This window comes from Anabrus simplex, chromosome 3, assembly GCF_040414725.1.
Source record: "Anabrus simplex isolate iqAnaSimp1 chromosome 3, ASM4041472v1, whole genome shotgun sequence".
NCBI classification, from domain to species: domain Eukaryota; kingdom Metazoa; phylum Arthropoda; class Insecta; order Orthoptera; family Tettigoniidae; genus Anabrus; species Anabrus simplex.
Window position 1 is genome coordinate 30,798,992 of NC_090267.1, and position 72,089 is coordinate 30,871,080.

Sequence of the window (72,089 nt, forward strand, 5' to 3'; positions counted from 1 at the left end):
CGGACCCAACTGACCGGGAGGTATACCTGAGCCTAGGCCGGGAAGTACGAAATCGATTGCTGGAAAGGAAGATTGAAAAATGTGAGGAAACGTGCCGTAAAATAATAGAAAACCAGTCAGATCGGGAATTTTGGTGGATTCTCGCAGAAAACGAGTCAGATCGCGAATTTCGGCGGATTATATACATAAAACAATAAGCATTGAATTATAAACTTCAGTATAATACCGTAGCGAAGCACGGGTATCTTGCTAGTTTATATATATAGATTAAACTTTGACCAAGGTTAAAATTAAATAAGGCTGTTTTCGCAATTCAGTACCTCGAGCAAATTATCAATGTTTAAACATAAGTGAAGAAACGGAGTACTTATGAGACTCCCAACTCCGACATCTTAGGTTAGTTACAAAATGATATTGGAGTAGAAAAGTGCTTCTTCCGACTACTTCAAAATTAAACTAAATGTAATCCAGATAAGCTAAGACACTGATCACAAGTTCCACCAGGAACAAACATCAGGAACACCAAATTCAAAATAAACTTTTACGTGATAAATATACACGAAGAATCACCCCAAAAAGGAAATACCATTACAGGATCAGATTTTTAAAACATTAATCACCGCGTAACACAAATTACGAAGTCACATATCCAGTCAAACGTCAAACATCAAGGACTAACATAACACAATTACCGCAAGTCAGATGTCAGAGTTAAACAGACGTCAGAGCATTTAAATGTCAAGTCAAACACAGCATACAGATGAGGTTATGAATGTAACCATAGCAACGAGGTAATGTGACCAAAAAATACAACCAAAATGGCGGTTCCCCGAACAGTTACCTACCCGAGACAGAACTAGTCATCAGAAACAATTTTCAACCCTTACATTCACCTTATTTCACACTTTAGTACAGACAATAGGATATTTAAGATATAACTGGTTGAATTACCTCAGGAGTAAGTGATAAGGATTCTCATTTCTAAATGTAGTAGTGCAGGACACATATTTGTTACTAAAATATCTTTTGATGTATGAATTACCTTTAAGAAAACGTGCTCAGAATGATTATCAAACCAAATAATCCTACAAATCATTACATCGAAGCCCCACAAGCACTGAAACTGTAATTATTTCTCAACAAGATAAGCCTAAATTACGGATTCCTTTTGTGCAAATAATTTCTCACTTTCGGAAGTAATAAAGTTCACATATCACGATTTAGATGAGTATATTCCAAAACCATTTAGTAAGAAAAAACGTCGTTAAGTCTTGTCACTTCATGGTAGTTCCGGGATCAACAAGAATTGAAATGCTACTTACAGATATCCAAGTTTGAACGCAAAATAAATCAAAGAAATTTGGCGTATCGCCAGATGGTGATACAATCACCCCGGATCAAAGGTTAGCATTTTTCCTCCTTCTTCTGCTCAAATGTATTCCAAAAGTCCAGTTGCAACAGAGAGAGTTGATCCTTCTTGTCCAAAACAATTCGTAATGATAATTGCCAATCACTCGATTGTCGTTAATGCATGGAGAAAAAAAAAGAAGCTGAGTTAAGTTGGGAGACTGCTGTTAGATGGCAGTACAATCTCGACAGCATGCTTACTGATTGCTAGAGCTACAGTGGCGCATCCGTACCGACACTTGCTTGCAGAATAAAATACTTCTAGTTCATATCCGATGAGTCGAATTAATTATAAAATTTAGTATTGATCAGAAGGCAACTTGACAAGTGTCCAGACACACCACAATACGCATCCGAAATCCGTGACGGTTGTTTCAAGCTGTATTTCATCTTCAGATACAACAACATTAAACGTGTCATTGTGAACCGTTTGTGTAAGTTCACTAACTCTTGGGGGATAATTGTCTCTCGCTGAATTATTTTCATGTCCTAATATTTCGTGGAAATAGCCATATACGCTTTAAGAATTAATCAGACATCGTTCATTGGTTTCATGAAGGACCGTTCTAACTGGTTCCCTACGTTGATTGTGGAACTGAAATTGAGTTAACTGATATAAATATTTAGTTCGTCTTTTATCTCAATCCCTATTAGCCGACCTTTGAGAATTTGAACTTGGTTTATATCCCTTTTCCGCATTAACATACGATTTCTTTCTACCCCCCACCCGTAATATTTCCTTGCTGGGAGTTTAGGCCCAGGCAAAAAATTAATAGCAGTAGTAGTATAATTGGACAGTTCTGGCGCCACCGCCACCTCCGGCTCCCAGTGGCCGCCTCCACCTCAGCCAGTGGCCTCTCACCTCCACCTCAGCCAGTGGCCTCCCAGTGGCCACCTCCACCTCCACCTCAGCCAGTGGCCTCCCAGTGGCCTCCTCCACCTCAGCCAGAGGCCTCTTCCAGTGCTGCCAACTTAACCTAACTAGCGCGAGATAAACAAAGCCACGTGCTTTTTGACAGACAACAACGCACCGCTAACCTCAGTACTGCCATCTTGACGGGCCTAAACCTCAGTAGTGCCAACTTAACCTCACAAGCGCGAGGTAAACAAAGCCACGTGCTTTTTGACAGCCACGTGCTTTTTGACAGATTTGTAAACAAAGCCACGTGCTTTTTGACAGATGTCATCGACAACAACGCATCGCAAACCTCAGTACTACCATCTTGACGGGCCTAAACCCCAGTAGTGCCAACTTAACCTAACTAGCATGAGGTAAACAAAGCCACGTGTTTTTTGACAGCCACGTGCTTTTTGACAGATTTGTAAACAAAGCCACGTGCTTTTTGACAGACAACAACGCATCGCAAACCTCAGTACTGCTATCTTGATGGACCTAAACCTTAGTGGTACCAACTTAACCTCACTAGCGCGAGGTAAACAAAGCCACGTGCTTTTTGACAGCTACGTGCTGTTTTGACAGCTGTCATCCGCCATCTTTAAACTACAAAGCACTGTGCTGCCCTCTATATCGCAGTAGCTGCAAAATTCGTCACCTGTCATCGACAGTGCTGCCATCTTGACGGGTCTAAACCTTAGTGGTACCAACTTAACCTAACTAGCGCGAGGTAAACAAAGCCACGTGCAGCTGTCATCCGCCATCTTTGAGCACAGTGCTGCCCTCTTTAGCTACTTACCTTTGAAATGTGGTGGCGGATAATTTGAAAAATGCTTTTTGACAGCAGCCATCTTGCATCGCAAACCTCAGTGCTGCCCTCTTTAGCTAGATACCTGTGGTAGCAGACAATTCCACGTGACAGCAGCCATCTTTAATCAAGAGAGCACCGTGCTGCCCTCTATGTGGTGACGGCAAATTCCACGTGCTCTTGTTTGGAAACAAACTCACGTGCTTTTTTTTGACAGCTACCATCCACCATCTTTAATCAACAGAGCACAGTGCTGTACTCTTTAGCTAGATACCTTTGAAATGTGGTGGCGGCAATTTGAAAAATTCTATGTGCTCTTGTTGGGAAACAAAGCCACGTGCTTTTTTGACAGCTGTCATCCGCCATCTTTAATCAATAGAGCACTGTGCTGCGGGCAATTTCGTTAGCTGTCATCCGCCATCTTTAATCCAGAGAGAACAGTGCTGCACTCTATGTGGTGGCGGTAAATTCTATGTGCTCTTGTTTGGAAACAAATTCACGTGCTATTTTCTGACAGCTGTCATCCGCCATCTTTAATCCAGAGAGAACAGTGTTGCCCTCTATGTGGTGGCGGTAAATTCCACGTGCTCTTGTTTGAAAACATACTCACGTGCTTTTTTGACAGCTGTCATCCGCCATCTTTAATCCAGAGAGAACAGTGCTGCACTCTATGTGGTGGCGGTAAATTCCATGTGCTTTACAAACCTATGTGCTTTTCTGACAGCTGTCATCCGCCATCTTTAATCTAGAGAGAACAGTGCTGCACTCTATGTGGTGGCGGCAAATTCCACGTGCTTTACAAACCTATGCGCTTTTCTGTCATCCACCATCTTTAATCTAGAGAGAACAGTGCTGCACTCTATGCGGTGGCGGCAAATTCTACGTGCTTTACAAACCTATGCGCTTTTCTGTCATCCACCATCTTTAATCTAGAGAGAACAGTGCTGCACTCTATGTGGTGGTGGCAAATTCTACGTGCTCTTATTTGGAAACAAATTCTACTCGCTCTTCAGCTGTCATCTACCACCTTTAATCAAGAGAGCACCGTGCTGCCCTCTTTGTGGTGGCGGATAATTTGAAAAAATTCTTTTCGACAAGCAGCCATCTTTAATCCAGAGAGAACAGTGCTGCCCTCTTTAGCTACTTACCTTTGAGGCGGTTAATTTGAAAAATTCTTTTCGACAAGCTGCCATCTTTAATCCAGAGAGAACAGTGCTGCCCTCTTTAGCTACTTACCTTTGAGGCGGTTAATTTGAAAAATTCTAGCTGCCATCTTTAATGAAAAGGGTATCGTGGTGCTATCTTGCGGGTAATATTTTACGTCACAGCTGTCATCCACCATCTTGCATTGCTAACCTTAGTGCTGCCCTCTTTAGCTACTTACCTTTGACAAGCTGTCACCCGCCATATTGCATCGCAAACCTCAGTGCTGCACTCTATGTGGTGGCGGATAACTTGAAAAAATCTTTTTGACAAGCAGCCATCTTTAATCAACAGAGCACCGTGCTGACATCTTTAGCTACCGCCATCTTACATCGCTTACCTCGCTGCTGCACTCTATGTGGTGGCGGTTAATTCGAACAAGTTTAATCACGCATCGGGTAAGCTAGAGTAAGCACGTGCTGTTGTGATGACATCATCATGCATGTTTAGACTTGTCCGTTTTCTTAAGAGTAAGTCGATGTAAAGGAATGTGGTAGCGGTAAATTCGAACGAGTTTAAACATGCATCGAGAAAGCTAGAGTAAGCAAGTGCTGTTGTGATGACGTCATTGTGCATGTTTAGACCTGATCGTTTTCTTAAGAGTAAGTCGGTGTAAAGCAATGCAATAAGTACAACATTTTTTGAATGCGATCAAATATTTATTTACAAATGTACTACAACAGTGTTCGTTTTTGCTGCTGACAAAGTTGGTGTGCTTCTTAACAACGTATGCTTCCGAAATGCCTCCTGCAACATTCAAATTAAACAAAGCATTTAGAAATATATTATACTAAGTATGTTATGCTTTACAGAGAAGATCATGTACTTCTTACCTTGCTGTTATTCCTTTTCGGAATCATCATCATCATCATGAAGTACTAGAGAAAGTTCATTCATACACTGTGTACAGTGTTCAATCCTCGGATTTGGTCCATCCCAATCATCATCACCATTTTCTCCTCGATGCTTGTAATGTCGCTCACAAGTTCTGCATAAAGCTACTTCGATTGACATCTTACTGTGTAGAGGAAGGATGTCCCAAAAATTATGTACGTAAGAGGCAGCGTACGTATATAAAAATCCTGGTGGTAAGTATTGAATAAGATGTTTCGGCATCGATGATCTACGTTTATAGAACATCTTAATAGCCTCACTCACTCGTGAAACATAAATAAGATGTTGCGTATGAGCATGCAAACAGCATGCACATTTACAGTTTTGTTCCATAGCGTACGATGTCGAAGCACACACTAATGAAAATGATAGAGATCTATTCTTATTTATAGTCTCGTAACAATATTCGTTAGCGGATGGTAAGTAACATCACTCATATGAATAATAAGACAATAGGCTGCTGTGTTAGCAGGAATGTTTTCAGATGTTTCAAATTCTAAACGAATATCAACTGGAGATTCTTTTATAGATTCTTCATGATAAGAGCAGTCTATAACTACAATCGGTGCTTTATTTTTAAATTCTTGAGGTGTAAATAGCGGACGATCTTCTTTCTGATAATACGATGATTGAAATTTACAAAACATGTCATAGAGCATCCCAAACTTATTTTTCTCAAAGTTAATGTCGATGTTTTCGTAGGGATACGTAATTCCATTGAGATAGAGTCTAACGTGTCTTAATTTGCAGTGATCAAACAGTGAGCTATCTTTTTCGTGATTGAATTTACGATTAGTTTGAAATCCAAAAATAATGTACAAGGGCTTCTCAGTAAAACGTGATGTTTTAACTGCCCAGCTATGCTTGTTTGTAGGTGGTAACACAGGATATTCATGCAGCTCCCAACTTCTAAAACGTATAGGTAATGGTGTATCATTTTCTACAATCTTGAGCAATCGAAGTTTTTCACGATCAGATAAGGTTACATGTGGGATCCGCCACAGTATACGATGCAGTGTTATTTTCGATTCTACAGGTGTTTCTACTGCTTTAAGAGAATTGTAATCACTTCGATCACGGATTAGAATAAGCTCTTGTTTTACGTTGATTATAATACGTGTAAAGTCTTCTGCGAATCCAAAAATATGTTTCAGTGATAACATACCCGTAAAAGTTCCATCCTCATTAATCATCCAGTTGTTAGTAGATTTTGGACACCATCCAGCCATCCGCAAAAGATTACTTTCTTCATCACAGAAAGAAGGGTAGAGTTTCATTGCGCTTGTAATACCAACATTCTTCGTTCGATCTATTTCAACATTATTTACTTCATATCGCGCTTCAGAAAAGAGAAAAGCTAGAGCATGGTTGTTTAGTTGTGAAGTGCTTGGTCCACTTCCATCAGACTTTTCTAATCGTCCTTCAATATAGAGGTAGCTTTCGTGTGGTAAGGTGTAAACATCTTGTTGATTAATAATAAAATGAATTTCATCATTGTTATTTAATCCAAACGTAAAAGGTTGATAAGAATGAAGCTCACTTCGTACTACACCTTCACGACTTTCTACTGTATTCGTAATGTCTAGCATTTCTTCCATTCTGTTGTAGTAGTGTATATCCTAAATCTTGGAGTATCTGCTTATGGGTATCTGTTAACTCGATGAGTCTCTGCACACATGTAGTATGCCTTCGGAATGTACACCGTGTTTTATAGATGGTTTTCATACTGGTTTAAGATGTAGTTTGTAAGCTACGTACGCGTGCTGATCTAAATGAATAAGCTGATTATGTTTATTTACAAGTCTAAGAGTAATGTTGCTAATGTGTTTTACAGACACAGGATGATAAAGAACTACTGCTGGTTTCTCACAAATAGTATATCCACGTTCCTCTGTAACAATAAAGTCGTGCAGGACGTGCGAAGGTTGTAGATTACTATTCAAGTCTGTAATAATATTACAAGTAATGTTCACATTATAATCATCGAAGAGTTTTATAGGTTGATCAGACTCGTAACGTACGTTCGGTAGGAGCTCCCTCGATGAAAATCCAAGCAGTGGACCAATCGAATCAGGTTGTGATTTGAAGTCAATCTTAAATGATGATTCAATAACACATTTGTGCGTAATGTTGCTTATAGTGATTGAGAACTTGTAATTATGATTACTAAAACTATCTTCCCCAAACTGATCAATTAACGTACTTTCAATATAGTCGTGAATATCATCTACTGTATAACTACCTGAGGGTAGTGTTAGCACATACTCATCGTAATAGAACTTGTTTAAACCATCACGCACATTATAGATTTTATTGTAGCTTTCAAACGATACTAGTCCAAGACTATGCGGCTGATAACCAAGTTCGATTGGCGGATTAAAATAGATGGTTGTTTCAGGTCCTTCTCCACGTACAGCAAACGTTCTTTCACTGTTCGTCATCACGTAGACACTAATACACTTTCTCTACTGTCTGGGTTTGATATAAGAACATAAGACATAATCGTCCGCACATGCGTGTATTAAAGTTTTGCACACGGTTTTTATTGTAAACAATGTCTGCACTGCTTCCGAAATAACGTATGAGCTCAAAAGGAGGAGGTAAATCTCCATAGCTATCAAAATACCATACTTTAGATTTACGTTTTACATAAGCAACGTAATGAGTTCCAGGTCCACGACTGTCGTCCAAGTTAATTACGGCACTTTCACGTTCACGTGGACGTGCTGGTAGTTGATCACGCATATACACTCCTCGAAAATAATGAATTCCTAGTTGTTTAGCAAACGTAAAAACTTCATCATGCGTTAGAGCTCGATATGGCAGTGCATTCAGTAGACGTTTTTTGGAGAAATGTAGATACCAAGCCCTTTCTTGTATGGCGCTAGCTTCATGTTCACACCTTTGCCTCGTAACGCAATTGCCTCCATCGTCTTGTTATGACGTTCACTCTCTTTCAACTGTTGTTTCGCTTCTTCTACAGCTTTGACAGTTCTCGCTACAGCACTAGCACCACCTAGCAATGACCCTAAAGCTGCTAAGCCAGCAAACAGCGCAGGAAGAAATCCTCCTCGTTTTGGTACAGGAATAATTCGCGCACGTTTACTAAATATTGCTCTGCACTTTGGAGAAATTCTCGCTCTTGCTGCGCGTAACGCCTTAGTAATAGCTACACGAGGATTGTATTCCCCTCGAATAGCTTTTTGCGCAGCCTTTATAACATCTTTCCATCCAACAGTTTTTACTTTCTTCTTCTTCTTCATGTCGTTTGGATATCGTTGTTTCACCATGCTGGACACGACTTTACTAGTCAAGAGCAAATCATAAACTAACCGTTGCCTCTTGTTTCGTTTAATATATATATATATATATTACTATTACGTACTTTATGATTCAGTTATCATGAAGATTATAAAGCAGCAAGACACGCTACCTGTTACCGACATTGTACCACATCTCTTACCTAGTTCTAGTACAACTACAAGAAAACGTCATGGAACGTTGTTTCCTTTTACTGTGCGATGTATTATATCAGGTCCGTCGGGATGCGGTAAAACAAATCTTTTACTCACACTTATTACTTCTGTAAATGGTATACGATTCGAGAATATTTACGTTTTCGCAAAGTCACTCTATCAGCCGCTATATACTATTCTACAAACTGTAATGCACGATCTAGTTAAAGATGGAATAAGATATTTTAAATTTAATTCACATGAGCAAGTACCATCACCAGACGATGTGCTTCCTAATTCTCTAATGATCTTTGATGATGTCGCAACAGAACAGCAAAACGTTATTCGTGCATTCTTTAGTATGGGTCGACATAAATATGTTGATTGCATCTATTTGTGCCAAACCTATTCTCGTGTGCCCAAGCAGTTGATACGCGACAACGCAAATGTTATTGTGCTTTTTCGGCAAGATGAGCGCAACATGCGACATGTGTATAACGATCATGTTAACACTGATATGACATTCGATGACTTTAAACGTATGTGTGCTAAATGTTGGTCATTACACCGTTACAGCTTTTTAGTTATTGATAAAGAAAGTGATGTACAGCATGGACGATATCGCATGGGTTTCGATCATTTTATATGCATTAACACAGAATTACAGTAACTACTTGATTAAAAACCACCATCATGTTAACATCTAGCAAGGAGATCACAAAACATATCATCCAAGCTCGAAACAATATTCGACGGAAATTTAAAGAGCTTAAACTTATTCAAGCAGACACGGATTTATTTTTAAAAACACAACTAAGTACACCACTCAAAGAAATTTTTAATTCTACTTCATTACCGCAGTCTACTTCAAGTTTTGCTTCTATGCAAACATCATATCATAAAGAGAAGCATGAAGAAGAAAAGCATGAAGAAGATACGGAAGAGAAGAAGCAGGATGTAGATCAAGAAGAGGAAGATAAGGAAGAAGAAGAAGAAGAACTTAATGATGCATCACCATCTAAGCGTGTTGAGTTTTTAACTACAGATGTTATTGCAGAAACACCTACTACATCGACGCAAAATCTACCATCTTTGTCTGAGGTTATGATTACACCAGAATATCGCAATCAGTTTAGAACTTTTATTCAAGATACCTATGGATCTCTCTTTGCACCTTATATAGAAAAACCTTTTACAGGACAAACTGACACTACCTATGGTATTCGCTACGAAGATGACTGTTTCCGGATAGGAAATTCAAATGTTAAGATTAATAGCAACAAACTCATTGTAAAAGGTGTTACCTATAAACCTACGAAAGGACTCTTAGAACTTCTTTTCTCACGAATACCTGACAAGGATATAATTTTACAAGATGATCTTAAAAAGTATAAAGCAATACTTTTTGCTACCGATGCAACACGACGTAATTACAAGAGAACAGAAGCTGTAAATGCGAATAAGAGTTACAAGTATCGTGAGTTTATTTCTAAATTTCTAAGCTGTTTCCGACTGCACGTAGTCTAGACGTTATCTACAAGCCTTTGTTGCCGTATGTGGATGTAAGATACTGGAATGACCCAAACTTACTCGTTGAACGATTACAACTTTTAAGAGCATCGCAAGAGGCTGGTCACACTGGTCACGGATCAGAAATTCTAGAAATAGAAAGAGAACTACGTTATGCCGGTATTATTTTATAATGGCTCGTCAAGAGAAGATCTCACCTGTAAAGGTAAACATCGCACATGAGTTACATAAACCAGCACGTCGCACCTACTGTCGCAGACGCGTTATTACACGAGGAAAAGATGATCTCTGGCAAGCAGACTTAGTAGAAATGATTCCATATGCTTCTAGTAATAAGGGCTATAAGTATCTACTTACTGTTATCGATGTGTACTCAAAGTTTGCTTTTGCACAACCCGTGCGTTCTAAAACAGCAGCTCAAGTTAAAGAAGCATTTAAACATATTGTTGAAGAATCGAAACGCTGCCCAAGGCTTCTTCAAACTGATCAAGGTAAAGAGTTTTACAACAAGGATTTTTCTTCTTACCTCAAGTTACTTGGCATTCAACACTACTCTACGTTCAGTAATCTCAAGGCAAGTGTTGTAGAACGCTTTAATCGTACACTCAAAACAATGATGTGGCGAGAATTTACAGCGCAAGGTTCATATCGTTGGATTGATCTGCTACCTAGACTTTTATCTACCTACAATGATACACCTCATCGCACTATCGGAACAAAGCCACGTCTTGTTACAAAGAATACACCTCGTCTAGATGCTATTCATCTTGTAATCAAAACAGCTGATCCACGTCGCTATCGCTTTAAAGAAGGTGATTTCGTTCGCATCAGCAAACACAAGTCTATCTTTGCAAAAGGATACACACCTAACTGGAGCACTGAAATTTTTCAAATCAGAAGTGTTAAGCTTACTAATCCAGTTACGTATTTACTTCGCGATCTCAGAGGACAGCCTATTGAAGGAGGATCCTACATCGAAGAACTGCAGAAAACAAAATATCCTGATCACTATTTAGTTGAACGTGTTATTCGACGTCGTGGTAATAAACTGTATGTTAAATGGCTTGGTTTTAATAACAGCTTTAATTCATGGATTAATAAAGAGGATGTACTTTAAATCTTATGTGTGTTTTCTTTTAATCCTCTACGTTTCCTTTCTTCTAAGTCACTAGGACATGCTGTAGGATTAAACAACACCTGTAATATGTTTTGACAATTCATATTTATTTTAGACTATATACATACATTTTTATCCTTTGTTCATGTTACGGTCTTTGTCACTCAGTTTTTCGTTTTATTGCACCAACAACGACAAGTGCTGCTATATTCTTCTGAGCAGCTAAAGCACTAGGTAATAACACACACACACACAGCATAACTTTACGAAGCAGATTTTAACAGCTACACTCTATGCAGGCAGCATGTAACTACGTATCAGGCGAACGTGTTCTAGGGCCGCAGGGGAGATGAAGCACGAAGAAAAGAAGATCAATCACTCTATTGATGAGTCCACGCCCAACATGCTTCCTCATCTTTCTCCCAGCACGTTTCTTCACCTTTTCCTTGTTTACTCTCTCCACAGCCATGATAAGTGTTTATAAGCGAAGACAACTCGTTAGTTTTAGGTCCGTGATACAGTTTAATTAGTTGACATGTACGGCACTGTCTCACAGAAGGTCTTCTAGCTAAACTCACGTGTTCATGATGTAAACTACACGTTTGAAGCTCTGACAAAACAGGATCTTGAGTCCACTCACGAGGCACCTTATCCCAAATCTTCTTTACAGCATTCGCAGCTACATTGACCAAAAATGCCTTTGGTAATGCATTTAACTCTTCTTCAGTAAAAGTGTTTAGTTTCTTTTTGCATGCATAAAACTTTACGATCGCCTTTTCAACTGCGTTACACTTAGTATCTGTTAGAAATGACATGATGTCTTTACTCTACAAATGTTTCTTTTACACTAAGGTTATTTCGACACTGCAGTTTACATATGTTGTTCACTTCCCGACATGCACTGCGACACAACCAATCAAAGAGCATGCATACATGTTGTAAAGACTGTTTAGTTGTTTCTCTACTATGCTCTTTCGGAAGAGTTTTAAATGATGGGCACCCCAATTCATGCATGTCGATAATTTCACATGATGATGGTAGAAAATCACGCAACCATTCTTTCTTTTCACAACCCTTTAAAAGAACAAGATCTGCTCTTGACAAATGTGCATTCATCATTAAAGGTAGAAAACGATAAGGTATTCCTTTTTCTTCCCACTTCAAACCTAAATTGTTTTCAATCCACTGAGTCTGCTTTTTATCTTCATCTGTTTGCAAACAGTAAGGGAACGGTGGACTAAATACTAAACTAACAAGTTTTGGTGCCCACAACACACAGCAATCTAACACAGCCACCTCTTTAAACACAAACTTGTTTCCGTTTACTTTAAAGCCTTGCACATCAACTATTAACGTTTTCGTCATGTTTGCACTCCACACTCTATCACTGTTTCCCGAAGACTAAAGCTTTTAGTCAACGAACGGGTTTAAACATGGATGATAACGTCATCACTGCAGCACGTGCTTACTCTAGCTTACCCGATGCGTGATTAAACTTGTTCGAATTAACCGCCACCACATAGAGTGCAGCAGCGAGGTAAGCGATGTAAGATGGCGGTAGCTAAAGATGTCAGCACGGTGCTCTGTTGATTAAAGATGGCTGCTTGTCAAAAAGATTTTTTCAAGTTATCCGCCACCACATAGAGTGCAGCACTGAGGTTTGCGATGCAATATGGCGGGTGACAGCTTGTCAAAGGTAAGTAGCTAAAGAGGGCAGCACTAAGGTTAGCAATGCAAGATGGTGGATGACAGCTGTGACGTAAAATATTACCCGCAAGATAGCACCACGATGCCCTTTTCATTAAAGATGGCAGCTAGAATTTTTCAAATTAACCGCCTCAAAGGTAAGTAGCTAAAGAGGGCAGCACTGTTCTCTCTGGATTAAAGATGGCAGCTTGTCGAAAAGAATTTTTCAAATTAACCGCCTCAAAGGTAAGTAGCTAAAGAGGGCAGCACTGTTCTCTCTGGATTAAAGATGGCTGCTTGTCGAAAAGAATTTTTTCAAATTATCCGCCACCACAAAGAGGGCAGCACGGTGCTCTCTTGATTAAAGATGGTAGATGACAGCTGAAGAGCGAGTAGAATTTGTTTCCAAATAAGAGCACGTAGAATTTGCCACCACCACATAGAGTGCAGCACTGTTCTCTCTAGATTAAAGATGGTGGATGACAGAAAAGCGCATAGGTTTGTAAAGCACGTAGAATTTGCCGCCACCGCATAGAGTGCAGCACTGTTCTCTCTAGATTAAAGATGGTGGATGACAGAAAAGCGCATAGGTTTGTAAAGCACGTGGAATTTGCCGCCACCACATAGAGTGCAGCACTGTTCTCTCTAGATTAAAGATGGCGGATGACAGCTGTCAGAAAAGCACATAGGTTTGTAAAGCACATGGAATTTACCGCCACCACATAGAGTGCAGCACTGTTCTCTCTGGATTAAAGATGGCGGATGACAGCTGTCAAAAAAGCATGTGAGTATGTTTTCAAACAAGAGCACGTGGAATTTACCGCCACCACATAGAGGGCAGCACTGTTCTCTCTGGATTAAAGATGGCGGATGACAGCTGTCAGAAAATAGCACGTGAATTTGTTTCCAAACAAGAGCACATAGAATTTACCGCCACCATATAGAGTGCAGCACTGTTCTCTCTGGATTAAAGATGGCGGATGACAGCTAACGAAATTGCCCGCAGCACAGTGCTCTATTGATTAAAGATGGCGGATGACAGCTGTCAAAAAAGCACGTGGCTTTGTTTCCCAACAAGAGCACATAGAATTTTTCAAATTGCCGCCACCACATTTCAAAGGTATCTAGCTAAAGAGTACAGCACTGTGCTCTGTTGATTAAAGATGGTGGATGGTAGCTGTCAAAAAAAAGCACGTGAGTTTGTTTCCAAACAAGAGCACGTGGAATTTGCCGTCACCACATAGAGGGCAGCACGGTGCTCTCTTGATTAAAGATGGCTGCTGTCACGTGGAATTGTCTGCTACCACAGGTATCTAGCTAAAGAGGGCAGCACTGAGGTTTGCGATGCAAGATGGCTGCTGTCAAAAAGCATTTTTCAAATTATCCGCCACCACATTTCAAAGGTAAGTAGCTAAAGAGGGCAGCACTGTGCTCAAAGATGGCGGATGACAGCTGCACGTGGCTTTGTTTACCTCGCGCTAGTTAGGTTAAGTTGGTACCACTAAGGTTTAGACCCGTCAAGATGGCAGCACTGTCGATGACAGGTGACGAATTTTGCAGCTACTGAGATATAGAGGGCAGCACAGTGCTTTGTAGTTTAAAGATGGCGGATGACAGCTGTCAAAACAGCACGTAGCTGTCAAAAAGCACGTGGCTTTGTTTACCTCGCGCTAGTGAGGTTAAGTTGGTACCACTAAGGTTTAGGTCCATCAAGATAGCAGTACTGAGGTTTGCGATGCGTTGTTGTCTGTCAAAAAGCACGTGGCTTTGTTTACAAATCTGTCAAAAAGCACGTGGCTGTCAAAAAACACGTGGCTTTGTTTACCTCATGCTAGTTAGGTTAAGTTGGCACTACTGGGGTTTAGGCCCGTCAAGATGGTAGTACTGAGGTTTGCGATGCGTTGTTGTCGATGACAGCTGTCAAAAAGCACGTGGCTTTGTTTACAAATCTGTCAAAAAGCACGTGGCTGTCAAAAAGCACGTGGCTTTGTTTACCTCGCGCTTGTGAGGTTAAGTTGGCACTACTGAGGTTTAGGCCCGTCAAGATGGCAGTACTGAGGTTAGCGGTGCGTTGTTGTCTGTCAAAAAGCACGTGGCTTTGTTTATCTCGCGCTAGTTAGGTTAAGTTGGCAGCACTGGAAGAGGCCTCTGGCTGAGGTGGAGGAGGCCACTGGGAGGCCACTGGCTGAGGTGGAGGTGGAGGTGGCCACTGGGAGGCCACTGGCTGAGGTGGAGGTGAGAGGCCACTGGCTGAGGTGGAGGCGGCCACTGGGAGCCGGAGGTGGCGGTGGCGCCAGAACTGTCCAATTATACTACTAGCAGTGGACAGAAACTTTAGGAAGCCTTGTGCAAACAGGAAAAATCCAGAAACATATATGTCACTTTGAAGTTTTCCCCTCCATATCACCATTTGCTCTTGGTAGTACGAGTTATGTGTGTTTTTGACATTTCATTTATTTTATAAATTGATGCCCTTGCTCTGTAGATGTTCCTAAATTTATTTTTGTACTTACTTCTTGGTTTGATGCCGTAGATGTCTGTCTACTCACTAACCGTGTTCGGTGCTCATTCGGGTGTGCTTTAGAAATATGAATATTGACCCCCACCCCACCCCACCCGAGTGGACTTTAACAGTTGCCCGCAAAAATTACACACAGGCTGAGAGGAATTATTTTTGTCATTAGCCGAAACATTACTTCTATTTGAATCATCCATCTCAATACATTAATTATCAGCAGAGGTAGATATACTTCGGTCAACCTCACTAACGTGATCACCAGCTGATCACTCGAGTGCTACGGAAACTAAGCATTGTAAGTAAATAAACAAATGTGGCTTCTCAAACTGAAGATGTACACACGTTCTACTTGAATACATAATATAAAACACATAAACAATATAAATATAAAGATAAACAATATATATATAAAATATATAAATATGAACAATGTAAACAGCCTCAATCACAATCCTATTATGCTGAAATGGATTAATTCTAATAAAGTAAAATATTGAAAGAGCTGTTGGGAACAATGAGTATTACTATTTATGTCCTAAAAACTCATAATAGTTCAGTCGCTCTAAATATAGAGGGAATTAAAAATCTCATTGTACAGGTGCCTGTCGAGATGATTTAAGAATGCACTAACCGGGAGGCAGCGCACTCAATCTTCAAAACAGAAATCCGCCGTCAAGCGGTTGTGGCTAAAAGCTCCCATCGGGACTTCCCCTTTCCCTCTCGAGCAATTAGTGGCTGATCTATTGTTCTCGTTATTCAAATCGCAAGGGGAACCCCGACCTCTTCACTTCATTTTAGAAACGGAACACTCTGTGAAACAAAACTTACCGGTTTAATTGATCGTCTATTTGCATAATTCTAAATAACCTCGTTGCACGAAAGATACGTAATATAATAAAGTGGAAGCCAGTTATTAATCATTTGTTTCAGTAAGTATAAGAACTGAAAGTGTCTAGAAATTAACCACTGCGTTGTTGAGTGATCTTTCAAGAATAAATCATGTAATTCTATTTTTATTAAATTGTTTCCTTACCAGGTAGGCCTATAATCTATTGTTGAAAATTTCCTTTATCAGCCACCTTACAAATTTGATTTAATCACATATAAGATTCGACAGACTGAAGGAGAGACCGTAAAGTGAAAATTGATCACCTGCCAAAAATTACAGCAGGAAAATTCCTACCACAAAAGTAACCACCATAACTGTTGAGGGGAGTCAGGAATGAAATGTTGAACTTCTACAATTCACCACTTATCAAATCCAAATTTAGAACACACACACATACTAATCCGATGCAGCTCAACACAAAATCTGCATTTGATTAGTTGAAATGAAATGGCGTATGGCTTTTAGTGCAGGGAGTGTCGGAGGATAAGTTCGGGTCGCCAGGTGCAGGTCTTTTGATCTGACACCCGAAGGGGACCTGCGCGTCGTGGTGAAGATGAAATGATGATGAAGACGATACATACACCTAGTCCTCGTTCCAGGGAAATTAACCAATGATGGTTCAAATTCGCGACCCTACCGCGGGAATCGAACTCAGAACGCCTGTGGCCAAATGCCAGCTCGCTAACCATTTAGCCATGGAGCCGGACAATTGATCAGTTAAATGGTTGCAACGTTATTGACAAATAATTCATTTATTTTCTTATATATTACATGAAAAAATCCTCTTTTCTTGAGATATTTCATTTTTCTGTGAGACTTTGACAGACTAGTATAAATATTCATAAATTTCAGACTAAATCCGGATTTTGCTGTCAGATATAAAGTATTGTAGAAATATTGTATGCAATTTTTAATTATTCATTCAATGGATAGAAATATAACAACTCTGAAGCTAATTTTGTCTGACGGTTAAGAGGAAGTAGTGTGGGCTCGCTCTAACTACGCCGAACTTCTACCCTTTAAATCCAGCATTACAACTTAAAATGGAGTTAGGAAAAATGTGGTAACAGAATTTGAATAAGGAAGAACTGGGGGAAATTTAAAGACAAAATTACAAATTCTATTTGATAGGGAAATTCTGTGGACAGTGAAATTATCAACGCATAAATTAAAGTACTACACTTTGAAATGTTATTCCTTTACCGTTTTCTTGCCAACGGCCGTAGCCGTGTTAAAATACCGGATCACGTGAGATCTCCGACGTTAAGCAACATTGGGCGTGGTCAAGATTTGGAAGGGTTGCCACGCGCTGTTGGTGGGGGTAAGGGAATGGAGGAACGGAAAGGAACTGGCCACCCTACCGCACGCGAACTCTGGCTCAGGCACACCTCTGCGGAGGTTCGGACCTGCCTTTCGGGCAGAATACACCCTTTTACTTTTTCTTAATTGTAAAATTTTATAGATAATCTCAACCGATTCCCCGCTATCAGAAGACTTATTAAAGTCCTCTTCTTTATGGACATTTAAAGGGGCAGCACACTCACTCTTCACTTTATAGACAGATCAGAAATATTTTCCACCAGGGAGTTAGCTATACTAGAATGTTCATCATTGAGTTTCGGAGACAGTAGGTATCCCACTCTATTTTAAAGGTGAAATAATCTAGCTTGAACATGTCTAAGTTGGTTACCGGAGGGTTCACCTCTTTCAAAAAATCTCAGAACAAAAGCAAGTTCAGTAATGTTAGTGGTGATCGTGGATAAAGCGTCACCAATTTCTTTCCCTCCATACAACGGAATACTAATGGGGATCTTTAAGTCTAGATGCGTCTGTTGCAACCGTGCCACCAAAATGAACCTTCCCAATATTGATAGTTAATAAATAAGTTCCACCTTGACCGAGCACGATAGCTGCAGTCGCTTAAGTGCGGCCAGTATCCAGTATTCGGGAGATCGTGGGTTCGAACCTCACTGTCGGAAGCCCTGAAGATGGTTTTCCATGGTTTCCCATTTTCACACCAGGAAAATGCCGGGGCTTTACCTTAATTAAGGCCACGGCCGCTCCCTGCCCATTCCTAGCCCCGTACTGCACCATCGTCACCATAAGACCTATCTGTGTCGGTGCGACGTAAAGCAAATAACAAAAAAATAGTTCTTCATTGCCCAAATACCAAGGAGCAAGAACATCTCTAGCACCGGACATAATGAATGAAAATTTTCACAAATTTAGAAAAATCACAAAACAGAAACATTTCTAGCGTTCAATTTCAACTTTCATGAAAACCTGTCAAAACGGGCTTTGTCCAGTCCCATTCAACCAAGCTCTGTTACCACTTGAAACGGAAATTCCGTAGTTCACAGAGGTGGAAGAGGGTGCTGGGGTGAATGGATGGACAGTGAAATTATCAAATTATAATTTAAAGCACTGAAATTTGAAATTTTATTTCTTTCCTTTCTTTATTATAAAATGTCATGGATAATATGAATAAAGAACACCAATATAATTATGATGGGCTCGTCAGCTCGGGTAACAACAGCGGACTATAAGTCCATAAATCAGGTACAACAGAGAAAACTATCAACACAATAGTTTACAAGGGATGAGCACTGGACCTCTGAAGGTACACTATTTTACAAGAGCATGTTTGCTCCACTCACATTGCCGAGTTACATTCTAGGACAGTTGCAATTCAGCTAGCGAGGTGAACGGACGTAGTGCTGAACGTGCGGGAAGTACAGGAGTGCGCGAACATGGGAGTGTCAATTGAACAATACAGATGTGCTATAGGCAGATGGCAGGCCCGATGTAGGAGGAAGTCGTTACAAACGGTGAAAAACGATATCAACACCACTCATACAGTAGTGTCATTAGTTGTAGTGATGGTACTATTAGTGATTTGCGGAGTGGAGATGAACCCTGGCCCAGGACTGACATGGGAAGATACTGAGAAGAATGAAGAGGCCATGCAAGAATGCCATGCAGAAAAGACCAAAGAAATGCTACTAGAACAGAAAAATGAATTCAAGGACTTGAAATCATTTATACAAATAGAACTGAAGGATATTAAAGAGAGTGTATCTCAAAATAAAAACTAAATATATGGTATGAAGACGAAAGCACTGGAGGTAGAAGAAAAATTAAGGAAACTCGAGGAAAAAGAAAAAACACGGTCGAAAGAAGAGAGGAAGAAAAACATAATAATCTACGGATTGGCAGAACCAGGAAGAGAGAACTTCAATGACTTGATAGATAGAGTACTCTCTCTAATCAGAGAGAATTTGAAAATAGAGTGCAACGAGAGTGATATTGATAACGTCTTTAGATTAGGAAGAAATATGGGAAAAAGACCAGTAAAAGTCTGCATGGTATCTGGTTTGAAGGCCAGAAAAATTTTGGAAAACACGAGAAACCTGAAAGGCACGAAGGTATGGATAAAGAAAGATCTCGACAAGGAAGAAATGGAGAATGTACGAACACTACGTTTTCATCAAGGTAAAGCTAGGCATTCGGGACTAAAAGCCTTTATACGTGGAAACAGACTCATTATATCGGACGATTCGTGGAGCAGGGCATGGACAGCTGGTCAGCTCCGTGAGCTAGGACATTGTCCTGATACGTCAGCCAAGCGGATGAACAGCAGTACAGTGAGTGACGCCAGCACTCCTGAGTCAACAGGTACGTGTGCAAACCTACCAAGCAGGAACAACGAACTGGATGTTGTGACGACAGAAACCAGACATCACCAACTGAGGAGATCAACCCAAGAAGGAGAAGTGATCCAGAGCAAGCAAGACTCCGCAGGGAGAAAAGAAGAAAAGAAACGTAAGCCAGCGTTAAATTTAAAGGACATATGGGCAAAGAAAGGATTGACAAGGTCTGAGGAAGCTAGAGGGTCAGAGGAGGAAATAATTAGTTCCCCAAGTGGATCTATTATACAAATAGAAAAACCACGAATAACTAGAAGCAAGGCCCTGGTAGCATCAGATATACCTATGAACAAGTAACTAGACTGGGTAGTGGGATTAATCAACATAGAGGGTATATTAAGTAAACTGGGAAATGATGAATTTATAGATTTAATGAGAGAGAGTGAGATTACTGAGATAGTAGAGACATGGTTGCCGCCTAGCAAAAATGTGAAAATACCGGGATTTAAGGTCTGGAGTAAAACAAAATATAAAAGGAGTACGAAAGGGCGTCACCCAGGAGGGATAACAGTTATCGTAAAAGACGAAATTTACAAACAAGTGGAGATATGGGAATCAGGATGTGAGGAAATGATCTGGGTCAAAACCAAAAAAGGAAATCAAAAGGGGAGAGATATGTTTATTGGCTTTGGTTACAATCACCCATCGGGGTCCCCGTTTGAGAAGGAAAATTTCTTTGAAGAACTCGTTGATGCAGTAAATCAGATAAAATTACTAAATGAAGAAGCAGGAATAATTATAATGGGTGATTTTAACGCAAGGGTTGGCTTAAATAATCCATTATATGATAAAGAAATCGTGGAAATATTAATAGAAAGAAGGAACAGCAAAGACAAAGAGTGTAATAAAAATGGAGAGAAATTATTAGAAATATGCGCGATAGAGGAATTGTACATCTTAAATGGGGGATGGCCGGGAGATGAATCAGGCAACCTAACATATATAGTAGAACCAGGAGGTAGTGTTATAGACCTAGTGCTGGCATCTAGAGAGGCTTTAACTCTTATTAAAGAAATCCAGGTAAAAAATTGGACAGCGTCTCATCATTTCCCAGTTGTTATTCGGCTACTGAGAGAGGAAGATAATAAAGTAGATAAACAATTCTTTAACTATGAACAGAGAAAATTAGTAAGATACAGGTGGAATGAGGAAAAGAGAGAACAATTTAGAGATTAATATAGGGGTAAAACCTTTGAAATTCTGAGAATAGGCATGGAGTATATGATAGAGGATAATAACCTAGATGAAGCAATAAGAATGCTTGAAAGATCAATAGAAGTAGCTGGTAAAAATATGGTTGTGTGTAAGAGTAGACAATATACAAGAAATGTATGGTATACGGAGGAGTGTAAAGAGAAGAAAAATCAAGTAATCAAGGCTTTAAAAAGGTATAGAAATGAGGGATCTCAGGCCTTACGAGTAGATTTTTGTAACCAGAGGAAGGAATACAAAGATTTAATAAGCGATAGGAAACGAATATGGCAGGACAAAGAATCAAAAATATTACTTAAGTACTGTAAAGAAAATGAAGCAAAGAAAGTATGGAACAAAATTAGCACAATATGTAAAGGTTATCAAAGCTATGATCAAATAAAAATATCTAATGAGGAATGGCTAACGTATTTTAAGGGGTTATTAGGGGGTAAGGACACATGGGTAGAGAACAGAAACGAAATTGGTATACTGAGACATATGGAGTTTACGTTGCCTATACTAGACGAGATAATAACCACAGACGAGGTACTAGATGTAATGAAAAAAAGGGAAGGGCGGAAAAGCAGGTGCTGCTAATGGAATTACGCATGAATTCTGGAAAGAGATAGGTAACAACGGTCAGATGATTGAAATAATAACTAAAATATTCAATAAAATATTTGAGGGAAGAAAAATTCCAAGATCTTGGCAGGAAGGAGTAATTTGCCCGATCTACAAAAGAAAGGGAGAAAGATCGAATACGAACAACAATAGGGGGATTACATTGTTGGACTCACTAAGTAAGATCTACACTGGGATTTTAGCTAAAAGAATTATGAAATGGGCAGAAGATTACTCTATTCTCTCGGTATACCAATCAGGATTCAGGAAAAGAATGAGAACTACTGACAATGTATTTATAATCAAAACATTAATGGATAAGTACATAAGAAAGAAAGGTGGTAGACTATACATTGCAGCAATAGACCTACAAAAAGCTTTTGATTCAGTCAGCAGACGGGCTGTCGTTGTGAAGCTGGCCGGAATAGGAATGTCAATGAAAATGATTAAAGCCATAGAAGAATTATATGCCGAAGTGATATGTTCAATTAAAGTCAAAGAAGATTTAATGATAGGAAAGATCCACTCGAACATTGGACTCAAGCAGGGATGTAAACTATCACCAATACTGTTTTTGCTTTTTATTAATGATGTAATAGAATGCCTAGCGAAAGAGAATAGGACTAGCCCTTGCTTATACAATAAAGAGATCCCCGGTCTAGTCTTCGCAGACGACATCCTGCTGCTCTCACTAACAACAGTAGGTATTCAAAGTAACCTCAAAAAATGGTGGAATACTGTAATACATGAAATTTGAAAATAAATACCAAAAAAACGAAAGTAATGGTTTGTAAAAGAGGAAATAAATTAAAAAGAAATGAAAGGCGATGGTGGTTAGATGGTGTTGAATTAGAAGTTGTAAATAAATTAGAATATTTAGGAATGATATTAACAAAGAATGGGTTGTGGAAGGAACAGATTCGTCATGCAAAAATAAAAGGTTTGGCCGCCCTATCAAGTATAAAGGCCTTAGAAAAGAAGATGCCTAATTTGCAATACAAACTACATTAAAATGTTTTTAATGCCCTTGTGGTATCAAAAGCACTGTATGGGGTTGAAATATGGGGTATAGAAGTTGAAAAAAAAAGAACTAGATGTCATAAGTAACAAATTCTGTAAAATAATAATGGGCCTACCAGAATGTTCAGCAAATAGTGGAGTGAGAACTATATGTGGAGATATCAGCATCCAAGCAGTCATAAGTAAGAAAATAGTAAAATATTGGTTAAGATTAAAAAGAGGAGAGGGGAGGGAAATATTAAACCTAGCCTACCAGCACCAGATGAGACACTTGGATGAGAATTATTGGTTACCGGAAGTAAAAAGTATGCTAGACAAAATAGGAATGGGGCTATATTGGGATAAGGTGATGAACGGTAAAGAAAACAGCTTCATTAAAATATTAACGATTAGAGTAAAGGACATAGAGGGACAGACGATTAGGGCAGAATGTGAAACTAAAAGAACACTAGTAGAATTTTGTGGAATTATCCAAAATATGTCAATAAGAAAAAATAGAATCACAAATAGGGAACTAAGAGGTGTGTTGTGGTGGCTTTTGGGTTTATACAAAAATAAGGGAATAAGAGAGAACCATAACGTAAATTAGTGTTTATTTTGTGATGACATAATGGGAGAAGCCCATTTACTGAGAACATGTAAGGGAACGGAGGCACTGAGAACTAAATACCTTGGAGATGAATATAAATTAAAAGTAGAAAGAGAGAAAGAATTTTATACAATAACCAAATTGTTAAATAAAGAATGGATCACCCCAGGAAAACTAGCTAAATTTTTCTGTATTCTAAGAAACATGTGGAAGAAAGAAATTAAAATGAGATTAGTAATAACAGATAGTAATAACAGTACTGGTAAATGATAGTAAATGTAATATACATGAGCATGAGGATGACTGTACAACAAGAGATCTCGGAAATATCAGATATGTATTCATTATAGAGTTTAAGTCGCTAAGAACTAAGGGCGACTATAGCTATAAGTTTAGCACTATGTTTCCTTTATAGTTGTTCAGTGTTCCTTCATATATTACATACTGTATATTTCTAAGTAGCAGATTTAGTTCATCAATATGCTAACGGTAATGAGTTCCTTACAATGAGGTCGTTTGCTGTGTGTTAGCCTGTTTTATTTGATGTGGGATTGTTAATTAGTTTGTTTTGGCTGCTGTAGTATAGTAGAGTAGGGAGAGGAAGAGATAGGTCTAACCTATCTCAAGTCCAGTGTTGACTCAGCACTTCTGCATGTGTAGATTAGAGTAAGGTGTGATGACAATGAAAGTTACAAGCGCAGCAGAGAGATAATATGATGATTGTACAACAAGAGATCTCGGAAATAGCAGATATGTATAAGTTAATAAGAGTTCAAGAAGTATATGGCAGAAGGAAACGAAAAGATAATAGCAATAACTACAAGTATTGTTACTGTTAAACAAGCACTTGCGTCAAATATAGTAATGGTAAGATACATGGTGGCATTTAAGCATGCAGTGGAACAGATTGATATACCTGTAAAGGTTATTTAAATGCCTGTGAAGGCGCTTTTGTGACTTGCCTGAAAAGGTTTCACATAATATGTAGTATCTGCTGGAAAGTGGGTATTCACACTTATTTAATTTATTTCTGCTGTGAAGTAGAAGTGTGTGCTTTTTGTTAGCTTGCCGCAAGGTGAGCAGTTACATTGTTTGATAATGATCTTTTTTTCGTTAATTTAAGTGTATAAATAAACTAAGGTAAGATACATGTTGTCCTAGACATTATAGCAATGCTAACGTCTAGGACAAAACAAATTTTATTCAGTATAGTTAAACAAATGTAAGAGGAAAATGTTAAATCTTAAGCATGTATCAAAATTGAACAAATTGCAATAAAAGAGTGCTCTCTCCCATAATTCCGGAATCCGGAACTAGGGGATGGGCGTACTCCATTCTATTCTATTCTATTCTATTCTACATTCTAGGAGACTTGGCACCGAAAGGTTACTGTAGTCCAGACTGTAAGAGGTACAAGCTTCTTACAAACTCCAATAACTGTGTTTACATTCACTTCTGCTCAACAGTCTGTTACACACTCGTTTATCAATAATTACACTTTGAACCGGGTCAATGATTGCCCATACTAAATGGCCATAATCAAAGACGATCGGCCATGAACAAGAGGTTAGGAGGCGAAACACATGCACTCCTTTCAGAAAACACTAAATATCCTAAAGGGGCTTATGGCCTGAGGTTGCAGAGGGGCGCCTAGATGCGAAATATTAAGTACCAAACAGTGTAAAGAATTGAGAGGATTAGAAAATCTCAGTCACCCCATACCAAGCTGAATGGGTATAAATAGAGGGTGAACACTCTTTGTTTCCCAGCCGTGATTTGAACAATGTCCTCAGACTTGCCGAAAATTTACATTTAAACAGTGATTTTATAACTTTACATTAATAAGTTTAAAACCTTCCCCTCATATTATCTGCCTGGAGCTATCACATGTTTAGAAATGTCTGCCATTACTTTGATTAGTTGGACCTTCCGAATATGGATGGCATCCCCTGCCTCCGAATTACGCCGCACACACACTATACCGAAGCGATGATTACAATACGGCCCTAAAGCGCCCAGCTTTTATAGCATATCTGAGGAGAAAGTTCCAGAACTCTCTTCATATCGGCAGAATGCCTGTACACACCCCCACTTTTTAATTGGCTAGAGAAATACACACAACATTCCTGATTGGTTATTAAGTTAAGGAAGAAGGAAATCGTAGGCGTGTTGACAACCATAACACATGATAAAACAATCTACAAAAACTGAAGGTTTACAAAAGCTTAAAATTGAAAATTCCCTTGAAAATTAATTGCCAGTAATCCCGTCAGAGAGGCACATAGGTCAATAATAGAGATACCTATAGGTTAAAGGTCGAAGTATCTTGAGTTACATTAATTCCGGATTCGTCACACGGATGGGCTTCTAGAAGGTGCGTGGTTCAACGCAACATTTTAGTTACGACTCGCTTAAGATATTTATTCGCATCCTGAGTGTTCCATTAAGGAGAGAACAACTACATGAGGATTACTTCATTAATATAAGTTATCGTATAGCTTTCCAACAATTATCACATAAGTGGGCATAGATTTAACTTAAATATTTTTACACTGCTCTGTATTAACTAGTTCATAGCGGGAAATCTATATGTACAGGTGGCGCACAATAAGTCATGTGATTTCTTTCATGAATAACACATTTGTTGTTGACAAGATTGATGTAGAAGTAAAGAATACAGCTTGGAAATACAACGTAAAGAATCATATGTTCAATATGACCGCCGTTTGTTTTACAACTTCTTCAAGTCACACACGTGCATTTGTGACGACTCTCCGACAAAAATCTTCTGGAATGGTGCGGCATAACCCCACAATGATGGCCTTAAGTTGCACTGTATTTTCGGGTTTTCTGTGGGACACCTTCTCTTTAAGGAACCCCCAAAGGAAGAAGTCACATGCGTTAATGTCCGGGCGGTGAGGCGGCCACATTCCTCGTCCTTCATAACGTTCTGGAGTTCTGCTTGACAATACCCTAAGGCCGAGTCTTTCGTGTAGGAAATCGAACACAACGTTGGCAGTATGGGAGCGTGCTAGATCCTGCATTAACCATTATGTCTGCAATGGAAGACCTGTGGCCATTAATTGAGGAAAGAACTGGTTTCTAAATAGCGTTCACTGGTTACTGTAGCATGGAATAAAAACGGACCGATGATTCCATGGCTTGACATCGCGAGCCACACGCACACTTTCTCCCCGTAGGTGTCTTTCATGTGGATTATTCGCGGAGGTTGACGTGCCCAAAATTGAATGTTCTGTTTGTTCAAAAGACCGTTCACGTAAAAGTAAGCTTCGTCCGAAAACCATGTGTTGTGCAGCACTGCCTCTTGGTCTTGCTCGATTGCCCACCTTGGAAACTGTAGTCTCAGCTCCTTATCTCTCGCAGTAAGCTTATGCGCCACAGTCATCTTGTATGGATACAAGCGAAGCTCGGATTGAATAATTCTTTGTACAGATCGGCGTGAAATTCCCAACTCGGCACTGGATCTTCTTGTTGATTTACTCGGACTACCACTCAAAGCCACTCGAACTGCTTCAATGTTTTGCGGCGAACGTACGGTACGTGCATGTGGCCGCTTACACTCCAAAACAGATCCAGTACCTGCAAATTTGTGACGTAATCTGCGTATTGTCTGTGCGCTGGGAGCCCACCGTGTGCCGAAATGAGCATGAAACCATCTCTTTGTCAATATAACACTGCTCGCCGCCGCTAACAGTAACACAATCTTCGTCTTGGTGCGACGGTCAACCGCCCTTGGTCCGCCATCGCGGCAAACTGAAAAGGCGAACTCAAACCGGAAGCGATGAACTCTTAACGACATCTGGAGTAATTTCCATGAACTGCACGAAGTTAAGGGCATAATTTGAAAGCTATTGCCCCAATAGTGTACTTGTAGGATTAAAATTCAATCGGGTAACTGAACTGACACTAAGGGTACGATGAAGACCCAGTGCAGTGGAATTGGTCAAAACTAGCAAAAAAAACCTGCTAGGAACTGGACTGGGGCATCTTACAGATAAAAGAAACATATAAGATACGCAAAGAAATAAAAAAACATAACGGTGATAAGGGTAAGAACATAAATTTATTATAGAAAGGAAATCAAAAGAAAATAGTATAAGTAAAACAAGGGGGCCAAAAATCAAATGGGTAATGTAAATAATATGTGGCCCGTGATTACGGTACACCAAACTCGATGGTAATAGTACTTTCACAAACGCTTACCTTCGTAAAGGACGTGGAGCAAAGTTTAGCATAAACATATGGCATCAATATAAATTAGCTGAAGCATATGCATTTAGACGGTACAAAACATTTCTTTATAGCACGTCAGGTCAAGGCAGTCATAAGATTAGGGAGTAATAGCCTCACATCATAACGTACTCTCATTCGATTCCACCGTCAAGGCATCAAGACTCTCAACAATAAAAAAATCACATCCCCGAGAATACAATAACATTAAGTAAAAGGAGCATAAAATGCAGAAGAGGGAAGGGTGCACCGAGCTCTTAAAATTCAACCAGAGAGAAAAAGGAAAAGGGGTGGTTACCATGGTTTCACGCAACACAACAAGAAAATATAGAAAGACAACCCTCAAGGAATAAAACATATTAAACTAGAAAATAAGTAAGGAAAGCCAATGACGGCGATATGAAACGATCAATAAACAGGTAAATTAAGCACAAAAGTCGGAACCACCCACGCTCACACAGAGACCAAGAGGTTAGGTTGTAGCAAATAAAGGGACGCATAAGAGCGTCGACGTACAGTACATAATAAATAAACAACCGCTCTCGAGCTCAGACAGAATGAACCAGAAAGTGGTCCATCAAAAGAGATGGAGTGTCTCTAACACCGAAACACACAGAAGCTGACAAATCGCGTAGTTAGCTTGAATTCATACCAGATCAATGAAATGGATATGAATTATACAGAACACGCGATAAAATAATACAACATGAGCTCAAGCGGAATGTTAATAAAGCGACATGGGTCTCGGTCGCACACAGCAAACAAACTCATACACACATGAATCCGTGTTACCTTCTATTCTCAAAATAAACACAGCGGATCAATAAAAGAAAATCAAGGTTAACACACGAATACATCGGAAAAACACGTCATGAGGGAAGCCTTTCTAACCCAACTAAAAGAAGATTAAAGAAAAATAAATACCTCGATTATATAAGCAAACAGCATACTCAAAAGGTTGAGATGTGTACAAAGACATCTTGAATTTCTTAAAATATCTTTTATAAGCCATAAAGGCGACTTGAATATCGATTCCTTCCATCTTCTCAAGTCAAAAGATCTCAAAAAATGTCCATCAGAAAGATAATCCAACAAGACGGGGCAAAAAGAAATGCTTTGACCTATCCTATCGTATAAGACGCCATCTGTCGGAATAGAGAAGGATTACATAGTGGTAACGACACATGATGGGAAAGAGTAATAGTTCATAGATACTAGAGTTCGCTAGGAACGTGAAGACACCAGAAAAAGTAAACCTACCATAAAATGATATGGTGCGGTAGATAACTTATCGCGCACCTGTCGTCCTGTCGGTTTGCTCCTTATACAAATCTATACACTATCACCATTCTGAACTAAATTCTGTACACTTACAATTTAGGACACTGGGAGTTGACAGCTGTCAACTTAAAACTTGGGCATCCCTCTCCAAAACCTAGATTTATCTTATTAGCATATGCTAATAAGGCAAGTTTATAAATTTGTCGTACAAGGACGAGACAAAGCTCATTTCAAGCCTCACGACGCGAAGGACAAAACTCAGTATGAACAGCGAAAACCACATTGTAAGAGCCTAAAACCAACCGTTTATATGACTTTCGCACCACACTAAACCCGCTGTAGTAATTCAATGAAGAATTGACCGGCCAAAACCATGGCAACGTCAGTTCAAGAGTTTTAGAACACATGCTTGTGTTCGAAGTAGGCATGTGCGTGAATGTAAGCAATGCCAAGGAGAGATATTTAAACTCATAGCTAGCGATAGACTGCCGAGATGCTTATTGTTCTGGAACAACCACACTTCCACATTCTTATTACGATAATGACTGTGAATAATGACTGGTTTTCGCTACTTACTAGAAGTTCTGTTTAAATATTTCAAAATTCATACGCGCAGCTAATGTGTTGAAATACTCTTATGGTTACTGGAGCCACATATCCATACTCTTGTAAGTCTATTGATTGTGAATAACACCAAAGTGCTGATTTGACTATTTGTAAGGTGAAATAGAAGGAATATTCTCAATAACATCTGGTATTAGCCTAGGCCATAGCTCTCTTCATGTAATAACAAGTAGCATGCAATATCAAATAACATCACTGTCAAAGAAACTTCACTAGAATGTATAAATTCCTTCTATAGAAGAAATGCACAATAAACTACAGTATACATAGAAGCTTTACTGTGTGTTGTCGCAGTTCATTGCCTTTATATAAGAAGCCGACAGTTTGTCTTTCTTACGACTACAGCAATGCGATCTTACGTGTTTCTGCGTCCTACCACAGCTTCATACTGCTCAGTTAACTTTCTTTTATCATAAACATTAATGTATAAATAGGAGCTTTATTCAGAATTGTCGCAGTTCATTACCTCAATCGGTTTTGATAACCTTCTATCTGACAGATCAGCACAATTTTAATTATTTCCATTAATTAATTAATTAATTGTTAGTGTGATTAGCTGCCACCCCTGGAGGCCCGGGTTCGATTCCCGGCTCTGCCACGAAATTCGAAAAGTGATACAAGGGCTGGAATGGGGTCCACTCAGCTTCAGGAGGTCAACTGAGTAGAGGTGGGTTCGATTCCCACCTCAGCCATCCTGGAAGTGGTTCTCCGTGGTTTCCCACTTCTCCTCCAGGCAAATGCCGGGATGGTACCTAACTGAAGGCCACGGCCGCTTCTTTCCCTCTTCCTTGTCTATGACTTCCAATCTTCCCATCCCCCACCAAGGCCCCTGTTCAGCATAGCAGGTGAGGCTATCTGGGCGAGGCACTGCTCATCCTACCTAGTTGTATCCCCCGACCCAGAGTCTGAAGCTCCAGGACACTGCCATTGAGGCGGTAGAGGTGGGATCCCTCGCTGAGTCCGAGGGAAATACCGACCCTTGAGGGTAAGCAGATTAAGAAGAAGAATTAATTAATTTCGTGTGAGTATTTAAAGCCGAGTACAGCCCTTGTAACGCAGACTCTCCGATGAGGGTGGGAGGCATCTGCCATTTGTAGGTATCTGCATGTTACTGTGGTGGAGGATAGTGTTATGTGTTGTTTGTGAGTTGCAGAGATGTTGGGGACAGCAAAAATACTCAATCCCCGAGACAAGGGAATTAACCATTTAAGGTTAAAATCTCCGAACCGGCTGGGAATCGAACCCAGGCTCTCTGGACCAAAGGTTACCAGGCTAACCATTCATCCATGTAGCAGCACAATTATTTCGTTATGATCCTGTGGCGTATCATTTTTAGGTGTGTACAGTATCATTTCACAAGATATGTACTATGTTATAAGGCAAGGAAATTCAGAAAATTTAGAGCCTTCGTAAAAGTTAGAACGAGCGAAGCTAGAGCGTGTAGCTAATAAAGCATAAAGCGTTAAAGATACCGAAAATATGTTTTCGTTTACATTATTGTTAATAAGGGATTCATAATAGATATCTTGAAGTACTTGTCCAGGGTCTTAACATCCACTTGGTTAATGGTACTGACATCGCTTATAAAATGGAAGCACTCAGGCTATTAAAAAAACTACTTTTTCATCCCGGCATCGCTACGTATCACAGCGTGATACAGAAAAGAAAGCCAATACTAAAGTGATCGTAAAAACAGCAGAAAGTATCATGAATTGTGGGTAATTATTTCAAATTAATACCGAACATTTTCAAAATGGTACAGCATTTCTTCCAGTTTTTTTAATGCTATCCTTCATATGTCTTCATCGGGCGTTGCTTACTTACCCACCTCTACCGCCTCAAGGGCAGTGTCCTGCAGCTTCAGATTCCGGGTCGGGGGATACAACTGGGGACGATGACCAGTACCTCGCCCAAGCGGCCTCACCTGCTATGCTGAATAGGGGCCTTGGTGGGGGATGGGAAGATTGGAAGGGATAGACAAGGAGGAGGGAAGGAAGCGGCCGTGGCCTTAAGTTAGGTACCATCCCGACATTTGCCTGGAGGAGAAGTGGAAAACCTCGGAAAACCACTTCCAGGATGGCTGAGGTGGGAATCGAACCCACCTCTAGTCAGTTGACCTCCCGAAGCTGAGTGAACCCCGTTCCAGTCCTCGTACCACTTTTCAAATTTCGTGGCAGAGCCGGGAATCGAACCCGGGCCTCCGGGAATGGCAGCTAATCACACTAACCACTACACCAGGGAGGTGGACATCGGACGTTGCTGCTGCTTTAACATTGCCTAAATGAGCCTTATGTTCACGATTATTGTTTATATAATTTTATATACTATCGTAATAATGGGAAAAGAATAGCAGGAAGTTGTTTTCCAAGACTTTCATCTTGAGCGTGGCATTGTATGGAAGTGAAACATGGACGATAACTCGCTTAGAAAGAAAGACAATAGAAGCTTTTGAAATGTAGCGTCACAGAAGAATGTTGAAAGTGAAATGAGTAGATCGAATCATTAATGAAGAGATACTGAATTAAACTGGTGAGAGCGGTGGTTGTCGTGTTTATTGTCCTAAGAGGACACTGCTGTATTCAGAGAGTAACAATGGAATGGATCGGACATTTCGAAAATTGAGGATATCGGCCAAAGGAAGACAAGGGCTGCGAAGGGCATGAAAATGAAAGCCTCTCTACCCGTCGAATGCTCTAACAGCGTCGGGGTCTCCAAAGAACAAGAGTTGACCAAGGAGGGTCAAGATGAAAGTGAGAAGGCTGGCACAAGGAATGCCAGGACTCAGCTAAAAACCCCGTGTCACGAACCCACGCTCCCGAGTTGAGAGCCTCTGAGGCCCCTTATAGTCAGATACGACAGATACCATGGGTGTTATTCTACCACAGGAATAATTGGTGAGAGAAGAACGAAATTTGATGAGAAAAAGAGACAGAATGGTAGAACACATCTTAAGACAACCAGGACTTGTTCAGTTAGTTCTTGACGGAAGTGTAGGCAGTAAGAATGGTACGGATAGACGAAGGTACGAATATGACAAGCAGATTAGAGAAGATGTATGTAGTGGTTACGTAGAAATGAAAAGATTACCACAGGACAGGGTGATGTGAAGAGCTGCGTCAACTGTCTATGGAGTGATGATCCGAACAACAACAACAACAACAACGGGACGTAGCATCTGTTTACAATGTGACTTTTACGATTTAGACACCAGTGCGTGTTACGAAGTTCTGGCTAACTAACATGTACACGTTCGAACGGAGCTGTGGATATCACGTTCTTGTAGCCCGAGCGGGATCTTCTATCGCGAGTTGGAGTCAACGAGCACAGAATAACATAGAGATGGCAATGTGGCGTCTGAGTTGAAGTCAGTGGACATAAGCGGCCGCCATGTTGTTTGTACCAAAACATTGGAGACCAGTTAGTGTAAGTAAGTGAACAGTGCGCCACATGTGAAGTAAATAAAGGAAGTTTGTGTTATGATTTTAAAATGCCGACTTGTGTAGCGTATGGATGTGCAAACAGAGCTTCAAAGAAAATACCATGGATAACTTTTCACAGGTAAGCAATATGTTTTTGCGAATATTCAGTGCCGAATTGTTTTCCCCTTGCACATGCAGTATAGGTTAAGAAGCCCCTTTATCATTTACAGTTTTCCTAAAGATAATGAACGACGGAAGAAATGGATAAGAGCTATACGAAGGGAAAATTGGTACCCCACACCTTTCAGTACCATATGTTCAGCTCACTTTACTGAACGTGATTTTGATCGTACTTCATGGGAATGGACTGTGACATCTATGTTTGCTGCTTTCCCAAAGTACCTACAAATACAATCAAAGGTTAGTTTCTCTTCATTTTAGCCTCTGATGTGAGAAATATGTCGAAATACATATTTTTTAGTGTAAGCCTACTATTTCTTAAATTTATTTTACGGGAGAGGAGGGTCCATAAAATCATAAAGACTGTGGAAATGCCTTCATTAGATTCCTCTACAGCAGTCCAGGAAGTACCTGTTGTGGAAAAATCTATCTGTAATAAAAGTGCAGAAACATGTTTTAGTGCTCAAATAGATCACATGAAAACCAAAGAAATTGCGAAAACCAAAGAAATTGCGTACAGAAAGAATGGCAGGAGGGTACTCGGAATGAAGAGATAAAGGCTAATTCAGGAATGAACTCGATGGATGAAGCTGTACGTATAAACCAGCTTCGGTGGTGGGTCATGTGAGGCGAATGGAGGAGTATAGGTTACCTAGGAGATTAATGGACTCTGGTATGGAGGGTAAGAGAAGTAGAGGGAGACAAAGACGACGATAGTTAGACTCAGTTTGGATTTAAAGATAAGAGATATAGAACTAAATGAGGCCACAGCACTAGTTGCAAATAGAGGAGTGTGACGACATTTAGTAAATTCACAGAGGCTTGCAGACTGAACGCTGAAAGGCATAAGTCTATAATGATGAGATGAATTAATTAATTTCATCAAGTGTACTAATGTAAAAATATTTCTCTATTTTTTATATGATTTACTTGGCTCAACAATTCTATAATAATTAGGCCTATTTACCTCATACTTACTGGTCTTCCAGGATATCTTTATTATTGACCGTGTGCTATTTTATTTATAGGCCTACAGACTGTGTATATTTTTATTGTGTATGATATTTTGTGTGGATGTGTACTGTATATGGTATCTATATAAATATTCATGGTTCATAACCTGTCTTATTCTTTCTCTAAAATAGGTCTTTATGAAAATGTTCCATTATTTTTAGCTGCACCTTGCAAATCGGCAATTCGTTTGGGCTAAATACGATCTGATATAATAACAGGCTATTTGAGCTCATATTTCCGAATTTTAAACTACCGGTATTGCGATTAAAACAGTGTTCTGGACTGCCCCGTGCTTATCATTATGACTAAGGCACTTTTCTATTGCGTTACATACGTGCACCAATGAAATAATTTTACAGAAACCTTTTAAAATGACAGACTCTGATAGGAATTAACGTGACTCGGATAGGAATTAACTAGCACTGCTGGTAATGCCAACATGGCTATGCGCGCAAAACTCGGCTTCAGCGAGCCAATGCATTGCGGTAGACATTGCCATCTCTGTGTTATTCTGTGCTCGGTGGTTGGAGTTGACGTTAGCAGAAAGTTGCGTGCTGTTGTCATGGCAATGTGGGCAGCGTTGACATGTTTACGGCGCTAAACCGAGTGTTTACTTCTCACTGTCACTTGGTGTCCTTTCCCGTCAAATTCTGTTTTGTACCTGTTTTGTTTCATATAATTTCATCATCGTGTGTGCGTGCAGTGTTCGTATTGTTAGAGCGCGGTCATTTCATTCCACGTGTGTAGCTATCCTTTTACTGTTCATAATTAGTCTACAACTCCCGTAATGTTAAAAGAGGCGTTTTGACAGATAGAGCTTGTATTGCCACATTTCTACAATCTTTTCTCCTTCCCTTCGCTCCCGGCTCACTTTTTCGTTCGTTCAGACCGCTGTGTTCTGTTGTACGCAACTCAGATGCGAAAGGTTTAGCAACTCCAAGCAACAAGAGCCAGCCCGTAAGCTCATCTCAGCCCCAGGGGCTCTGTACTTTGGAGCGTGGGTTGGCGGCCACGGGGCCCTTAGCTGAGTTCTGACATTGCTTCCACTTACTTGTGCCAGGCTCCTCACTTTCATCTATGCTATCCGACCTCACTTGGTCAACTATTGTTATTTTCCGACCCTGACGGTATTACGTATGGAGGCCTAGGGAGTCTTTCATTTTCACGCCCTTCGTGCCCCTTTTCTTACTTTGGCCGATACCTTCATTTTTCGAAGTGTCGGATCCCTTCCATTTTTTTCTCCCTGATTAGTGTTATATAGAGGATGATTGCCTAGTTGTACTTCCCCTTAAAAAATTAATCACCACCACCACTAAGCTCATCTCAATGGTAACCGCAGTGTGTCCACCCACGTTTCTATGGCAGCCATGCCCCTTACTCCCTTCTCTCTTCCTGGGCAGGCAGCATGCGAACTTCCATCTAAGAACTGTTATAACGCATCTCTCAATACTATGACTATAGTTATTAGCTGAAGGTTACCTTCAGAGTAGTTTTGTTGCAGTTGGTAGTGACTGTCACTGAGTTACCAACAGGTTATTTTGATTATTGTTTAATTATGCTTTGTGACTGGAAACAGGCTGTTGACTTTCATGTCTTTCATTTCATTTAATTATGTTTTGTGCTTCCCAGCATTTAATTTTTCTGTCCAGCGTCAAATATACCCGTCGTGATTTTGTGATTTATATCTGGGTAACCTGTTCATCGTAGGTACCTTTTGAGGAAAAGCAATCCGAAATATTTTAGCTTATAATTCAGTTTTTATTATCGCTTTAAACTTATTTTTACCGTGTGTGCTCTAGTAGGCGTAGTATTTATTTATTTATTTATTTATTTATTTATTTATTTATTTATTTATTTATTTATTTATTTATTTATTTATTTATTTATTTATTTATTCTTCTTCGTTTAGGCCTACGATGGACCACGTGGTTGTTAACTCTGGTGAGCTCTTTTCTTCCTCTTAGCCCAGTATTCTTTCATTCTAGCGCTATGGATGTCTTTTCTTTCTTGAGTCCATTTCACTCCTACTCCTGGACGCAGTGATTTAGTTGTTAGTGACTGGAGAGAGTCAGATGTCTTGACTAACTTTCTGAATTTATCTCGGTTCTAAATGTCAATGCGATCAATGTTTAGGTATTGTAGGTCTTTCCGTACTAAATTCGTCCATTTGGCATTTGTTGCTTTCCCTCTAGATACAGTGTTGAAGATTCTTGAAGTGAGCCTCTGGCTGTCCATCCTGACTACATGACCATAGAAGATTAGTCTTCTCTTCCTCATAGCTGTTGTAATGCTCTCTATTTTACTGTACAGTTCCTTGTTGTGCCTGATTCTGTAGCCATCTATTTATTTATTTATTTATTCATTTATTTATTTTAATTGCCGGTTTGAAATAGCTACTAAACCCTAATTACACTAAACCTAAAAACGTTACAGTTATTATTAAATTACATTGACACAAGTCTTAGAATATAACATCTGAAAATAACAGTTTTAATAAGCATTCGATACCTACAAAAAATTAAAACAGCTTTCAGTTAATTCTTAGTTTTATGGCAGTATAGCTGCAAAGCGCTTTGTGATTGACTTGTCGAAGTTCAAGTTATAATCTATGCTAACAGCTCCATTATATTTATTGCATAACCTATAGTGTGGTGAACGGTTGTGGGCGGTTGTCGGAGCTATTTCAGTCCTGATAATGCTGCGTTCTCTTAAGTGCAAAAATTTAATAGGGGCAGTAAATGCATATGATCTTTATTGTTTAATAATTTATGCAGGTACTTGGAATCGATTTTCTCAGATTTTCAAGGCTGGTCATTCTGACACTGGTTAATAATTCTTTTGTATGGCACCAGAAATGGGTATGAAAATATAATAAAACTTTAGAGAATGAATCATGACGTTCAAAGCAATAATAATCTGTGAGAACGACATGATACTGCCTATAGTTGTCAATATTGTTTAGGGGTGTTTGTTCATTTTCTGCAGTTCAGCCCTTTGTCACTCAACTATGAGACTCCAACTCTGGAAAAGAGTGAGATAGGGAAGGAGTGTATTCCCCCTAACCCGTCCATCAGAGCCGCTCGTATGACTGCAGTTTATCATCCGTAGACCTATTTACAGCCACCCGACCTCTGGATTAATTTTATAGCGCGGCCATATCTCAACTCTAGAGTGTGAAATGACATTTACAATGGAAAATTACATTGTATTCGTTAACCTGAGACTGAAATGAATGGTTTAACTGGGGCGGGTCCTAGAGACTGATGGAGCGAGTTCGTCTCCGTAGACTCATCATCCACGGGACGTGATGGATGGTGATGGCCGTAATTGGGAACATCTGCGCGCTCGGGACTCCCATTCTCACCTGCAGAACAAAAATTGCAGCGCTATTCTATCTCTGTGGGCTACACTTCACTCGGGGATATCATACTTGACAGGGAATTGAGTGTAACTCACACCACATGCAAAGAGAGAAAAGCACCATCTCAATGTGTTTATGGTCTGTGAACCGCTTGTGGTAACATTACTCTTGCTTACACCCATTGATGACCATTTATTTTTTTGTTGTTATTTTTTAAGGGTCTGGCTCTGACTCTTGATTGACAGTTCAGAAATACCCTGGAGAGGCACTTCTGTCGACTTCTCTTTACTTCGTCAGCAGGTGTCTGTCTTATCCCCTAAATGGCCAGGCTTATTAAAACTCCTTGTCATTTGGACTACTTCGCTTAAGTTCAATTTACCGTAGCCCGCCTATTTAATCTAATTTCGTGTGGTAATTTCTAGCCGATTGCAGCCTTTGTAAGGCAGACCCTCCGATGAGGGTGAGCGGCATCTTCCATGCTTAGGTAAGTGCGTGTTATTGTGGTGGAGGATAGTGTTATGTGTGGTGTGTGAGTTGCAGGGATGTTGGGGACAGCACAAACATCCAGCCCCCGAGCCACTGGAATTAACCAATTAAGGTTAAAATCCCGGACCCGCTCGGGAATAGAACCCGGGACCCTCTGAACCTAAGGTCAGTACACTGACCATTCAGCCAACGAGTCGGACAGCCCGCCTATTGGCAATGATAGATCAAGCGTGAAGACTTCGAGTCCAGTTGGTAGAAAAATATTCTCCATCAGAATGTAGTGCGGCAGGGTAGGAGAGGTGGTGGTATACAATTTATAATCACTAGATAACGTGCCAAAAGCCTGAGATCAATTCCAAACCCTTCCAGAGCACTCATTTGTATTTAGAGCATGTCTCACTCTTAATGGTGATTCATCCGTCGGATAGTGACGTTAAGCCTTGATCAAATCCCTTGGTGTTATTCCACGGGAGCACGCTATGTGTCTAGAGCATTTCCAAAAACTGCAGGTGCGACAGCCTTGTTGTTTTCTCTAAAACCATCTTGTGATGTGCATGCGTTGTCCATGAGGGGACAGATAACTTGGTGGCTAGGGTCTTGTTCAGCACGACATTTACACGAGACGTCTGCGTTTGCTGAAAGGATCCCCCATTTCTTCAGGTTGGTCTTGCATCGAGGGACGCCCAATGTTAAGGGCAAGGTAGGTCAGCGTCAATAGCTAGTTCTTCCTTTATCATCACCATCATCACAATCTGACGTGCAGGTCTGGTCCTTCCGGAGGCCACATGAAATTAACCAATAAACTTACCGCCATATGTTCAATTTACCCCTTAAAAATTGTTTCAAATCTTTCATTTTCTATGCTAGCTGCAATCAATACTCGCTACACTGTTCATAGTGAAGTTAGAATCTGTGTTGACTGGGAGGATGAAGACCAGTGCCGGCACATAGTTTACTCCTGTCGAATACCACCACGGGGTCTGCTCAGGGCTTAAAGTTACCATGTGACGGTTGGAAAGGGAATCACAATTCAAGGAGAGGAAATATAAACCCTGAGTTTTCCCAATGAAATTGTTATTCTATCCGAGACTGCAGAAGATCTGTAGAAATTGGTGAATGGTATGGACACAGTCTAGGAGAAGGAGTACAAAATAAAGGTAATGAAGTGCAGTCGAAAGTCAGATGATACAGGAAATAGGACATGGAGTCTTAAAGGAAATAGATATAACTTATAACTGGGGCAGTAATGTAACGAACAGTGCAGAAGAAAGGAGGACATAGAGCACAGACTATCACAAACAAGGAAGGCCTTTCTTAAGAAGAGAAATTTACTCACTTTGAACATTGATATAGGGATTTTTTTAAAATGATTTTGATACGGCTCTCAATGCCACCATATCTTGTGATAAGCTTTTCATTTCTACATAACTACTAAAACCTACATCTGCTCTAATCTTCTTGTCATATCCATATCTTGATATACCCCTACCGTCCTTATCACCAACACTTCCCTCATCAACCAACTGTACAAGACCTGGATGTCTTTAGATGTGCCCTATCATTCTATCTCTTCTCCAGGTCAAATTTAGCCAAATCGATCTCCTCTCACCAATTCGATTGAGTATCTCTTCATATTTGATTCTATCTTCCCATCTCACATTCAACTTTCTTCTTTAACACCACATTTCAAAAGCTCCTATTTTCTTCATCTACCAATGTCCTCGTTACTTCTCCCATCGTTAGTTTATTTTGCTACCCAAGTAACAATAGTCATCTATTTCCTTTAAGACTTAATTTCCTAATCGAATATTTCCTGCATCAACTGACTTTGTTCGACCGCACTCCATTACTTTTGTTTTGGACTTATTTATTTTCATTTTGTATTCTTTCCCCAAGACACTGTCCACACTATTCATCAATTTCTCCAGATCTTTTGCTGAGTCAGATAAAATAACTAACATCCGCACCACTCTGACCAGTCAGCCTTAGTGCCAGACGCTATATGCACTAATTTTCAATTGCGTGGTTCTACATCCTTCTCATTCAAGTAATGTAGCTAGCAGTTTGTATCCTCCTTTTGGCACTTAGCCTACTCATTAATGATAGGAGGGTTCATGTACGGTCTGATGCATAATCTCTCCCGTTAAGTATCTGGAAGTTTCCAGCCGGCAGTGGCACTGCTGATGGATGTGCGATTCTGAGAAACGCCGCGCACAGTTCAATGGGTAGAGCAGCCATTTACAAGAACGCTTCATCATCGTCCCTCGGGCCCCGTCACTGCCGACTGTTAATATCACTTGATGAAGTTCAGGTCCACGTTCATTTGCTGGCGCTATCTTGCTCAGGAAGCAGGCAAATACAGGTACAAAGTGTACTACAAGACAGAAGAGAAGATAACCACTTCTCAACATCATTTGTTAGGTGATAAGCACGTGCACCAACTTTAGTAGTACAGTCGCTTCCTCGTCGTTCAACTGTTCCAAACATAGTGGGTTCCATCTCAATAAAGGCTAATTGGTTTGTTGGCGGTGATGATGATGGTAATTACTGTTTTATAGAGAAAGTACAAACGGGAAACCATCATCGGTTGCTAGCAGCGTAGGTAAGTTGGTTGCCTTGTTAGTGAAATGGTAGGTGAGTTCGTTGGTAAGTTGCCTGGTTCGACGGTGAGATGGTTTGTGAGAGTGTAGGGGAGTTGGTTGCTGTACAAGTAAAGGCAAATCAGCCAGCTAAGAAGCTTCAGAAGACGACTTAGACTGGAGGAACTTGCTATGAATATTCAAATCTTGAGGTTAACACTGAGGTGCTCACGCTGACCATTCCGTCCCGCAGGCGCCGAGCAATGTAAGAGGACGGACAGGCAGACGATGAGTGTATGACATTGTTACGTCACAGAGACCGTGATGGTTGGTCGAATTTCTCCCAGTCACTCTCGATCACTGCAGCGATACTCGAATTTGAAATGGGGACAGAAAATAATGAAAGAAAGAGGGCGGAAACATTCGTCAATTTCAATTTACAATGTAAGAAAAGTTATTTGTGCTTATTGCAGTTTATTTATGTTGACCGGATAAAGAGGCCTACAACGACGATATTTTTATACTGTGTGTAATCAATTACAATATTTAAAATTACATTTTAAGAAGTGCTTTAGAAACATTTCTAATATAATACGGTATTAAGGTGAGGGTGCGGATGAGGATGAAGTTGACAAGTTTTATGAAGCATTGAGTGACATCGTGGTCAGGGTCAACAGCAAGGATAGAATAGTGCTAATGGGCGATTTCAATGCGAGAGTGGGGAATAGAACTGAAGGATACAAAAGGGTGATTGGTAAATGTGGGGAAGATATGGAAGCTAATGGGAATGGGAAGCGTTTGCTGGACTTCTGTGCTAGTATGGGTTTAGCTTAGATAGATTCTTCAAGCATAAGGCTATTCACCGCTACACATGGGAGGCTAGGGGTACCAGATCCATAATAGACTATATCTTAACAGACTTCGAATTCAGGAAATCTGTTAGGAATGTACGAGTTTTCCGTGGATTTTTCGATGAGACAGACCACTATCGGATCTGTAGTGAACTAAGTATCTCTAGGCCTAGGATAGAGAAAGTGAAATCTGTCTGCAAACGAATAAGGGTAGAAAATCTCCAGGACGAGAACATTAGACGGAAGGACATGGATATGATTAGTGAGAAGTTTCGAACAGTAGACAGTAAGCAGGTTCAGGATATAGAAAGTGAATGGGTGGCATACAGGGATGCTGTAATAGAAACAGCAAGGGAATGCCTAGGAACAACTGTGTGTAAAGATGGGAAAAGGCGAACATCTTGGTGGAATGATGAAGTGAAAGCAGCTTGTAAGCGTAAAAAGGAGGCTTATCAGAAATGGCTCCAAACAAGGGCCGAGGCAGACAGGGAGTTGTACGTGGATGAAAGAAACAGAGCGAAACAATTAGTTGTTGAATCCAAAAAGAAGTCCTGGGAAGATTTTGGTAACAACCTGGAAAGGCTAGGTCAAGCAGCAGGGAAACCTTTCTGGACAGTAATAAAGAATCTTAGGAAGGGAGGGAAAAAGGAAATGAGCAGTGTTTTGAGTAATTCAGATGAACTCATAATAGATCCCAGGGAATCACTGGAGAGGTGGAGGGAATATTTTGAACATCTTCTCAATGTAAAAGGAAATCATCCTGGTGGTGTTGTGAACAGCCAAGCTCATGGGGAGGAGGAAAATGATGTTGGTGAAATTATGCTTGAGGAAGTGAAAAGGATGGTAAATAAACTCCATTGTCATAAGGCAGCAGGAATAGATGAAATTAGACCTGAAATCGTGAAGTATAGTGGGAAGGCAGGGATGGAATGGCTTCATAGAGTAGTAAAATTAGCATGGAGTGTTGGTAAGGTACCTTCAGATTGGGCAAAAGCAGTAATTGCACCTATCTATAAGCAAGGGAACAGGAAGGATTGCAACAACTATCGAGGTATCTCATTGATTAGTATACCAGGCAAAGTATTCACTGGCATCTTGGAAGGGAGGGTGCGATCAGTCGTTGAGAGGAAGCTGGATGAAAACCAGTGTGGTTTCAGACCACAGAGAGGCTGTCAGGATCAGATTTTCAGTATGCGCCAGGTAATTGAAAAATGCTACGAGAGAAATAGGCAGTTGTGTTTATGTTTCGTAGATCTAGAGAAAGCATATGGCACGGTACCGAGGGAAAAGATGTTCGCCATACTGGGGGACTATGGAATTAAAGGTAGATTATTAAACGCAATCAAAGGCATTTATGTAGACAATTGGGCTTCAGTAAAAAATGATGGTAGAATGAGTTCTTGGTTCAGAGTACTTACAGGGGTTAGACAAGGCTGTAATCTTTCACCTTTGCTGTTCGTAGTTTACATGGATCATCTGCTGAAAGGTATAAAATCGCAGGTAGGGATTCAGTTAGGTGGAAATGTAGTAAGCAGTCTGGCCTATGCTGACGATTTGGTCTTAATGGCAGATTGTGCCGAAAGCCTACAGTCTAATATCTTGGAACTAGAAAATAGGTTCAATGAGTATAGTATGAAAATTAGCCTCTCGAAGACTAAATTGATGTCAGTAGTTAAGAAATTCAACAGAATTGAATGTCAGATTGGTGATACAAAGCTAGAACAGGTCGATAATTGCAAGTATTTAGGTTGTGTGTTCTCCCAGGATGGTAATATAGTAAGTGAGATTGAATCAAGGTGTCGTAAAGCTAATTCAGTGAGCTCGCAGTTGCGATCAGCAGTATTCTGTAAGAAGGAAGTGAGCTCCCAGACGAAACTATCTTTACATCGGTCCGTTTTCAGACCTAATTTGCTTTACGGGAGCGAAAGCTGGGTGGACTCAGGATACCTTATTCATAAGTTAGGAGTAACAGATATGAAAGTAGAGAGAATTATTGCTGGGACAAACAGGTGGGAACAATGGCAGGAGGGTACTCGGAATGAGGAGATAAAGGCTAATTTAGGAATGAACTCGATGGACGAAGCTGTACGCATAAACTGGCTTCGGTGGTGGGGTCATGTGAGGCGAATGAAGGAGGATAGGTTACCTAGGAGAATAATGGACTCTGCTATGGAGGGTAAAAGAAGTAGAGGTAGACCAAGACGACGATGGTTAGACTCGGTTTCTAACGATTTAAAGATAAGATGTATAGAACTAAATGAGGCCACAACACTCGTTGCAAATCGAGGATTGTCGCGACGTTTAGTAAATTCACAGAGGCTTGCAGACTGAACGCTGAGAGGCATAACAGTCTATAACGATAATGTATGTACTGTAGGTATGTATGTATTAAGGTGAATAAGCTGCGGATTTTGGTTGCTTAGTTAAACTCACCGACAATCCAACCATGCTTAGCCTAGCGGGGATAAAAACAATCAGGTTTCGGGTTGCCATACGTCGTGAAAAAGTGGGATTGTCTTAAATTTATTTTAATTGCCCTTTTAATTTTATTTTTAATTGCCTCTTTAATTTTAATTTTATTTTTAAATTCAGCTGGCAGAGAGGCTATGCTGCTAGGCCCACCAACGGAGGATATCATTGTACTCTTAAGAATGTATTGTATATGACATCTAATTCACCTGGGGGTAATTTTTTTCCTTGCTGTAATAGTCGAAGTTTTGCATGTTTTTTGTTTTTCTTCTTTCTCCAATTGATGGTTCTTATTTTTCTCCGTTAAGATCGATTAGGTTGTGTAAACTGTAAGATGGGGAGAAAAATACAGGTGTACTACTACAACGGAAAAAAAAGTGGGATTGTCCTGAATTTGAGGATGTGTCCCGACATCCTGACTGAATTTTTAAAAATCCCTAAATTTCCTGAATTTTAAAAATCAGAGCAAATTATTTAAAACATTCTCAAATATTTTTGAAAGGAAATGTCCCATCTGTTACTTAAAAATCTATGCAAATAATATTAAATATTATATAATTTTGGAGTGGTCTGTGAAGTAAGTATGATTTCTCATTATTTCTCCATTATTAACATCATATAACAAGTGTGTCTTTTGGTAATGGATGGCACAGTTCACATGGAATCACCCAAATACACTCCTTGGAACCATAGGCGCCAACTTTTGTTCTTGAGCACGGGGGGCAAGGATGAATATATAAAATGTTTTTACGGGAGCAAAAACACGATTGTGTCCCCGTACCACTATGTGCATGGGGTCAAGTGCCCCCGTGGAGTCGGCGCCTTTGTTTGGAATTTATCGTTGCTGGTGTCCTGAATTTCTTCCTGAACCTTATGGCAATCCTAGTCAGGTTATTTATTTCAAGGCATACTGTAAGGTACGTTTATAGTATTGTTTTATTTTAATATTGGATGGTAAATATCGACGTACTCGTCCGTGGTGAAACTTCCTCGCCATTTAGAGGCTAGCTATTATCGTCGAACTCTTGTTAAGTTTTGAATAATATTTGCAAAAATTCAGTAAGTAGGGAAAGTCACACCAACAGCAGATCACCGTGTAAAATCGAGCAGTAAACTTGTAGAATTATGCATGAATATTACTTTTTGCATAATGAATAACAGGAATTTTAATTTTCTTAAATGGAAATACTATCATTCCCAGCCAAAGAATTGTAAATCCTAGTTTCTACGCTTAAACATTTTCTTTTGTATATTGTAACCCAAGATTGATAACGTGTCAATTTTCTTTTAAATAAAAGTAAGAAAATTAAACTGATATTTTTATATCGAGAGCAGTAAAAATCAAACCGAAATATCTTGAAAAGTTCGGTTTTCTTGAGATTATAGCGTTTTATTTTAAATATTTTACCCCAATCTGCATTTCTCTTATTAGTGGAGGATATCTTCATGATCGTCATCGAACGCCACTGCTCCCTTCCCTAATAAGTATGTTCGCTCTCTCGCTTCATTGCGACGTATGCTTGCTACGTGAGCTGCCCGCATTTACGTCAGACCAGCACGGCCGCAGTTGACTAGCCTCAACGGGCGTCCAGCTCAGCACCTCTGGGTTAACCTGTGCTAGTGGGGCCTTTCAGGATTAAATGAGAGATGTGTTACAACTTTATAGTCTATTTTCTCAAAAATAATTTTCCCACCAAGAAACGTGATATGTCGAAAACTACTTGTCTGATTTCTGTGAAAATTGTTTATCTGTACAATGATGGACCGAGGCAAAATATAGAGTGTTTAAAAATAGAATAATAATGATATTTGTTTTTACGTCCTACTATCTACTTTTACGGTTTTCACAGACGCCGAAGTGCCAGAATTTAGTCCCGCAGGAGTTATTTTACGTGCCACGACACAAGGCTGACTTATCTGAGTACACAAGAATCTCGTTTATCCGAATTAGGTGGGACCAGAACTGATCCGCATTATCGAAAATCCGGATAATCCGGAAAACTTAAAAAACAAATACAATACATGGATTATAATCTGTGAACATAAGTTGTAGAGTAATAGCCTTTTTTCAGTTGTACAAATAAATATAAGAATACTTTTCGTACATTTACGACTCTGTTTTATGCACTAAAATAATGTGCTATTTTTTCTGTTTCACATTTTATAGCGTTTGCGCGCAGCACGATCACGAAGACGTTTTAGTAACAATAGTTCTGCCGGTGTGGTTTCAGTCTAGGATTCTAAATAGGCCATCAGTTTGACAAGCTCCATTGCTGCCTCTGCATGAGCCATTGTTTCTTCTAATGGAGCGCCGGTTTCATTTTCGAATTCGCCATCAATGAATTAATAGTGCGTTGCACTCACAAGAGCCTGGGCTCGAATCCAACCTCGGCCCTCCTGGGAATGGTTTTTCCACGGTTTCCCATTCTCAATTCCAGGCGACTGCCGGGACGGTACCTTTGATAGACCGTGGTCGAATTACTTACAATTCCTTTCCTCAGCTACCCTGGGCAGTAAAAACATTCACGAAAAGTCGATCCTGTAAATGAAATACAGTACAAGTAAAAATATATTTTTATTATACCGATCTGGATAAAACAGACATCCGGATTAATGAGGGCCGGATGAAGGAGGTTCTTGTGTACCTTCAAATAATTCCGAACCTGCCAACTTAGGGTCAGACGGCCAGCGCCTCAACAGTCTGAGGCACTCAGCCCGGCTTTGAAAACAGAAATTCGCTTTAAGCATTTATACAGGTTGCACCATAACTATAGCGACAAAAACAATTAGGGACGCTCTTCGTGTTATGTTAAGAACGAGGATACAATCAGATTGGCGGAGAATATGAGATTAGTTTGTTATTTCCGCGCGCGCGATTCAAATTGACGAACTCTCCGTATGGCAGAGAGCGAGCCACTGCCGGTTGCTGTGCGTCAGAGGAGGGAAAGGAAGGGAGGGGAAGTGGTGTGTGGGGGACATAGGTAATGCCCGACTCAACACACATCCTGAACAGAGTCCAAAGGTCACTAACACAAGGTTGTGAACTGTTGATCGAAGCAGGAGGGGGCATATTGAACATCTACGGTAATCAAACCACAGGGGAGGGAAGGGAGGGGAAGTGGTGTGTGGGGGACATAGGTAATGCCCGACTCAACACACATCCTGAACAGAGTCCAAAGGTCACTAACACAAGGTCGTGAACTGTACATCGAAGCAGGAGGGGGGGAGAGAATTGAACATCTACTGTAATCAAACCGCAGAGGTGGGAAGGGAGGGGAAAAGAAGTGGTAAGTAGAAGATAGAGGTAATCCGTGACACACCACACATCATGAACTGAGTTCAAAGGTCACTAATACACCGTCGTGAACTGTACATCGAAGCAGGAGAGGGGGAAAGAATTGAACATCTACTGTAATCAAACCGCAGAGGATGGAAGGGAAGGGAGGGAAAGTGGTAAGTAGGAGATAGAGGTAATCCGTGACACACCACACATCATGAACTGAGTCCAAAGGTCACTAATACACCGTTGTGAACTGTGCATCGAAGCAGGAGGGGGGAGAATTGAACATCTAACCGCAGAGGAGGGAAGGGAAGGGAAAAGAAGTGGTAAGTAGAAGATAGAGGTAATGCGTGACACACCACACATCATGAACTGAGTTCAAAGGTCACTAATACACCGTTGTGAACTGTGCATCGAAGTCGGAGAGGGCATAATAAACATCTACTGTAATGAAACCACAGAGGAGGGAAGAGAAAGGAGGGGAAGTGGTAAGTGGGAGACAGGGGTAATGCGCGACACACCACACATCTTGAACAGAGTCAAAAGGTCACTACTACACCGTTGTGAACTGTGCATCGAAGCAGGAGGGGGGAGGAGAATTGAACATCTACTGTAATCAAACCACTGTGGGTGTTGTCTCCTTCGTTCAGTATTTCATTCTAAGTACAATGTTGTGAGGGAAGGAATGCACAATCATGGGACGGCTGTGTTGCATCTCTGAACATTTTAAATGATAAAGAACTTTACTGCGACCAACAGACGAGAGGAGAAAGGATCTGGTGCGTTCCTTGACTGACACGTTTGTCTTAATTACAGTGTGTTCTTGACTGTACCCGCAGTTACGGCAGTTTAATACACAAACTGTACGAGGCAAGGACAATCTTGTGCGTTCGTGCGGAGCATTATCCTGTCGCCATCATACACCCCATTTCCCCTCCCTCCTCTTTTCTCTCCTGAAGCACAGCAGCGGTTCATGCTCTGCCATAACAAATACAGCGAGTACGTCAATTTTAATTTTGCGTCCAGAATTAACAAAGTAACATTATTTTCTCCAAAAGAAAATTTTCCCCGCAAATCCGATTCCACCAACTTTCTTAACGTAACACAAAGAGCATGCCCGTTTTTTTTGTCGGTATAGTTCTAATAATTAGAAATTCGTGTGGCTATTTCTAGCCGAGTGCATCCCTTGTAAGGCAGACCCTCCGATGAGGGTGGGCGGCATCTGCCATGTGTAGGTAACTGCGTGTTATTGTGGTGGAGAATAGTGTTATGTGTGGTGTGTGAGTTGCAGAAATGTTGGAGACAGCACAAACACCCAACCCCCGGGCCATTGGAATTAACCAATGAAGGTTAAAATCCCCGACCCGCCCGGGAATCGAACCCGGGACCCTCTGAACCGAAGGCCAGTACGGTTACCATTCACCAACGTGTCGGACGGTATAGTTATGATACATCCTGTATATTTTTGACACCAAAATTCTTAAATAAGTCGAACTATTTCGAATTTCATAACATAGTATATCACAGGTCATTCTCTATAATATTACGACCGAGCTCGATAGCTGCAGTCGCTTAAATGCCGCCAGCATCCAGTATTCGGCAGATAGTAGGTTCGAACCCCACTGTCGGCAGCCCTGAAAATGGTTTTTCGTGGTTTCCCATTTTCACACCAGGCAAATGCTGGGGCTGTACCTTAATTAAGGCCACGGCCGCTTCCTTACTCTTAGCCCTTTCCGGTCCCATCGTCGCTGTAAGACCTATCTGTGTCGATACGACGTAAAGCCAATAGCAAAAAAATATGATATTACGATATGTTATTTTACATACACACAGGGATATCAGAAACTGGACTCATATATAAAGAGTTATGAGGTTTTCAAATAATAAATCAGGATATTATCTAGTGACACGCAAATATTAATAATACAGGAAATATTTCCTACAGTGCTGCAGTATGATCATCATTTTATTAAAATTGAAGGAGTTTAACATCCACCTTACTGATATTAGCACAGCTAACAAACTTTGGAATCTCGTGAAAAATACATAACGACGATTGATGGTCCTAAAAGTGCCGTTGACAAAAGAGATGAACTAATGAAGAAATATTACGTGACACTGCAGCGCGCCATGCGGATAGGGCATAAAATTTCGTTCGCATACGAATTAAATATGTTTATAATATGCGGTTTTACTGACATTATTTTAACAGGAAAATAGTAAAGCTTAATTATTCGTTTATGATGATGAATGTGTACTTTTATTAGCTCTGTGTATGAATTCATAGTTTAAATACTGTGCCATTACAACACAACCGCACGAGATAAACTTAAATTGGTCCGATACTGCTGATGGCTCCCAGCACTGTGATAGAGGAGGAGCGTTTGTGGGAGACTTGCTTTTGATTTCCTCTTGTTCACTAATTGTAATCCTCGTCATTCTTTTAGCTCAACAGGGGAATTGCCTGATATATGAAAAAGTCAAATCTGTCATTAGTTTACTACACCTGGATTAGATGTCAGTTACTGTGAGAACAGACATCGTAAGTGAATTTGAACAAAACATGTAAAATGAAAGTACACTGCAGGAGTTATGAGGTGCAGGTCTCTGGGGGCTGAGTGATCATCTGAACTGCTGAATATCTGCACTCTGTGATGGGATGACCTGGTGCAAGCCCTCTCAGCAGCTACTGTGCAACAAATCAGCGCCGAGCTACAGGACTCGAGGGAAATTACAGAAATTAACTCATCACCCCTTTCTACCGCATTTTATTTCCTTCACCGCCGAGAGGCAACCTACATTCTTTAACTATAACACTGTTTTACCTAAGACAGCCTTCTGCCGGCAATCCGCGTGCTGCCTCCAGGAATGTTATACATAATTGCTAACAAGCTACGCTAATTGAATTCAGAAGCTAATGACGCGCCTCTTTATATTTTTAAATATAAGTTAAATAACTCCAAGGCTTATTGAATCTTGCGGCCGGAAGAGTGTTCCTGTCCTATTTTGAAGGCTGAAGAAGTTTTCCCTAACAAAGTCAACCGCCTTGTACGAGGGCCTAATTGTCAAATACCTATAATAATAATAATAATAATAATAATAATAATAATAATAATAATAATAATAATAATAATAATAATAATAATAATAATAATAATAATAATAATAATAATAAATGCAGGTATTGAGAAACAAGAATGCAAAACTCTGAGGAAAATGTTCGGCCCCATGTAAATAATTAAATTTCGATCAAAAGGCGAAGTGCAGACCACTATAGTCACACAGATTGTTTCATCACTACTTTACGAAGGAGACGTTGGAAATGTTATGGGCACATTTTTGATGGATAATATTAAAATAAAGAAATATTATTCAATGCAATACATTCCCAAAACAGGACAATAAATTGACCGGAGGAAACAAGAAGAGGCTGAATGAATTAAACTTCGGGGAAGACATCATGAAAAATCGCTAAGTTTTCAGGATCTCGGTGAATAAACGCAAATTTATAGTTATAACTTGCAGCAGGACTGGTAAAAAGTGGTCAGAAGAATGCAAGAGGCAACAGAGTGAGTTCATAAGAAGAGGAAGGCAAAAGTCATCAAGCCAATGAACAATTTCGAACGTGCTCTATGAATGGGCGTAATGAAATAATAATAATAATAAAATGAAAAAGGCATTAAAAGAGAGGGTGAGTAGAATGGAGATGGCATTCAGACTTCGCTACGGATACATACAAGTCAGTAGAGGAACAGTGGGCGTTCTGAACCACCTCGTCAGCATTTTTTGCTGAGTCAGCACCCGAGGTCATTGACCCCGGTCAAGGTCATTGACCACGTGACCGTGACTTCATCACCACGTGCTATTGTTTGTAAACAAAGCTACGTGCTCTTGTTTGTAAACAATGCCAGGTGCTTTTTTGAGAGCCACGTGCTTTTTGACAGCTATCATTGACAACAACGCATCGCTAACCTCACTGCTGCCATCTTGACAGGCCTAAAACTCAATGCTGCCAACTAAACCTCATTAACGCGAGATTTGAATTGGTAAACAAAGCCACGTGCTTTACTGACAGCCACGTGCTTTTAGACAGCTGACATCGACAACAACGCATTGCTAACCTCAGTGCTCCCCTCTTTACGGCACTAATCCTTACTAGCGCGAGATTTTAAATTGATAAACAAGGCCACGTGCTTTTTTGACAGCTGTCATCCTCAATCCTGCATCGCTAACCTTAGTGCTGCCTCCTTTACGGCACTAATTCTTACTAGCGCGAGGTTTGAATTGGTAAACAAAGCCACGTGCTTTCTCAGCGTTAGCACATTCTCACGTTTACATACACAGCACTTGCGTTACACTGCCATCTTGCATCGCAAACCTCAGTGCTGCCCTCTTCAAGGCAGTAATTCTTACTGGTGCGAGATTTGAATTCGTAAACAAAGCCACGTGCTTTTTTGACAGCTGTCATCCGCCATCTTGCTTCGCTAACCTTAGTGCTGCCCTATTTACGGCACTGCTGGTAATTTAAAACCCACGTGTTTTTTGTCAGCTGCCATCCGCCATCTTGCATCGCAAACCTCAGTGCTGCCCTCTTCAAGGCAGTAATTCTTACTGGTGCGAGATTTGAATTCGTAAACAAAGCCACGTGCTTTTTTGACAGCTGTCATCCGCCATCTTGCTTCGCTAACCTTAGTGCTGCCCTATTTACGGCACTGCTGGTAATTTAAAACCCACGTGTTTTTTGTCAGCTGCCATCCGCCATCTTGCATCGCAAACCTCAGTGCTGCACTCTTTAGCTACTTACCTTTCAAATGTGGTGTAGGGAAATTTCTACATGACAGCTGTTATCCGCCATCTTACATCGCAAACCTCAGTGATACACTCTTTAGCTGCTTACGTTTGAAGTGTGGTGGCGGCAATTTGAAAAATTATATTTGTTAGCAACCATCTTTAATCAACAGAGCATCGTGCTGCTATCTTTAGCTAATTACCTTTGAAATGTAGTGGCGGGCAATTCCACGTGACAGCTATCATACGCCATCTTGCATCGCTAACCTTAGTGCTGCCCTCCTTACGGCAGTGCTAGTAATTTAAATTTTCTACGTGCTTCTTGAAAGCTGTCATCCGCCATCTTGCATCGCAAAACTTAGTGCTGCCCTCTTTAACTACTATCTTTGAAATGTGGTGGCGGGTGATTTGAAAAATTATTTTTGATAGGCATCTTTAGCACCGTGCTGTCATCTTCAGCTACCGCCACCTTACATCGCTTACCTCGGTGCTGCTATCTTTAGCTACTTACGTTTGAAATGTGGTGGCGGCAATTTAAAAAATCCACGTGCTCTTGTTTTGGAAAGAAACCCATATGCTTTTTTGACACCTGTCATCCGCAAACTTTAATCAACAGAGCACCATGCTGCTATCTTTATCGTAGTAGTGAGCAATTTAAAAAAATTTCGTCAGCTGTCATCCGCCATCTTTAATCAACAGAGCACCGTGCTGCTATCCTTATCGTAGTAGCGGACAATTCTACATGCAGCTGCGACCATCTTTAATCGACAAAGCATCGTGCTGCTATCTTAGGTGTGCATGTTTAAACCTGCTCATTAACCTAAAGCTTTAGTCTTCGAGTACAGTGATAGAGAGTGGAGTGCAAACATGACAAAACATTAATAGTTGATGTACAAGGCGTTAAAGTAAACAGCAACACATTTGTGTTTAAAGAGGTGACTGAGTTAGACTGCAGTGTGTTGTGGGCACCAAACCTTGTTAGTTTAGTATTTAGCCCACCTTTCCCTTACTGTTTGCAAACAGATGAAGATAAAAAGCAGACTCAATGGATCGAAAACAATTTAGGTTTGAAGTGGGAAGAAAAAGGAATACCTTATCGGTTCCTATCTTTAATGATGAACGCATATTTGTCAAGAGCAGATCTTGTTCTTTTAAAGAGTTGCCAAAAAAAGAATGGTTGCGTGAGTATCTACCATCATCGTGTGAAATCATCGACATGCATGAATTAGGGTGTCCATCATTTAAAACTCTTCCGAAGGAGCATAGTAGAGAAAGAAGTAAACAGTCTTTACAACATGTATGCATGCTCTTTCATTGGTTGTGTTGCAGTGCACGCCGGGAAGTGAACAACATATGTAAACTGCAGTGTCGAAATAACCTTAGTGTAAAAGAAACATTTGTAGAGTAAAGACATCATGTCATTTCTAACAGATACTAACTGTAACGCAGTTGAAAAGGCGATCGTAAAGTTTTATGCATGCAAAAAGAAACTAAACACTTTTACTGAAGAAGAGTTAAATGCATTACCAAAGGCATTTCTGGTTAATGTAGCTGCAAATGCTGTAAAGAAGATTTGGGATAAGGTGCCTCGTGAGTGGACGCAAGATCCTGTTTTGTCAGAGCTTCAGACGTGTAGTTTACATCATGAACAGGTGAATTTAGGTAGAAGACCTTCTGTGAGACAGTGCCGTACATGTCAACTAATTAAACTCTATCACGGACCAAAAACTAACGAGTTGTCTTCGCTCATAAACACTTATTATGGCTGCGAAGAGAGTAAACAAGGAAAAGGTGAAGAAACGTGCTGGGAAAGAGATGAGGAAGCATGTTGGGCATGGGCTCATCAATAAAGTGATTGATCTTCTTTTCTTGGAGCTTCATCTTCCCTGACACGTGGTTAGATGGTGCCTGCAAAGAGTATGTCGAAAAAACAACCCTAACTAAGACGTGTAGTTGATAAAAATCTGCTTTGTAAAATTATGCTGCGTGTGTTATTACCTAGTGCTCCAGCTGCCCGGAAGATAGCAGCACTTGTTGTTGTTGGTGCAATAAAAGGAAAACTGAGTGACAAAGACAGTAAAGTAAAGAAAGGATAAAAGATGTATACCAGGTGGCTCACGGACGCCGTACTTTCTACTTATAAATGTCCCGCATGCATAAGTGATGTGTGGGGTGTCTACCAACTGATTTTAACAGGGGAACTACTGCCAGCGGACAGGTTACGTCAGAATATGAAGAGATAAGACACAGAGTCACACTCGCAGCATGTTACTCAGCGCTGGTGGTCGAATGCACCCCTTGCATTAGTAAACATCGTTTTCGACCGCATAGTTCTAGGCTGGTGTATGGTACAGCCGCACTATATTTATTGTCTGCTTATCGCCAATGGCTAGTGTGTTCAGCAGCGACGAATACATACACATTATTTTAATCTGGACAACCCGGTCGGCGCCCGTGAGCCACCTGGTATATATATATTCTAAAATAAATATGAATTGTTAAAACATATTACAGGTGTTGTTTAATCCTACAGCATGTCTTAGTAACTTAGAAGAAAGGAGAGGTAGATGATTAAAAACATACACAAGATTTAAAGTACATCTTCTCTATTAATACATGAATTACAGCTGTTATTAAAACCAAGCCATTTAACATACAGTTTATTCCCACGACGTCAAATAACACGTTCAACTAAATAGTCATCAGGATATTTTGTTTTCTGCAGTTCTTCGATGTACAATCCTCCTTCAATACGCTATCCTCTGAGATCGCGAAGTAAATACGTAACTGGATTAGTGAACTTAACACTCCTGACTTGAAAAATTTCAGTGCTCCAGTTGGGTGTGTATCCTTTTGCGAAGACAGACTTGTGTTTGCTGATGCGAACAAAATCACCTTCTTTAAAGCGATGGCGACGTCGATCAGCTGTTTTATTTACAAGATGAATAGAATCTAGACGAGGTGTATTCCTTGTAACAAGTCGTGGCTTTGTTCCGATAATGCGATGAGGTGTATCGTTGTAGGTAGATACAAGTCTAGGTAGCAGATCGATCCGACGATATGAACTTTGTGATCTAAATTCTCACCACAACATTGTTTTTAGTGTACCATTAAAGCGTTCTACAACACTTGCCTTGAGATTGCTGAATTTAGAGTAGTGTTGAATGCCAAGTAACTTGAGGTAAGAAGAAAGATACTTGTTGTAAAACTCTGTACCATGATCAGCTTGAAGAAGCCTTGGGCAGGGTTTTGTTTCTTCAACAATATGTTTAAATGCTTCTTTAACTTGAGCTGCTGTCTTAGAACGCACATCGATAGCAGTAAGTAGATACTTATACCCCTTATTACTAGAGGCATATGGAATCATTCCTACTAAGTCAGCTTGACAGAAGTCATCTTTTTATCGTGTAATAACGCGTCTGCGACAGTAGGTGCGACGTGCTGTTTTATGTAACTCATGTGCGATGTTTACAGGTGAGATCTTCTCTTGATGAGCCATTACAAAATAATACCGGCATGACGTAATTCTCTTTCTATTTCTAGAATTTCTGATTCGTGGCCTGTGTGACCAGCATCTTGCCATGCTCTTAAAAGTTGTAATCGTTCAACGAATAAGTTTGGGTCATTCCAGTATCTTACGTCCACATACGGCAACAAAGGCTTGTAGATAACATCAAGACTACGTGCAGTCGGAAACAGCTTAGAAATAAACTCACGATACTTGTAACTCTTATTCGCATTTACAGCTTCTGTTCTCTTGTAATTACGTCGTGTTGCATCAGTAGCAAAAAGTATTGCTTTATACTTTTTAAGATCATCTTGTAAAATTATATCCTTGTCAGGTATTCGTGAGAAAAGAAGTTCTAAGAGTCCTTTCGTAGGTTTATAAGTAACACCTTTTACAATGAGTTTGTTGCTATTAATCTTAACATTTGAATTTCCTATCCGGAAACAGTCATCTTCATAGCGAATACCGTAGGTAGTGTCAGTTTGTCCTGTAAAAACTTTTTCTATATAAGGTGCAAAGAGAGATCCATAGATATCTTGAATAAAAGTTCTAAACTGTTTACGGTACTCTGGTGTAATCATAACCTCAGACAAAGATGGTAGATCTTGCGTCGATGTAGTAGGTGTTTCAGCAATAACATCTGTAGTTAAAAACTCAACACGCTTAGATGGTGATGTATTATTAAGTTCTTCTTCCCTATCCTCCTCTTCCTCTTCTTGATCTACATCTTGCTTCTTCTCTTCCTCATCTTGTTCATTCTTTTCTTCTTCTTTATGCTTCTCTTTATAATATGATGTTTGCATAGAAGAAAAACTTGGAGTAGACTGCGGTAATAAAGTAGAATTAAAACTTCCTTTGAGTGGTGTACTTGGTTGTGTTTTTAAAACAAATCCGTGTCTGCTTGAATACGTTTAAGCTCTTTAAATTTCCGTCGAATATTGTTTCGAGCTTAGATGATATGTTTTGTAATCTCCTTGCTAGATGTTAACATGATGATGGTTTTTAATCAAGCAGTTACTGTAATTCTGTGTTAGTGCAAATAAAATGATCGAAACCCATGCGATATCGTCCATGCTGAACATCACTTTCTTTATCAATAACTGAATAGGTTTGGCACAAATATATGCAATCAACATATTTATGCCGTCCCATACTAAAGAATGCGTGAATAACGTTTTGCTGTTCTGTTGCGACAACATCAAAGATCATAGGAGAATTAGGAATCACATCTTCTGGTGATGGTACTTGCTCATGCGAATTAAATTTAAAATATCTTATTCCATCTGTAACTAGATAGTGCATTACAGTTTGTAGAATAGTATATAGCGGTTGATAGAGTGATTTTGCAAAAACGTAAATATTCTCGAAGCGTATACCATTTACAGTAGTAATAAGTGTAAGTAAAATATCTATTTTCCCGCATCCAGATGGGCCTGATATAATTCATCGAACAGTAAAAGGAAACAACGTTCCATGACGTTTTCTTGTAATTGTACTAGAACTAGGTAAGAGATGTGGTACAATGTCGGTAACAGGTAGTTTGTCTTTCCGCATTATAATCTTCATGATAACTGAATCATAAAGTAGGTAATAGTAATATATATATATATATATATATATTAAACGAAACAAGATGTAACGGTTAGTTTATGATTTGCTCTTGACCAGTAAAGTCGTGTACAGCATGGTAAAACAACGATATCCAAACGACATGAAGAAGAAGAAAGCAAAAGCTGTTGGATGGAAAGATGTTATAAAAGCTATTCGAGGGGAATACAATCCTCGTGTAGCTATTACTAAGGCATTACGGGCAGAAAGAGCAAGAATTTCTCCAACGTGCAGAGAAATATTTAGTAAACGTGCACGAATTATTCCCGTACCAAAACGAGGAGGATTTCTTCCTGCGCTGTTTGCTGACCTAGAACCGTCACTCTCAACATAATACGAAGAGCATCCCTGATTTCTTGTCGGTACAGTTCTGCTACATTCTGTATAGCTTGTAACCAATGAAGTGATTTTAATAAACACGTTTTGGAACTGGAGACCCAAGTAATTTCAAAGCGTAACACAGCATTTTTGATCTCATGTCATTGTTTAGCTTTATGTTAAACTGTTTGTTGTTTGTGCGGCAGTTTTGAGAGAATAGCACCATGCAGACGCAACACACACAGTACGTGGCTTGAGAAGTTTGCCTAGTTCCAGAGTAGGGAACAGTGATATACCTGTGGCAAACATGGGGCGTATGCGACGGATAAGGTTCACCGCAAAACTGCTTCAAAACTTTCTGTTCGTGACGGCGAGGCGGCTGTCCCAAAGGACGGAGCAGCACTACACACAGAGGGAGTTCGTGGTTTGGCTTTATTGCAGGTGCATTCTCGTGGGAACTGAACACAACTTTAGTAAATTATACTTTTGTTTGAAAATTCATGTAATTTAACACACACTTTGTTAATATAACTGCAAACAATAATCTCGTCATGGACTGGTTACTTAACCACTTTGTAACATTAAAACTTAATCTCTGTGTTACCTAAAATTTAGAAAAGAACATTCTTCTTGGACGAAATTCCCTCGTACTTCGTAGAGTTTTCAGTCTAATTTTCAGCAGAGTACCTGGCCTCATATAGAAACAGTGAACCTGAAACTTCATCGAAATTGAGTAGAACAAGTACCGGACTCCTTCATCATTTCCTCTGTTATAAAAATAATAACAGTAATCAACAAAATTAAGCCAAGGAGGCATGGTTTACCGAAGTAGAGAAGCACTTGCAAGAAGTGGGGATAACACAGGAGGATATCTAGAATGTATTACGTTCAGGAAGAAACTCCAAGAGCATCGTGGTTTCCAAGAAAAGGCGAAGCTAAAGACTGTCAAAACGTGGACTGAAACGAGGAAGGAATCGAATGCGGGAATACTGGGCGAAAGTTTAAGCGCAAGAACAAGGGAAAAGAAAAGGGCAGCTAAAATAACGTGGTCCAAAGATGGTCGAAACGCAGGCAAGAATGAAGAAGAAGAACTGTTCACTCTTTCTCTCAAAGGTTCGTGAATATCTGTTCTGTCGATCTATTAACATATATTCCATAGGGATGTTCGAAAAATACCAATCTCCTTTTTCTTATTGTTTCTGTTATATCTTCTACGTTCTGGTATATATCGTTATTACTTCTTAATTTCAATTGTGCTATTATTATTATTATTATTATTATTATTATTATTATTATTATTATTATTATTATTATTATTATTATTATTATTATGCCCTTCCGTAGAATGACGGTTATTTGACATCCTCGGGGGCCGGGTTCAATTCCCGGTACCACACTGCCAAAGATTTAAGAATGAGAGGAGGGCTTGTGTGTGGTTGAAATGGTACATACAGTTCATCTCCATTGGGGATCCTCAGGATGAGGACGCGAATTGCTCGGCTCTATGGCTAAATGGTTAGCGTGCTAGCCTTTGGTCCCAAGGTTCCCGGGTTTGATTCCCGGCCGGGTCGGAGATTTTAACCTTAAATGGTTAATTCCCTTGGCCCGGAAACTGGGTGTTTGTGGTGTCCTCAACATCCCTGCAACTCACACACCACACATAACACTATTCTCGACCAAAATAAGGCACACTTTACACATGGCAGATGCCGCCCACGCTCATCGAAGGGTCTGCCTTACAAGGGCTGCACTCGGCTAGAAATAGCCACACGAAATTATTATTATTATTATTATTATTATTATTATTATTATTATTATTATTATTATTATTATTATTATTATTATTATTATTATTATTATTATTATACTAGATCTACGAAACCTAAACCTGTCTATTCCTCTCGAAGCATGTTTCAATTACCTGACGCATACTGAAAGCCTGACCCTGCCAGCCCCACTGTGGTCTGAAACCACACTGGTTCTTCCCCTCAACCACTGATCGCACTCTCCCTTCCAAGATTCCAGTGAATACTTTGCCTGGCATACTAATCATTGAGGTACCTCGGTAGTTGTTCAGATCATTCCTGTTCACTTCCTTATGCATAGTGAAGTCAGGTATCTGCAATTTTACTCGCATTGTCTTCACCTTGGCTCTATGTGGTTGTGTGCTCACCAGCCGCTTGTCTACGTCTGTGGTAGGTTTCAGCGATATCAGATCAGTACAGCTTGCGCTGTTGCGACGTAAAGTTGGCCGCGCCACTTCCTGTTTGCATTAAGGAAGAACAGCGTACAGGGTGCACCAGGAGCGGAAATACAGAGAACACTTGCAGCACAATACGGGGACAATGTTTTGCCGCAGCGAAGTGTTTACCAGTGGACTGAACAGTTCAAAACGAGTCGCACGAGCGTGAAGGAGGACGAAAATCTGGGCTTCCACCTGCAGCCTAACGTTTGCCAATATTGAGCAAGTGCGTGATATGATCCTGAATAACAGATGAGTGACTGTTGAATACGTGGCAAACCATATGCACATTAGTCGTGGTTCTGCGTATGAAATCAAGCATCATGCAACAGGTGAAGAAAGCGGTGCTTGAGCAGCTGCTGCGCAACCAGAAACCTATTTTGCGGAGGATATCGGGAAGCTTTTGAAACACCTTGTTAATTCGTATGGCTCGGGGACTAGATATTTGTGCCGTCTTCATCATTAGAATTTATCTTCGGTAGGGCCACCATCCTCATAGTTATGGAGGTCGCCTGTACGGCGTCAACTCGAAAGATCTGCACCGGGCTTCTTCCTCGGCCACACAATATTATTATTATTATTATTATTATGATTATTATTATTATTATTATTATTATTATTATTATTATTATTATTATTATTATTATTATACCATTTTAGCATCATCATCCGCAACTAGTTTTATATCAGTGATAATTGACTTATTATTAACAGTTGTCTATTCTGTACATTATTATAAGGTACAAAATACGTGTTAAGTGTAACTTTTCCAGATTAAATAAAACATTATTTTTATCTGATGGTGAACACATTTTTACATCACGATACTCGAACCGGGGAGCTATGAAAGAAGTCTGATTCTACAAAATGTGGAACTACCGGTAAAGGAAAGAGAAAGGTAGTGAAGGGCGTGAAAATTAAAGACACCCTTGGCCTGACAAACCTATTAATGCCAGAGTCGGAAGACAACATGAATTGGCCACGGAAGGTGGGATAGAAAAATGAAGGCGCGAAGCTTGGCACAGGAAACAGGCTCAAATAGGGGAACCGCGTGATCACCAATTCCCTTTCCTAAGTGAAGAGCCTTTCAGTTGCCTCTTACAAAAGGTAGAATATACCACCTCCGCCCTTGGGAACATCATTGCAGAGTATCTCGCGTTCGATTATTGATCCTGTTGTGTCTTTTTACAGCGTCTGGTTAATTGTTTTGAATTCAGGACTAGGTTCTTTCTTCTTGTTCCAACACAATGCTCTTCATATACACACAATCAATCAATCAATCAATCAATCAATCAATCAATCAATCAATCAATCAATCAATCAATCAATGATCTGCATTTGAGGCTGTCGCCCAGGTGGCAGATTCCTAGCTTTTTCTTAAACGTTTTGAAAGGACTTGGAATTTTATCGAACATTTTCCTTGATATTACAATCCCTTATTTTTCGTTTTAGAATGAATAATTGCCTCAATTTGTCCTCTTGAAATTAAACTTCATCTTCCTATTATCATAGGGCCGATGACCTTCGATGTTAGCCCCCTTTTAACAACAAGCATCATCATCATCATCATCATCATCATCAACAACGTATTATCTTTCCTACTTTTAAAAGTTCCACTTAAATGTATTCACCTACTAATACATTCCTCGCCACCTCTCCACTGACAGCCCGAAGCTTACATCTTAGTTGGACAGCTTGTGAAGGTGTCTACGAATACGAAAGGACAAATTGTGGCGAACTCCGCATTCTGATATCATTACTTGTATCAAAATCAAACTATACGAGCGATGAAAATTGAACTGGCTTAAAACTTACACTACAACCTACAAACATTTTAAATGATATCTACGAGAATATTTCCTCTTCTCACCCTCACCAGACATGAACAAGTTTTACTCTTCCGACTAAGGATACGACACACCAAAATCACTCACAACTATCTCCCTGAAAAGAAACAACCTCCCACCTGCAGTAAGTGTAAATGTTCTCTCAGTGACAAGCATATCATCTCAGAATGTCAACTGTATCACCATTGGCGCCAACAACACAACATACCTAAGGAAATGGAAGTGACACAGGCTTCTCCAGCACTGAGTCATCAAGTCATCAACTTCCTCAAGGACATTGGCTTGCACTCCAAAATCAGATAAATTAACTTACATTATGTTTATTTATATTTCTTCCTGATAATTGCAGTATCATTGCTTTGTAATCACTTGTGGGAGTCGCGATAAGACCTTTGAGTTAAAGCGACTATAAACAACCCTCATAATAAAAAGTGGGGCAAGTATTAATTTTATAAGAAGAGAACTTAGGGATTGGGGAATTTATTACAGGAAATATAAGAAAAATTTTCAATTTCTCTCAAACCATTAATTTAAGGATAGACTAGGTAAACAATTGATAGGGAATCTACTACCTGGGTGACAGCACTCAATGCAGATGATTGATTGATTGATTGATTGATTGATTGATTGATTGATTGATTGATTGATTGATTGATTGATTGATTGATTGATTGATTGATTGATTGATTGATTGATTGATTGATTGATTGATTGATTGATTGATTGATTGATTGATTGATTGATTGATTGATTGATTGATTGATTGATTGATTGATTGATTGATTGATTGATTGATTGATTGATTGATTGATTGATTGATTGATTGATTGATTGATTGATTGATTGATTGATTGATTGATTGATTGATTGATTGATTGATTGATTGATTGATTGATTGATCACGCAAGACTGAATAATACCTCCCGCTCTCACAGATCCTATCAATAGGGGAATACGACCGTAAAACAGGGCAAGGAAACATGTGCGACACAGTTTGCACTCACGACCCAACCACGATGCAGAAGAAGATGAGATCTAAAATCCACAGTTGCCCTTCAGGCAGCAACTCAGTGTTGAAAACATCCTAGGGATGTGAGCTAAGAATTCTAGGTAAATAAGATACAATAATGTAGGAGAATATACTCTTTATTTATTCCTAAAAGTTACAACCCTTTTCTTAATCATCGTTATCTGGTCGATTAGACTGGCAGTTTATCTTTTCTACCACTACGAGCGCTAATGTGAGTCAATGCAGAGTTTCACTTAAGCCCTTGTTACTATATTCGGAGCGGAAATTTTCCAAAAATTAAAAAATTCTCAGGGTACAGAACCAAGGAACACATTACAGAAAAAAATACTTAAATAAGTTAATAAGTTTAGGATTTAAATCAAACAGGAAAAGAGTAAAAAAAACAAGCAGTTTTAGTCTCCTTTTCTGGGACTGCATTTAAGCCGAAAGTGAATTTCAAAATTTGTTACTTTAGTTTGTTAGACATATCCGGGACTCAAAATTTGAAACTTTTTCGGACCATTTAGCCCTTCAACTTTCGGCACAATTGGGGAAATTGTTTTATTTTACGTTTTTAGCAGTATGAGGCTGCCCCAGAGGAATGCGACAGGCTTCGGCAGCCGGCACAATTCGTATTCTCGCCGCTACATGGGACTTCATTCATTCCATTCCTGACCCTGTAGAATGACTGGAAACAGGCTGTGGATTTTCAGTAGTATCAGGCATCCCTAGTTTTTCTGCAAAGAAATGATTTCAACATTAGTATTAACTGGTATAACAGAATAATCTTGGGAGCCTCCGTGGCTCAGACGGCAGCGCGTCGGCCTCTCACCCCTGGATACCGTGGTTCAAATCCCGGTCACTCCATGTGAGATTTGTGATGGGCAAAGCGGAGGTAGGACAGGTTTTTCTCCGGGTACTCCGGTTTTCCCTGTCATCTTCCATTCCAGCAACATTCTCCATTCTCATTTCATGGCATCCATCGGGAGTAGCGACCTCATTGTACTAATAGCCTATATATAATTCATTCATCACATCCCTGACCCGGTCAACGACTGGAAAACAGATTGTAGGTTTTCATTTTCAAGAGAATGTTCTTAACTTACTTTTGCAAATGTAATTTGTCCGTATTGTACAGAACTCACTGAGAGAGGTATTCCATAAGCCCATCAACATACTGTATATTGAATATTAAACTGGCCTTATTATGTAGTTTGCTTGCAAACAGGAAATGCTTTTGAGAGCAATAAAATAAAAGGATCACGCTAATGAGTTTGTCCAACATTTTATATATAGCCGTCCTTTGTTCAAATTCTCGCACGACACATATATTATTCAACATCACCGTATTATTGCTCAATAATAGCAGAGATTATAGCTTCGCTACCCAGCTGGATGTCTCTTATGTAACTCCCCCATTTGTTCGCTGATAACGAATGGACGAATATGAACAACATTTAAGCAATCTCATTTGTAGCCAATGGGTTTTAATCCGATAGTGCTCCTATTCGCGTCTATCTGCACGGCCAGATAAACGATGTAGTTAATGTGGACTAAATTGCAATATCGCAGATTACCTCACACCTACGATCGTGCGGCGCATATAAAGAGATAGCTTTGTTTTTGGCGGGCTAAAAGTTATCGCCATACAGTAATAACGGGCGAGTTCCGTGACGCTCAATGTGCCCGTAGCTTTACGCACGACACACAATTATTGCACGAAGAGTGACAAAATCCATTGGAAACTCACATTAGATTACATTCATTTTGGTCATGCTTTTTTGGAAATAAGAGATTATAATGCAAGGAAATTTGTAGAAAATGTAACTTGTCACTGGTAAATACGCAATTAAATTTCCTCCGTTCATTTATTAGGAAGGCTAACCCGAAAGGAAGTTTATTGTACCAGGTGCTCCGCCTTCGGCGTAATTTCTACTTCCCGCATGCACTATTGATGAACGGGACATCTAGTAATTGATTTTTAAAGGGGAATTGCAGCCTGCAGGTACGTTACGCACAATATGACGACATAACAAGAGGGCCGCTTTCAGCATGTTCCTCAGGGTAAGTTTCTAATGTGTCCCCATACGTTAGTAAGCCTCGTTTTAGGACACTCGCCAATAGGCTGATGTTTGGTACAGCAGTACTACAGGATTTAGAATGCTTAACTAGTAGTATTTCTTGTAATAATAATTTCTTTCTATGTAAGTGTTTGTTGTGCACTTGTTGGTGTACTTGTTGTTGTTGGGTAATTGTGTTTTACTTTAGTATCACACTACTGTAAGTGACCATTCCCACCGCGATATTTCCAATTGCGATTTATTTGTTGATAGTAAATAATAATACAGTTGCTGTCAATGTATCTATAAAAGCCGGTGTGTTCAGCAACAACGAATAGAGAGGCATACTTGTAATTTCAGAAGAATCTTGTCAGAATGTAGCAGAAAATCTCAGACGGTGGGCGCAGGAGCTTCCAAATAACCGCCTATCTTATATATCCGTATTTCTATCCAGAGAGTTGCAATTAAGTGGTAATAGATCGTTCAAGGCGCACGCAGTGTTTTGATAGAGTGGAATGTCTGAATGTTTATAATTTAATGAGTTATTATACTTTGTTTTCTATAATTCTGAAACATGTGCGAATGTGCTCAGTTACAGAATGTGTGCATTGCTATTTGCTTCACATCCGAAATACAGCAGATTGTAGCGCTCCTTTGTTAACGAGCTATTAGGCATCCCATTCACCATTAATGCATGCGGGACACCTACGGGGCTGTAGGGCCACCTGGTATTTCACGAAGTCTTCCTACAATAATCATTCAAGGATTTTGTTCTCTTTTTAAATTTCGAAAAATGTTTTTGTTCACATTTCTGACCGCACATTGTTCAAATACAGTCAATATTTCCTTTATGGAATATTTTGTTTTTTGCATAATTTACTGAGAAAAATGTGCATTGCAAGTCTGACAATTGCATGCTATTATGATTGATTTGATTTTGACCCGTCTCTGTTTAGCAAAGCGTCCGACGAGAATAAATTGATGTAGATATCTTCCTGTTTCTGCTTTCTTCCTCTTACAAATGCCTTGTAATTTTCTCTACATTGTAATGGAAGTTTGATCCTTAGGTCTTCCAGGAAGAAAGTTTCTCTGGTCAATGCGTATGTCATTCTGTTGCGGCAAGTGCTCGTTTCACGAATTTTGTTTTAATGTTTCCGGTTTGTTGTATGCCGGTGATTCTTAATTTCCCACTAAACTACGGAATGAGGGCATATTGACGTTATTTTAGTGTAAAAAGTTTCATTGTTGTTGATATATCAAGCGATGGTACATTTTTAACATTAAAAATTGCTCATATAGCTGCTCCTGTCCTATTTTCAATGTGACCTCTGTATGACGTAGAGATCATCTGCAGTGTTGTTCCAAGGTATTTAAATTTTCTTAAAAGTTTTATTTTACAATTGGCTTTACGCCGCAGCGACACAGACAGGTCTTATGGTCACGGTGGAATAGGAGAGGGCTAGGGGTAGGAAAGAAGTGGCCGTGGCATTAATTAAGGTACATCCCCAGCATTTGCCTGGTGTGAAAATGGGAAACCACGGAAAGCCATCTTCAAGATTGCAGACATTAGAGTTTGAACCCAGTATCCCACGAATGCAAGCTGACAGCTACGTGACCTAAACCACGCAGCCACTTGCTGGGTGTCAGGGGTTCGTCTCAAGTGGAAAAATGACATCATGGAATATACAGTATTTACTTCGTTATTATCTTCTGCTGGACAGAAGATTTATGTCATTTAATTTTGAAAGACTAGAAGAAGTACAAGTAATTATGCGCATAAGAAATTTTACGTCACACCAGTACTGTCTCTGAGAAACGTTAAGAATTTCACCTTATTTTCTTGTCAAGACATAAGCCCGAAAGCCTGTGCAGCATCATGTCTATAATTTAATGCATGTGACGAACAAGTCTAGTTCAGTTCATTAGAAGTTTTAAATATCTTCCTTCTGGTGAAGATGAACTTAGTATACATTGGAATGTAAGCAAACACCGCAGAATAATGTATGTATAATAGTCACAGACAGCATCACAACAATAAATTATTTATGTTTAAATAAATCATATTTTAATATAAAAAGTTGGGACACCACTGCAAGCTTCCTTTGTAGAACAACGCAGTCACGGTGCACTAGGGGAAGCATGTTCCTCCCCGTGTTCACGAGGAGAATGTGATTAAAGTATTCAGCACTGGCAATGACCTTGACAACTTTAAGGGCAAGGCTATTATTATACCCAGTTGACTTAAGACGTTTGCTCTGGGGCACGAAGTTTCAGTCCATTGTTGAAGTCCCTGCGTATCAAAGCCATCTAAATATGTTGCAGGTGGATGATTCTGCCGTGGATGCCAAGGGTAAAGTATTTGCAAACTTGCATGCGTCCCTTGAAGTCTCTCGTGTCCTTCAAACGGAAGTTCTCAGAGTAACGGATCAGCTCAATGCCTAGATTGCAGGCACTACATTTTATGACCTCATTCGCTGCTTAGTAGGACACTTCAACTTGGTCACAAATAATGAAAAAAGGGAACGCTCCAATCAGTTCTGCATTGACAATGGCTTTACAAGAGGGAGCTGTGTCTTCTAACGACATCCGAGACGGCTCTACGCACTGAAAGCTTCAAACAATGAAGAAAATCATAGATTACTCTATATATTTTTAAGTAGAATACTCCCATCACCTAGTTTCGGATCCCCTGCACCGGAGGAGAGATCATTCATATATTGCAATCTATTTACTTCATACGTGCATTGTTTTTTTCCTGTTACAACTATTTGTCCATTACTACATAAATTTTATACGTAAACGTAATTGTAGTATTTAAATCCACTCTATACATGAATAAAGGTTTTTCTTTTGTCGTAGATGGCATGCAATGTTACATATCATAGGAAAGCAAATAACCTACCCTTCATTATTTTACTTACCGGTTATTTTATTCCCTCTTATTTTATTTTCTCACATTCTTTTAAGGTATAGAAAAATTACTGTCTTTCCAGGTGCGATCTGTTCTTTGATTTCTAATTTAACCCAAGGAAGACCAACGGTGGTAGGTACCTTGTACCATCTTCCTGCTATTTTTTCCTCTATTTACCATAATACTTGAAATAAAAGGCTGTGAAATTTATTTATTGTTACTAACAATGACGCCGAGTGGTGTAGTTGATTTGCTAACTGTTTAGAGGCATTCAAATACGAGTGGGTATAAACTAACCCCCGTCCCCAAATGGTATTTGACGTAACAAATTTCTTATATTATATTGGCAGTCTTTTCCTTTACTTACAGCATTGTTGGCCACACAGAGTAACATTTAAATTGTTTCATTGTTGTGGAACTCATTGTTGACTGCCACTAGACATTATTAACTTGAAATAAAGTCCATAGTTATGTGTCTATTCCAAGAGCATACACAATGAGTAATTTGCACCTGACGGATGCTGAAATATTCTCCGAGCTAACTAATTGGCCTGATATTGATGATAATGATATTACTGTAAGTGAAAATGGAGACGGGACTGCGTAAATGAAGAAGAAGTCATAGTTCCTACTTGGAAAATCAACATACTTTTCCAGATGAGAACGGCCGTTTTACAGAGAGTAACATTTCTAGGCTCAGGTACGTGACAAGCACTTCGAGTGACTAGACTGAAAGTAGAACATTGAAAATATTTCCATTTTCACAATAGATGAGTCAGCTGTTTACTTGTAAGTGTTGACAGCTAATAACGTGACCAAGTTGCTCTGTCATTGTTGAAAGATCTCTTTAGCTGATTGTAAGAAATGTAAAATAAGTTGTGAAATACTGTTTGTAAAAATATCTCCAATAATAAGTATAACAAGAAAACTGGACATTAAATATTGGTCAGTCCGGCCCCGCGGTGTAGGGGAAACTCGTCCGCCTGTCATCCCGCGGCCCCAGGTTCGATTCCCGGCCGGGTCAGTGGTTTTTAATTGTAAGTGATTAATATCCCTGGCCTGAGGACTGGGTGCTTGTGTCGTCCTTAACGTTCCTTTCCTCACATTCAACACTTAACACTTCTGCCATTTACAAAATACACGCAGGTTCCTCACATATGGTGCAAGTAGAGGCAAGAAACCTTTCTAGGTCGTCGCCCCGAACAAATAGCACTTTCTTAAATAAAAAAGAGTAGTGATTCATGGTATTAGCGATAGTATGGAATCCATTGCCTTTCTCTCTTTGTACACATGTTATATTTTTGCTTTATATTAACTACCCAGGTATTTAACTTTAATTGCTCAGTCTCCCTGCATACTCTCGATAGATGCCACTCTTCGATTGTTTCTCCAAGAATAAACAAAGATTTTCGTCATGTTCCCCTCTTTGACACATTCATAGTCACAGTCGATAGGGGATAATGGAAGGTAGGACCTCTCACCATATCTGATCGTTTGTCCTATGACGGCTGGGGGATTTTTGTTGAATGTAAGTATTTATGTTTACAGTATGTGTGAAGTTGTTGTCTTGTATAATTGCGTTTAGTCAGTTGCTACTAATTATTGTAGTGTCTTTACTTTGTATATTAATTCCGTTTATAGGACTGTGCAGGCAGCATGCTTAGCTGAACTGTGCTGTGTGTTGCCTATTGACGCCTGTATTTTTAAACTGTTACGTAAGGGGAAGTGGTAGTATACAATTTCTAATCACTATATTGCGTGCCAAAAGCCTGGATTAAATGCCAAACCTCCGCAGTACTCATACAGAGTGAGAGCATATGCCACTGTTGATAGTGATTTGTCCGTCGGATGGAGACGTTAAGCCTTGAGCAGACCCGTTGGTGCTATTCGACAGGAGTAGGCTACATTCGGCACCGGGTGTCGCCCTCTCCCCCCCTACTATCATATAACAAGTCATTCATTTCACCTCATTAACTCCTCTGATGAGGTTGACGTCAGGAAGGGCATCCGATCATAAAAACCCGTCACAACAGATTAATCTCACCTCACCCCGTAGAGAAACGGGACAAGGGTTGGACAAATAAACACTTTCGCCGATGCTACTCCGTAGAACACCTGTCTTTTATTCAACCCGCTACGTACGCTGTTAGTTGCGGGTTGGTACAGCCAAGATGCTGCCAGGAGTGGTTTGTGGCTCCGATGACAGTTTATTAATGGCTCCACTTTGCATCAGCCTCAAGGTACCAACAAGAACAACTGCCCTAAACCTATTCCCCATGCAAAATCCCCGGAATTTCTCTGGGAATCGTGAACTGTCCATTCATTGAGAAATTACCTGTTCCGAATAACACTTAAGAGACGCACTGTGGGATATGTTTCGAACACTCGTAAAGGATGTCTACATGCAACCGAAGTTACGCCTACAGACACGACTCGCTTGCAATGGGTGAAGAGTGATGCACACTGACAGTGAAAGGGCTGGGTGACTGAAGCCATACAGAGTACACCGAGCACTCACAAGCCACACAGAGTCAGAGTCACCGAGATGAATTTAATATACATGGGGCCTACATACATCTTCGTTATAGACTGTTGTGCCTTTCAGCGTTTAGTCTGCAAACCTCAGTGAATTAATTAATTGCCACCACAATATTCCTTTTACCAAGAGTTCGGTAAGGAGCAGACATCTGTGAGCTTGCATTCTGGATATATTGGGGTTCGAACCCCACTGTCGACAGCTTTGAAGTGTGTTTCCGTAGTTTCCCATTCTCTCGCTAGCCCTTTCCTGTCCCATCGTCGCCGTAAGACCTATCTCTGTCGGTGCGACGTAAATCAACTGGAAATCCTCTATGTGTAACTAGTTCTGTGCCCTCGTTTAGTTCTATACTTCTTATATTTCAATCGTCAACGATCATCGTATTCATCTCTCTTTCCCTCTACGTCTTCTACTTTCTATAAAAGAGTCCATTATTTTCCTAGGTAGCCTATGCTCCTCCATTCGCTTCATATGACCCCACATACGAAGCCGGTTTATGCCTACAGGTTCACCCATGGAGTTCATTCGTAACTGAGCCTTTAACATCTCATTCGGAGTAACGTCCTTCCATCGTTCCCACCTGTTTCTACCTGCAATCATTCCCACTACTTTTATGTCTGTTACTTATAACTTATTAATAAGATATCCTGGGTTCAATGAACGTTTGATCCCGTAAAGTGGGTCTCAAAACAGACCAGTGTAAGTATATTTTCGTCCGGGATCTGATTTCCTTCTAACAGAATACTGTTTATCACAGCTGTGAACTCGATGCATTAGCTTTACTGCAAATTGATCCAGTCTCACTTATTATACGACAATCCTGGGAGAACGCATATCCTAAATACCTGTTCCAGGTTTGTATTCCCAACCTGACATTAAGTTCGCTTAGATTTCTTACCTGCTGATATTCATTTAGTCTTATTAATACTAACTTTCATATCATACGCATAGCGCCTATTTTCAAGTACTAAGATATTACTATGGAGGTTTTCCGCACAATTGGCTAGTAAAACCAAGTCATCGGTAGAGGCCAAACTACTCACTGCATTTTCACCTGAGACCCTTCTTGCACCTTTTAGTGGATGATCCATAATTTACTCTTAAATCCAAGTGATTTCATATTCCAAAAAATCAGTGAATCTTTCACTAAAATGGGACAGATCACTCGTAAGTTCTGATTTCGCACTTGGGACATCACCTATAGCAATGAAGTTTTAATGACAGAAATTGAAGATTTGTTGGAAACATGTATAAAAAGCTGTGAAAACCTGCAGTGTCTCAAAATGTTTTCTCTAGAAGAAACCACAGCACGTTTCGATCAGACAGAACTGAAAATGTTTATATATGACATTGAAGTGTAAATAGAAAGGTAAAGCCCGGGAAGTCTCCAGGCATTGACATGATCACTGGCGAGTATTCAGAAGTGATGGTACCTCGCTGTGTCCACATCGTCCATATGTCATTTGACACGTGCTATTGAGCAAAGAACGGAGAACTGGCTAACCTCCGTCGACATGTCCATCCTTAAAGGAAGTATCTAAAAGAGATATCAACCACTATCACTAGATAGCCCTCATCTCATACACGAACAGAGTTACACTCAATGTGATACAGAAGACGCCAGGTTACTTACTCTCCTGGTAAATGGCACCGGATTGGTCTGAATTAATAAAAGGCAAAGATATTTAATCTCTTAAAGCTTGTACATAAGTCAAAGGAGTGAAATACACACGCCTACAACTGCTTTGTCAGTTATGAAAAATAGTTTGATAACACTACCTGTAAAAGATCGTGGGTGAGCTGGGGACGGCGCCTTACTTTATCCATCCGCTGTAGAGTCTGTATGATTCGTGCCAGGCAGTTTTGAAGATTGACAACAGCCTGTCCATATGAGGTGGTGAATCAGATCGTGTATCTGGGAACCACCCTGAACA